Raw genomic sequence first — 72,089 nt, forward strand, 5'->3', positions numbered from 1 at the left:
CGAAAAACTTTAACCTTGGCCATAACTTTTGAATAGTTGGTGCTAGGGTTTTCATACTTCACATATGTAATCCTTGTGATAAGACCTTCCTTTGGATACCAACCACTTTGACCCTTTGACCTTGACATAGAAGTTTGACCTACTTTTAAAAAACTTTAACCTTCGCCATAACTTTTGAACGGTTGCAGCTAGGGCTTTCAAAATTCACAGTTATATTACTCGAGACAAGCCCTTTCTTTGGGTACCAACATTTTTACCAAATTTGGATATCATCTGATGTTAAGTAAAGAAGTTATGAAAGAAGTCTGCAAACTCTCTGAACAATCCTCGCAGATTCAAGTATGTTCAAATTCTGCTGAAGAAGAACAGCAGTGGCCCAAGGGCCTCTTGTTTGCATAAGAGCCATACCAAGAAAAAAAATGTGGGGGGGGGGGGGGCATATAAAATTATTTGAATTGAATTACACATACATGTACATGTAATGTTAATACAAAACTGGTTAAAACATGAGACCAAAACAATTAAATATATTTGTACACTATCAATAACTGTATTAAGTTTGAAGACAAATTTTATAGAGTACTTTTAGTCTATGCAGGTAAAGATTTTTGGAGAAAAGAGTCATTGGATTTAGGATAAATGGGTTAAGATCAAAGGCAATAAATACAGTAAGTGTAACTAACACTGTTTTGGACACATATTAAAAGTAACATTTGACATTTTGCACCCATTTTTGATGCATATTTACAAAAGAGATGCAAGATCCTGGGGAAAAAGTCATGACTGTAATAGGAGGGGTGATAAGTTATCCACAATTTGCACATGAAATTATTTCAGTATTTGAGACATTAGAGAGGTTGAGATTTTAAACATGTACGTGTACGTGTGCACAAACTTTGATTTACACCTTCACGTTTTTTGTAATTTGTCTGTTGAGATTTTAATGACGTGTAACAAGTACGTGTGCACTGTGATCGGTGTCTCCGTTTCAACTATTTAGAAGTTTGTTATGTCAGTTTGATTTTAGTTAGAAAACAAAACATGGTTAAAATAAGTGCTCATGAAACTAGATATCCTAAATAATGTACAACAATCACATTTTCAAACATAAATTGACTAATTTTTATTGTAAAGGGCTACACATTTCACTTACATGTAGATGTCATTCTAAAAGTTCTAGGAACATGTAGAAAACATGTCATCGCTGAAATCGATGATGTAATATGCAAGGAATTTAGGGAATTCCCCTATTAGACGTACCCGTACACGTATGAAATCGGAACCTCTCTTATGTACATGTATTCATCAGGGTTGTCCCTAAGAATTGAAATAGGAGGGGACATTAAAAAACTAGAAGGGAGGTCTCCCTGGTCTGGGGTTCCTCCCCTAACAAGGGGTTGAGTGGGAATACCAGAGTAGCCGGGGGAAAACGAAATTACAGGGGGGGGGGGGGGATTCCCTGGCCCTCGGGTCTTAGGGACAACCCTGATTCATGGAATGAATTTACATGGTTAGTGATTGCTTCACTCTGTAATGCTTTTGTGAACTTTTTAAAAGTTGCAAAATTTTCATTTTTTTTTTCAATTCAGATCCAACAAAGAATAACATGGGTGAAGGTGAAGAAGTGAAGTTATCGGAGTCACCTTCTTCAGAAGACAACACAGGGAATAATGAAAGCGATGATAAAAGTAAAGGTAAACATAATCCTCAGGTAGATGAATCTGCTGGGAATATGAACAAAAGAAATGAAGTCACAGATACCATTGAAATAAAAGAAGATATTGTGCAAAAAGATTCTGAAAATAATGAAAACCCAATGAAAATGCATGACAGCAAGGAGTTAAATAAAGAGTCTGCATGTTATACAACAGAAGATGAAAATCTTAAAGGAAAAGAAAATCTGATTTCTTCAATGCATGGAAAAGATTCTTCTGCTCAAAGTTTAGAAGAAGAAAAGAAACTAAAAATTGATAGTCCATCACAGCATGCTGATGGAATGGTTAACTTTGAAAAGGATAAGATAAATAATTCTTCTGTACCTTTTATTGCTGAAGTAAATGATGCGGAAGTCATTGCAAATGGCAAAGGTAAACATGATTAAAACTTTTGTTTATTGTTTTTTTTTCACAATGCTTTTGATTTATTTCACATGTAGGTAGAATGTCACATTCTAAATGAATTACAGCATCAGTGGCACAATGACCTAGTTTCAGTGATTTTGATAGCTAATTAAAAGAGTATCTTTAACTGAGAATTTTTTTCATGAATTATGATATTAATCTTGAATTATAATACAAATATATGCCAGAAAGACACTTTTTTTCAAACAGACTAGCTTGTGTAATTACATGAAAATAAAGTAAGTGATTTATGCACACATGCATGATTGATCACTACACATACCAGTAATGTTTATTGGTAACAAATTGTTTAACTGTCAGACCAATTAATTTCCTAGGTCTGAGTATCCTTAGGGATAATTGTCACATCATTATCTAAGAAACTTAAGTCTAACCTTAAAGGCTTTGTAGGTAGGGATCTTATTTAAGCTATTTAAAAAAAATTGAGAAGCCTTTGCTCCTGGATTTTAAGGCCATTGGAGGAAACTAAAGTAATCATGATTGTATACATATGCATAAAATGCACTGACTTGGAGAAAATGAAAAATTAAGCTGCAATTTTATAAGACTGCTTTTCCATTTGTTTTTTTTTAGTATACTTACTTTGAAAGTTAATATAGTATGAGTAAAAAATTACAGCTACTGTCACTCGTCTAGCTGGAAACAATAAAAATGAAAAAAAATTGAAAATGTAGATCATTTTTAGATTTATGGTTTTTACATCTAAAGGAATTCCATTTGATGTAGTGGCAACTGAAGAAGCAAGCTCAGAAAATAAGGTGAGAGCTGAAAGTGATAGAAAGGGATTCATGAGTGATAAACAGGAATTGTCTGATAAAGAAGAGGAATCAGTTAGTGAAAAAGAGGGATCAACAGGTGAAAAAGAGGGATCAACAGGTGAGAAAGATGTAAGTGAGGAATCAGCAGATGAAATAAAGGGATCAACAGGTGATGAGGAGGGACCTACATTTACAAGTGATAAATATAAAACTGAATCAGCAGGTGAGAAAGGTCCAGTGCAATCCTCTGCTGGAGATGAATCAACAGATGTGTTTGATGAAACAGCGAAGAGTGTACGAAAGGAATTAGTTGGTGAATAAAGTATATTTTAATTAAAATTTAATGTAAATATATTACAGGGTTGAGTTTATTACACACTAATGTGTAGTGCATATACACCTATTTTTAAGCCCCACAATAAATATTGCCCTGGCATATAGTGTTTGTCATGTCCATCTTTCATCTATTGTCTTTCTTTCTTTTGTCCTTCTGGCACATTTTGCGTTTAACTCAGTTTCAAAGAAATCTTTATGAGACCTATACAACTGCATTAACATTTATTGACCTTGACCTTTTCTTGACCCTGACCTCACTTTTCAAAAATTTGATACATAATTTGGAAGAATTTATCAACTATCTCCAAATGTTTTTACCTTAACCTTCCCAATGGCCTTTAACTTTTTACTATTTATTATGTTTAAAAGTCAGCTTTAACGAAACTATTCAAGATGTTTTCATTGAACTTCATACACTAATTCAAATTTTCATGTTGCATTACTAATAATAACCCTTGGTGGGATATTCATGTCCTATGGACATATTTCTAATTTTTAGCTCTACTGGTCAGAAAACAGAAGAGCTTATGTGATAGTAAGGTGTCCATTGTCTGTCTGTCTGTTTTGTGTCATGACACTTAGGATTCACTTAACATGGCATTTGTCTGTCAGTCCTTCTGTCTGTCACACCTTATATCTCAAGAACTATAAAAGGTATGAATTTGATATTTAGCATATATATTGCTTGGCACAATGGCTTTTGTAAATAATCATGGCTATCAACTCCCAACCAATCCATTTGACCTTGACCTTTGACCTACTTTTCAGAAAATTCTAGGGCTGTGATGATATATTGATGTATTGATAATATCGATTCTCTGTAAGAACATCAATACTTAAATAGAAATATTAAAATATCGTTAATCAGTATTTTTCTGTACCGAAAACTGAAGTTTGATATATATATATATATATATATATATATATATATATATATATATATATATATATATATATATATATATATATATATATATATATAAGAAATAAGGTATCATTTTAAAAGTTTTATCGGGATGTAAATATGGGTTGGTCATGTGATCAAATCCCATAAGGCCCGAAGGTCACATGACGAACTTGTTTTACACAGGTGTTAAAATGTCATCTTCAAATGGTGTTATATAAGGGAAACATTTTCAAATGTGTGTATATATATATATATATATATATATATATATATATATATATATATATATATATATATATATATATATATATATATATCTATATATATATATATATATATATATTAGGGATGGCAATTTGTAACCGGTTAACCGGTTACTCGGTCGGAACGATGGTAATCGGTTAGAAAATCTGTAATCGGTTAGTCGGAAAAAAGAAATAAAATACGTGTAAATTTCCATAAAACTCGATTTACAATGTTTCAAAACCCTCTAAATATTGATAGGTTTTGACGTTTTCACATTTAATTCGCCTTAATTACCTTTTGAAGGTAAATAATTAAGACTCTCAAGATTGAAATCGTTTGGGAAATTGGTCACTCAGCGAAGTGTTAATTACTGTTTAAACACCATGTCGTTACACAGACTGTCCTAAATTTTTTTAATGATATTAATTAAATCTTCGTTGAGTTCAGTTAAATGATTTAAACGATTGCAATGTGTATCTTATCCTGTCTTCGCAGTTATCTGTCAAATTATATTTTTAAACAAACATTTTAAATTATGTGACAGTTCAGACTCAGTTTCTGTTTATGGTGACAATGCACAACGACCTTGTGTTGTAACATTATCAATTTCTTTAATATCTAAGAAAGAGATGTTTCATGGTTACCTTTTTTTGCCTTTCGAAATTGAAATAAAATATCATATAAAGCGTACTAATACAGTAGTAAATGAATATTACTAATATATTTTTCAGTTTTCTTGTGTATATACCTAGAGTTTACATGAAAAAATATAATATCAGGAAAATGTGTATTTTGATACGATTAACCGATTATTCGGTCGGAACGTCTTGCGGTTAACCGATTAGCAATTCTGTATTCGATTGCCATCCCTAATATATATATATATATATATATATATATATATATATATATATATATATATATATATATATATATATATATATATATATATATATATATATATATATATCTCACCAAACCCCCTAACTCTATTACTTTCGGTAAACTCTGCGCTGTTTGTAAACAAATGCAGTCGTGACATAATTTTTTGTATGCTGAAGATTTACAATCAAATGCCGAGATATTACAACAGTCAAGTTCAAAAATGAGTCAAGAACAAATTACAGTTACACTTAATCTTTTATATCAATATTTTTAATGTGAAATCAGTAAGCACCTTTTCCTTCACGTGCTATTCCATCGATATCTCTGACATGTGCATCAATATTCTTATTTTCACACGTCAGCCATTTTCATGAAGGTCTGTATCAAAGGTACAACATGTCATACCATGTTGAATATGGCTAAAAAATATTTTATTTTTGTCTACATTTGCCCTAATGCACTTCACATTGGAGATGGTGTTAGCGTGGCATTTTTATATATAAAATATGTTAAACAACATTATTTTTGCTGTTGTTGATGGTTTTCTTAAAACGCTATATATTTAATACTATTTTAAATCTTAAAAATTACTTTTTATGTTTACAAGAAGATAAAGGGACAAAAAACTTAACTGAGAAAAAATGGTATTTAATATGTTGACAGGACCCTGATGATGGACTTAAGGTTCATTGGATGTAATGTACACGGATGTGATACACTTCTAATTAGTGGTACTATATAAACCCAATAACTGCACTTTTTTGTTACTAGTACTAAAAACAATGTTTAAGAACAATATTACTCAGACTAGCAAACAAGAAACAAATCAAAAAATAATTCGTAGAGTAACGTGGGGTGTTTTCCGCTTATGGTGACAGAGTTTGGGTACTCAGGGATATATATGATAAAGAACATTTAATCCTGTTGTTATAGAGAGAGGTTGGAAGTTTATTGTTAGCAAAAGGAAAATTATGAAAATTTGGTTAAAGCTAGAAATTTTCCTAGAACTCCACAAGGAGTTTATAAACAATATCAAGGTGATCAAGAGAATGTGGAAATACTCTTGGTACTGAGGTAACTGTGCCTTATCTTATGTATTTTTTTAAAACCTCTAGAAAAATTGTGTTTAAACTTGTGTTTTGTTTTTCTTTTTCAGATAAAAAAGATACAGAATTTTGTCAAGAACTTTATGAATTTCTTAATGAGGTATGTACTAAACCAGCAAGAAAACTGTTTAAATCGGTTATATCTAAAAATGTGGAGAAATCCCCAGCTGAAGTTTTGAAGGACGCATCAATCCAAACTGAGTTAAAAGAAGAATTGCCACAAGAATGTCATGCTAGTATTTCATCAGAGGCAGAAGACAAGGAATCAGTTGTTATATTATATTACTTACTGAGAAAATTTCTGAAGGAGAAGGATGTTCCCAAGTCAGGATGGGGTAAACCAGTCAAGGCCACAGACACAGGGAAAGGAGATGATGTGGAGAGATTATACAGAGTTTATTCCATTATTCGGGAAACGTCTGACCCAGGAAAAATTCCATTAGAAAGATATCAGAGGCTTCTAAATGTAGTACATGATGCATTTAGCAGGCTTGATATAGATGACAAATTTAAAGACGACCGTAATAAACTTTTTAAGAAATTACAAGATATCAAAAATCATCTTTGGTTGCAGAAATCTCTGTCAAGTGCTATTGTAATATAATCCTTTGAAAATAAGCAAGTATTTATATTTAAAAGATTGTGGAAGTTATGTCAAAATTGATAATTTGTCTGGTTGACTTTTCACTTTAGGTTTTGTGTTTCAACCCAAACCCATAATCAGTACTATCACAAAGGATGCTACTATATGTATTTCTAAAATTAATATGATGATCAGCAAATATAAACACATTTTTTATGTATTAAAAGGAAAAAGGATTAGAAAAACAAAACCCAATTTAAACATTTTTTCTTTATTAATATCTTAAAGGTGCATAGACACAGATTTGAAGTTTATATTTTCTCAAATTTTCTGTATAATATCACAACTTATATGTTGCTATAGCATTTCACACGAAAATAAAATTTAAAAATTATTTAATCTGGAAATTATTGAAACTGCGAATTTTGGGAGGCATTTGATTAACACATCCTTGCACTTTCACAATTTTTAACTTAATACTTAAGAAGAGTAGCAATTTTGTTGTGTATTAATGAATAATATTACATCTATAATCCAGAAAATTCAGAGTAAAAATGTGCGAAAGCAAAACCCACTCACTTAAGTATTGTCAGCCCGTGCTCAGTGTTGTGTAATTGTGTACAGAGTTTAACAAATTGAATACACCCGTGAAACGTAAACTGTTTTCGTAAACAGGGCACGAGCTCTGTTGTTGTTAATGTTTACGTTTCACCGGTGTGTTCAGTTGTTAAACTCTGCACACACCACTGAGCACGGGCTGACAATACTGGTGAGAAGATTTTGCTTTCTACATTTCTACTCTGAAATTTCTGCATTATAGTTTTAATATTTTTCATTAATAAACAACAAAATTGCTACTTTTCTAAAGTAATAAGGATAAAGTTAAAATTTGTGAAAGTGCAAGGTTGTGTCTATCAAACGCGTCCAGAAATTCGAAGTTTCAATAACTTCCAGATAAAATAAAATTTTTATCAAATTTTCGTAAGAGATGCTATAGCAATATATGAGTCATGAAATTATACAGAAAATTTGAGTAAATATTAACTGCAAATCTGTGTCTAAGCACCTTTAATAAATATTTTGTCCCTCTAATGGGGCCCATAAGGGTTGGGTCATAACCACTGCAATGAATGTTCCCCCATATTAAGCAGGCAGTTTTTTTCTGCATGCATGCAGTAGGCAATGAGGTCTCTTTCAAAATCATGAATTTTGTGAATCCTGTTCATTTGTTTAGGCTTCATGGTGGAGATATGTAGATCAGATGATAGATGATAAGAAATACCAAGTGGTTGAAAATAATAAAGAATTCTTCGTGCATGATTAACTCTGCATATAAATAATTCATGAATATTGGGTATCTACTATCCAGTGTATCTATTGGAATGTCATGATTTTTTCATAAAATTTGAGTTAGTTTTTAGGACCATCAACTCCAAGATTTTCTTTGTTTGAGATTTGTCAGGTAGTATTTTTTTCTTGTGTCATTTTGCCACAAAGATGAAATTCGGGCATAGTTTTAATATTATAAGGTAATACTCTAATAAACTCTTATAATGTTAGAAAGAGACCAATTCCAGCATTACAGTGTATGTGTATAGATGTTATATTTAGCAAGTAATCAATCCTTTCCATCTCCAGGCATTGTGTTTACCTCTGCATGCAAATGTAAATAATTGTAGGTAATAATTAAAATTATGACTATATATTCTGTAAGAATTTTTTCAACAGAGAACTATCCAAAAATATATACAATTTAGAAATATACCAATTTGTAACAAAATGTCTAAGATAACATATTGTTATTAATAGCTATCAAAATTTAAAATTGGCAAAATAAAATATTAGTCAATGTTTGCTTCTTCCAAGTATCAAACTCACTTTAGGATAGTCTCGACTTCTTTAGGATTATTTTCTTGCAAGGTTTGCTCGCGTATTAGGATCAAAATGCTCCACCTTAAAATAGTACCACCCCAAATATATACATTTCTGTTTACATGTGTAGAAGGACATATAATTTATTTATTGAAATTGATTTACTTAATGATAACATTATTTGCAGCTATATCTTGCATTTTACTTTCAATCAGTGAAAGAGAAAAATTATCAGAATTCACAAAGCATGAACTTTTGTAAATCTTATAATCCTAGCAGTTTTCGTGTTGAAATGGTGGAGTGAGACAGCTTGGTGTTTGATAGGATAAAATTACATAGTGAGGACATATTTATACATTGTTCTAGAAGAGCATAATCTTTTTAAGGGACCCATTAAACAATTACAAGTTCAAAATTGATTAATTTATTACTATTAGTTTCATGGGATTTGGAATTGATTATTAAGATTTTATTCTACATATTCCCACTTTCAGAAAATCAGGCAAAGGTAAAATTTTATGTAGGAATACAACATACAAGTATATCAGGGTGGGATGTAATTAACCTAAAATGCTGTAAAAAACATATTCACTATCAAAACATATACAGTGTAGTGTTATTTACGAGTGGTAATAAGTGGAATTCACAGGCATTTGGGGGCTGGACCCCCCCCCCTTTTCCATTTTTTTTTCTTTTTAACTGTGAGGTGGGCACATCTTTTTCCTATTTTTGTATCCTTATATGCATGTTCTAGATAATGTAATCCTTTGTAATAAATAAGCTGTTTTTAAATTTCGATTGATACATAAAATTTTTCCAGCCCCCAAGTGTCTGTGATGGAATTGAGGTTTTTTTTTTTTTAAAAAAAGTGGGAATACATGTAGGTGGAAGACACCTTATTAAGGATGTGTGAATGTATGCTTGGTGGTTTTTTTGCTTTAAAGAACTGCATGAATAGCAAAGTAAAAGTTAGATTAACCTCTACCTCTGCTGTTTTCTTCAATATGTTTAACAGAAAAAGCATGTTTAACACTGAAATTTTCTAGTCTCTGTCCACAGATATTTAGATTGATGATTATAGAGTTTTAGAGCACATAATGATATCAGTAAAATTACAGCTAAGTTGGAAGAGCCGACTTTTTATCGAGATCTACACGATATTGGCTCCTGAGCTGGGAATATCCTTGAATCTTCATTTCATATAAAAGTAGTTTGGATAAGAAATAATAAATGTTCATGAAAAATCATAAAAACGAGACACAATACTCTTATATATAGAATCATCGTCTCAAACCACGGTCCGGAGTCCGGTCATAACTCTCTCCAGAATGGGAGAGGATCGTACATTTAGGCTGTGGTTTCCGATGCTAGGACGTGGCTAGCACGTGGAGACATGGTAAACAGATAAGTTATCTTGCGTTTCATTTTTCACCACTTAATAATATCTGCAGAAATGTACTTCAATCTCTCTTAAATTCATTCAAACGTCATAAATATTCTTCATCACATTACTTTTGCACTTATGTATATAGCTTAATCGGAATGAGTTGAATTTCATCGTGGGTTACTAGTACTACGGATACATGTACTACAGGAATTTTACGCTTAAAAAAAAAACAAGGCAATCAGAAAGGTACATAGAACATTTTTTTCCAAGCATTTCCATGCTGTCCATTTTCATTCTATTATTTCCATGCTCACAATTACAAACAATTCATTTGTAAACGTGGAATTCTAGGTATCTCAAAGTCATAGTGTAAGGCGATTTTCGTCTGCATTCTATCGCTGAATACAATTGTCAGGTGAGTTCCCTAACCAAGAAGCACAGATGATCACGGATACTAGTAAAACAAACTTTGTTGTCCATTTATCTGTTTAAATGCCGAAGGGATGCTGCTCGTTTTTCTCAACCATGAAGCGCTAGTGTTCTGAACGTGGGACAGACTACATTTTTGATATGCATTTTCTAGTTAACAACAAATTACAAACGCCTGTGGCATCTTTCATAGTCTCTACTCTTTGTATTTTTTCATATAAAGTTTTTTTTTTTTAAATTTTTTCACACTGGCAAGGTCCCTGGCTTTAATCGTATAGAATTTTTCAAGAACTCTTGAGTAGGTGTAATGCTACTAAAGAGATAATTATATTTTGGTACATTTAACCCACCAACACACCCTTCTTAGAAGAAGAAAACGTTGCAATATTTAAGTAATACATGTACTTAGGGAACTTAAGTAAAAAATATAACTAAAGTGATTTTTAATCTTACATGTGTAAGTATTAACTAAGACGTTTTATGATTCCCGGTCCCGGGGATCATGAATATCACAGTTCTGGTAATAGGCTCATAGCTTATAATCATGTCAACAGTTTTATACCTACGAGTAAAATGCACGAATTTTGATGGTTTTGGTTACACACCTCAAGCTCCAGAGAGGCAGAAACCATGTTGTTCCCCATTACCCATTAGCTGTTATACACTAATACTAGTTGAAGCTGGTTCATGATCAGCTGTTCTTGTGAAAAAACTGAAAATGATCTATTATACTGAAAGGGAAAAATACATGCCTAAATATATAATGTTAGCATTTATTACATAGCCAAATACATTTTTACGTAAAATTTTATTAATTGTCATTATTTATGCATAATATTGAATCAAAGATATTTAAGCACTGCAACATTTGACTATAGGGGTAAGAATTTTAAAATTCAAAAGTCAATATCGCGTGTACTCTCATCCGGCATTTACAGCAGCTGGTATCATCTGATCAGATAGTTGATTCTTCAAATAGGGATGAGATTTCACTCCTCCATTCACTGTAAGTGCTTGCCTTGGTTCATTGGTTGCGTTTGAAATCGGATATGGGAGTCAATTTGTCTATTGCCCAACTGGAGACAATTCAGAACTTCATGGTGACCACTCTGTGCCCGTACGTTGTTGGTCAGATGGGTACCTCAGCATACCCTAGCAGCATGCGTTCTATTCATGTTGAACGTGGATGTTAAAGGAAGTTCAGCGTGTTTCGAGGCCCGCCTCTACAAGACTATTGTGTATCATTTTCTCTCATATTCTGGCACTGCGGCGTCCAGGAATGTTACAAGCCGTTTCATTTGCAATTTGAAACCTGTTCCGTCGGTGGATTAAACGGATCTTAGTCCGGAAGTCCCGTTGCCTCCTGAAGACTTCCGTTTCTGGACGGTCTTTAACGCTTCCTGCTAACAAGAATCTTCATTCTAGCCGCGATATGGTAGATTGGGACACAATAAATAGCTCAGCAATTTCACTCGGATGATGGAGTCGGCGTGAACAATAAATAGCTCAGCAATTTCACTCGGATGATGGAGTCGGCGTGGACAGTGCAAGATCCAGTTTCCAACTGACGATCTTGTATGAAACAACCAATTTATAACAATGATGAAAGAAACAATTACAATGAAGAGTACCTCTGAGCAGAAGGACATAACTGATATAATTGAATAATGATGCCCTTGCATTAGGCAATAACCAGATCTCTTAGAATTTCAGTATAAGGCGTGGGATCTTTTAGGATCAAAATTTGTTCAAATTCTCACCGGACATTTTCAAAAACAGTAGGATCCTTTAGGGTCAACATTTGTTCAAATTCTCACCGGATATTTTCAAAACAGTAACTGGATATTGTAAAAATGGTTCAACTTATCACTACTTGGCTTCCAACCAGAAGCTCATAGGCAAATTACTCGTGCTCACGTCGAGCACGCCAGAGTCGTGGCTAGTGACTTTCTATAGCATATCCATTTCTAAATATTATTTAAAGCAGCGATTTTTTTCCTACCCATTGGGAAAGGCTCCGCTACCGGTTCAAGTGGGAAAAATAGCCTCGAAGTAGAACAAAGGAGAATTTTCCCGCATGTCAACAAATAAAACGTATTTTGCATTTATTCCAACCTCATTACCTATTACTCCATGTTTTAAAGAATAAACAACTACTATTTATTGTTTTTTTATATCAATGTCACTTGTTTTCACATTTTCATGCTTTCAATTTGTCAAAAGGTACGACACTAAGCTGTCTACACCACAGGTCCCGCCATTTTACGCCTCATCTCTACTTTCAATTTAAGCGTAAGTGAAACAATGAGTCAAACTCATACTATGTTTCATATAAAAGAATACGATGTCATTGGACTGTTACAACGCACTTTGAAAAATTACGCACTTTGAAAAAAATTTTCAAAGTGCGTTAATTTTGGGACCACGTTAACGAACTTTGAAAAAAAAATATTTCTTTTCAAAGTGCGTTAATATGGACCATATTAACGCACTTTGAAAAAAAAAATGTGCAAGGCTTGGTCATATTCTTGCAAATTTTAGGTATGATAAATAATTATCTGAACCTGGTTGGATAACTTTTCGATGATGACGTCAGGATATAGACGTTTTAAGGATTTTTTAGGAGTTGTCTTGTTTCCAATGGTTCTCTTAACTGTTTTAAAAGGGAAATGGGTCTTTTAGAAATAATGGAGGAATGATTGTTTAATATCGCAGTTTCGTTTCTTCTTTTTTCTTTTCTTTTTTTAAATTTTATCCAGTTCTCTAATAAGTTTGGTAGATGTAGGGTCGATAAGTGACTTAAAGCATCTCATTTTTCTTAGGGAAAAGGGAGCAATTATGATTTTTCCATACCATGAAAATTCTCACTCTCTCTCTCATCTATCTTTCTATCATACTCATCTATCTATCTATTGTGAGTATATATGAAACAATGGTTGACTCATTTATTTGATAGTAAGAAAATAAAACTTAGCCACATTACTCACTCGACTGAATTTTTTACCTCGTTCACATAACTTTTTCTCAAAAAAGTTATGCAGTCAGATTACTTCTAAATCTGTAATTTGATATCATAAAACGCTAGACATGTCAAATGGCATGTTTTAATTACCATGCAAATGCTTTTTTCTGAGGAATCATTGTGAATACAATTTGAATAAAGGTTATCTCAATTTTTTCATCTATTTTACGTTAGCTCAAATTTATTGAGAGAAATAATATCAATGTCATACCAGTTAAGTAAATACATATATTTGTGTAGGAAAGATAGAGAGTTGGACTGAGGGACTTTCTACCTGTCTTCTCCTCGTTCTCGATGAGGGTAGATCAATTCATCAGTTTTTCGGAAGAAATATAACAAATTAATGCTGTCTATTACTAAAATCTAAGTCCAGAATTTTTGTTTTATACGTATTTTTTCAAAGTGCGTTAAGTGTCTCCATGTTAAACAATGTTGATGTACACTCTTAACGCACTTTGAAAATTTTTTTCAAAGTGCGTTGATTTTGTCCCAAATTTAACGCACTTTGAAAAAAATTTTCAAAGTTCGTTGATTTTGTCCCAATTTTAACGCACTTTGAAAATTTTTTTCAAAGTGCGTAGCCACATTGGACTCTGTTGCTTGGCAGTTGAGTTGGGAATTTTTAAGTCTCGAAATTGGGAAAAATAACGTTTTTTGGCATTGGGAATGGTACCGTTTATCGGTATCGCTTATATAAGGAAAAGAAACGCTGTTTTAAAGGCAAAATAAATTTAAAATTATTTTAACCATGATTAGACGCACTTGTGGTAAATCAATCAAAAATATTCGTTTCTTTTTCCTTTCAGTATATAATTTTAACCGACACACATCACAGAACAGAAATAGGATCTCCAGAATGACTCGGGTGGCATAAAAATCTCTGTCTTAATGCAATAAACAATAAATAAATAAAAATCACTTGATCGTTTATTTCAAATGATTCAATGTAAAGTTTGGTCAACATACAAGTACAGTAAGTCCCTGTAAAGAACACAAGATGCCATTAAATCGCACCTCTCCATATATAAATCAGTGTATACATCCAGTACACAAGGGATCCAAAAATATCTCTTAATAGTCACTACTCAAGTTTCAAAATTATAAGGTTTTTTTTTAATTCATGCATCAACAAAATAAAAACATTGTGAAAAGTATTAATGATATATATCAATGGTATTTACATCTGTTTATGAATGTAATTAATTTTCATAACCATTGCAAATATTTAATAAAAATACTCTTTACATAATATATACAAACACTAATTCTTTGAAACCTAATACTTCAGTAGCAATATTGGCAGGAAAAATGCAAAATTTTGATATCCTGCAAAATTACTGCACCAGTAAACCATCTATATCTGTACAGGGAATATAACTTAACATCCAATATATACCCTCTACATGTCTAGCTAGGTTTGCTGGTGCAGTGACTTTTGACTAGCTGACTTGGTTGTATTGACCCTTCTCTGGCCATATATGCAAAGAAATGACAAGATGACAGATTTTTTTCATGAAAAAATTAAGGATGAGTTGAGCAGGCCCTGAACCAAGCATATCTGTGTCAAACTACTGAAATATGGATGAAAATGATGTACAAAACTCCCTCTCACACTACAATCATGCACATCAAAGAATAATTTTCCTTTATCATAACTCAATATGCATAAGTATATTATATATATATATATATATATATATATATATATATATATATATATATATATATATATTAATAATGGTATTTACAGAGAGACATAAGAATTAATTAATTAGGAGTCAACCCTACCCAACAACCTTATTTCACAACAGGTACGGGCTGCTAGTAGACTTATGTGACGTCCATCAAAGTTGATGGTAATCTTAATGCCATAAGAAATTAATATATTACGGAACAGCATTTCTTTTTGCGTCATATTAATCAAATAACAAAACATTATAATGCCTCTTTTTTCAGATAGCACTACTTGAAAGATAATTTGATGTGGAGTTCAGTTGCTCCATATTTCTTTAAAACAACAGCACAAATAATTTACATTTAAAGAAATGTACCAGCCATGAGAAACAGTTGGTGTGTAGAAATGAGGTAAAATTAACAGTCTCTGTTTGTGTAAAATGCAGACAAAAACAAAATCAGTTTAAATCACATTCATAATTTGTATCCATAACATGAGTGGAAACTAAAACTATCAGGAAAAACAATCACTTGACATATCACGTAACTTATTTGCATTCTTAACAGAGGATATGTTTAGTAACTGAAACATTGCAAAGCAAACAGTGCAGTCCTCAGCGTTTGCCAAAGCGGTTGGACCCCCAGGCAGTGTTGACCTTGGGTGCTACAGTGCTGGCCCCCATGGAGGGGAAGTCCTCAGTGCTGGATGTGTCTGGGGGTTTGTCCCATGGGGCACCTGCTACTACGAATCCAGCTGATTTGTTGGAGGCTCGTTTTTCTTCCTCATGATATTTAGGTGGTCTTGTCATTTCCTCCAACATCTGTTTGTCAATCACATCTTGCAACTGAAATTATAGCATTATTTTATGTTATCAAACAATTGTATCTTGTGCAGCAAAATTTCGAGAAAACTTTTTTCTGGACAAAATTAAAGCTATAAAGTCAAGTAACAAAATTGATGAAAATACAAAAATAATTCTATTATCCAAGTATCTGGTGCATCAAAATTTATATAAAAGCTTTCCAGGAAAAGTTTCAACTTAACAAGTCAAGTTAAAAAACTGACAAAATACAAACATTTCTTAAGTACTTTAAAAAAACCTACATATTCTTCCTCCAGATTAAGCAGTTCATCACGGCATTCCAGACAGTTATCTTCATCTCCAGAAATAAGAATTAGGTCAGGGTTGTCATCAGAAGGTCGTGGGAAGCGCACGTCCACTTTGAAGTTGTCCATTATTTTTCTGATATTACGTCCACGGAGACCGATAATTCTGGGATGAACACGGTGGTCAACATTGCACTCCACAGTCACCATCTCTTCCTGAAAACACAAATAAATTTACCAGGCTTTAAAAATATTAGTATCTGACCTCATCTCCAAGCTGGGTATTATACAAATTTTGTGTCACAGTCTTCTGTAGATTTCATTAAAATGCCAAAAAAAATGTTACTTTCAATGCAATCATTTGCAAAGCAGAAACACCGAAGTAGGCATATTTTTTAGTCTAATAATTCATGAATGTGATGTACTTATGTTTGCAAATTTCATAAACACTGGTATAAGTGGTAAATATATCAAACAACTTTGTTAGCATTGTATAAAAATACAGTAATATTTACACCAAACATAGGGACTAAAAGCAGTGCAAATTTTATAGACAACATTCTGATTAAGTTTTACACAAGTCTCTTACATATTCTCTGACAATGTTGAGAATGGTTTCCTTGGCTGCCTCAACATCCTTCTCATATCCAGTAATTGTGATGCTGTTCTGATCCTCGTCTTGTTCTCGTGGGAACTGGATAATAACATCATGATCTTCCCTGATCTTCTTTACTCTGTCTCCTCGACGTCCAATGATCTTGGAGTGATATTGGGAGTCCACAGGGACAGTAATAGTGAATCCCTTCAGAATCTACAAAATGTCAACATATATTTGTACTATTTTGCAAGCCCCTTCATCGAAGTGCACTTTGTGCTTTTTCCCATTGGCTAATAAAATCTTAAATTATTTTGAAATACCATATAACAGGTATTTTTTAGGTGCTGCTATTTCAGAATAACTTAACAATTCTTTCAAATCATCAAAATATGTGTACAGATTTTTATCATTCCATTCCTACACAACCTTTTCCTCTTTTTCCTGCTCAAGCTGTTCACATTTCTTTTGCAAAGCTTTGATGGCATTTCTGACATTGGTTGGGGGTCCTGTCACCTTAACTTTGTCACTGTGTTCTTCTGGTGGAGGAATAGAGATGTTAACATCAAACTGCTTCATCATAGACCTGACTTCCTTCCCTTGTTGTCCAATGATGCGGCGATGGAAGTCATATGGTACTGATGTTTCCTCAGTGATGGGAACTAATGCCTAAAAGATAAACCAGAAAATCAGTATAACTGCAAATTTTAATACTTTATTAGATAACTGAGAGTATTGGCTTTATGTAGGTTTGCGGCTTTTAAAAATATGATTTAAGCAAGATTTATAGATGCAAATTCCGAACAATTCTGGCCATGAACCAATAACCTCAAGTTCATGAATTAACTTGAATACAATCAGTATATAATCTGAGTTTTAATGAACATGTCTGGATTTCAGACTGTTCTTGGTGATGTGAATTTGAATGAGGGCAGTTTGTATCTTTTAATCTAAATTCACAATTCTTTCGAATACAAATTAAAGTTCGTTTTGTACAGAACATTGGCCGCTAAAATTCTTTTCTAAAATACAGAAGACTTACCAGCAGAGCCTCCTTGGCTTTGTCACAGTTCTCTTGTTTGCCAGTAAGGATGATGGTGTCACATTTCTTTGCATCTTTTGGAGATGTTTCATCTACTTCACCATTTATCATACCATTACTATGGTTATCTACAAATAGATGGATTCAAAGGTTAAACAAGTTCTACTCTCCTATTGGTGATTTCAAAGAAAATGTACATGTATACATATAACCTTTATAACAAAATTAGTACATATAATTATCAAAATTCCACAATTTGAGAACTTGATGAACATATACTTTACTAAAGAAACTGACAATAACTAAGACTATACCTCCATTAGGCATGGGTCTGTCTGGGAACTTAATGCCAACATCATATGTTTTACAGATATCCTGGACATTGGCACCTCTGGTTCCCATGACAGTCCTGTGGTAGGTCTGTGGAATCACACACTCCACAGTCACCTGGGAATCCTGAGGAAAGAACAAAGAAACTGTAGTCAAATGAAAACCCATCTTAAACTTACAGAAATGTCCATCAATTCTGCCCTAGTTTGTGCTCATAACTCTATTGTAACATTGACTTTTTTTCTAGCTTAGGAAGGTTTTAAGTATAATGCTGTACACTTACCAAATCATTCACTATTTCCTGGATTCTCTTTTTAGCCCCTTCGACACAATCCTTAGAGCCTTTGATGACAACTCTGTCACTTTTGACCCCACTTCGGGGAAAGCTAACTGTTACCCCACCAAACTCATCAGCAATGTGCTTCAGGACCTCTCCCCTGCGAGCAACAAAGTATCTGTGGTGTTTTGGGTCTACCTGCATTTCTCCTTCCACAACATTGTCCTATTAAAAGCAAATTTGCAACAATAAGAGTGAAATATACTCATTTGAACCAAGAATTAAATCTTGTTACCCTTCAACAAATGGTAATAAAGCTTTTTTTTCTTTCTTTAAATCAATTACAATTACAAAATTATGTGAAAATGAATGCCAAAAATCTATTTATTTACATGTTAACTACATGCATATTTCCTTATAGTGTATCCTTAATTAGAGAAGCAAGTTTAACTTACCAGATTCTTAATGAGACTCTCCAGTTCTTTTTTTGCCTCTTCTACAGACTCCTTTTTACCAATGATGGTGATGGTTTCTTGGTCTGGGTCATCAGATGATGGGAAAATCACCCTGGCACCTGTCTTTTCACGGACCTATATTGTAATTAAGATATAAAAATTAAAAATAACAAGAAGTTTAACTCTTGGTCATCTGATTGTCTAAATTTGCTCTTGTTTGCAACAAAATTCAAAAGTTTCAGTCAGAAAATCTTTTTAATGCCACAAAGCCTCAGTGCAAATTTGAAAATAACTAGATGAGAAGAAGCCTGCACATTTTTTGTTGTTGCCATAATAGGGTGGAATTGTGGACAAAATAGATGTACTTCAATGACCCACTGCTTCCATAACTGGGTATGACATTTATTACCAAATTTCCTTCAATAAAAATTTTGTCTCTCCAGGAAATTACTGTCATTTTAAGTTCATGGTTCTGTACAGTGAGCATCAAAGACTAAGTAAGAACAGATGATGGTGCAATTATTTGCCAATACATGTAATATGACTTGTGTACATTTTACACAGATTCAAACTAAAATTTTCTTTAAAAAAGTTTTTTATACTCTGAAATTAAGTTTTATATATACTGACATGTGCTTTTTCAAAATAATGACAATTATTTGTGTTAAGCTGCAGGGAGATCCATACTCTTGTAGCACAGTAAATCCCCATGGAACGAGGAGTAAAACATGCAATGTTGTCCCTGAATTTGTTAAACATCATCTTTTGATGACATCTAAGGTGTACAGAGACAGTGATGTTCCTCCACACAAAGCCAGAACAGAAGAATAAACTTGCTCTGTGGTAAGATGGAGGGCAAGTGTGGTCAAATGAAGAACACAACATACTTCTTAAATTTATCTGAGGATTTAAACTTAAAATGTGAGAAGTCTGTTTTTAAAAAAAGTATAAAATTTTATGAATCCACATCCATTGAAAAAAAATTAAGATATTGCATTTTATTACATACTATCACTAACAGATGTAAATTAGAAATTTTAGATTCAGCTCTGATAACATGTAAAAGTAATCAACATCGCATTTTCCTGACCAAGATTCATGTACACATATAGAGTCAATTCAATACTACCTAAACATTATTAACATATTAAAATACTGATCAACATTCCATGCCTTGTAATTCGAGGATAGATATTTGATGATCAAATCAATGATTCTGGATTGATATTGCTTTTAAATGAATTTAAAGCATTGTCTAATCATTGTCATTCTTTTCTACTGTATGTTCAAATTAAAAAGGAAGTCTTAAAAACATGACAAAGTAATAACAACCTTAAACTCTTCTCAGTTGAAAATGAGATGAAAAATGCCACTTTTATACATGGACTTTGGTAATTTTTTTTAAAATCCCTTTTAACATAACTCTTTTGTGATTTTAGATATTGTAGATGTACTTTTTTCTGCACGGGATTAATTTATACTATGTACGCGGCCACAATTTTTCCGCAGAAAGTTGTCACAGTATAACCAAGATTCATTAAAGATATATAGTGCCAATTCAAAAAAAATTTCTACTCGCGTATTGAACAGAAATGGGATTCTGCAAAATTATGACCCCATGAAAAAAAGTAGGTTAACAGTGTATATATCATGAACAATGTTTTTGATACACCTACAGCTCCAGTCCAGTGGTGACACATTTAGTTCTGTAGTAAGATAAAAAGGCCATTGAAAGTTTAGCCTTACACAATACCTGTAGTTATAGACCCACCTTTCTGATGCTGCTGCCATTCTTCCCAATCAAAAACCTGTGGTACTCTGGTTTAGCTTTCACTTCGGCAGTGAATCCTGAAGTTTGCTGCAAAACAAACGATTCATTATCCCATAATTTTTAAATTTGATGTTTATGATTTTTTTTTTAAGAATATGAAACAAACTGATCCATTTCTCCTATTCAGAAAGAAATAAACACCTCGAGGCCCATATTTATTTGTTTAAATCAAGACTAAATAAATCAGAACATGACAGCAATGTTTTTTAAGAGTCACAAAGTCATTTATAGGAATTCAGAACTTCTCTCTACAACTACCATACTGCAATGTAATATGACTACACTTACACATATCTTAAGCTGAATTAATTTGAAATCACTCACCTTTTCATTGGCTATTTCCAGCAGTTGAGCCTTGGCATTCTCCACATCACTCTTGGGTCCCCTGATTGTCACCTTGTCTTGTGTGGAACCTTCCTGTGGAAAGCGGATGATAACTCCACCATTTTCTTCCATGATGGAGCGAATCAGCTTACCCTTCGATCCAATGATGGAATTGTGAAATTTGTGAGGGATGTCAACTGTTATTTCCTTGATATTAGCCTGAAGTAAAAAAAAATAACTTGATTACATTCTTTTCTTCTTTTAACTTATGTATAATACACTAATGCTTAATCATCAAATGTAAAACTTTACAAAGATTAGAAATTATCATCTGTATTTTAAAATATGTACATGTATGTGTATAGACACCAGTAGATGTATGTCCTTACCAATTCTTTCTGAATAGCCTCTATCTTGGCTTTAGCCTGTTCCACATTGGCTTTCTTACCAGTAATGACAATGACATCAGAGTCACTGTTCTCACTAGGTAAATCAATCTTGGTGTCAGTTTCCTCTCGGATCTAAAACAGAAATCACAGACTGAACACTGCATCGGATACCATATCATAACAGAGTATCATTCTGATTGTAATAACAAATATCTTACCTTCCTGATTGTGGCCCCTCCTTTACCAATAATATTTTTGTGGAAATCTTTGAAGATGTGAACCTGTGCTTGGTAGCTGCTCTGGACCTAAATGAAGATGAATAAATCTAATGACAAAACACTTAAAATAATGAAACAACAACATAATTTGAAATGTATAATTTAATATCTTTAAGAAATTCATAAAGAATCAAAGCCGTTTAGCTGACCAGTTCCTGCTGGAGATTCTGTAGGTGTTTATAACACTTGTCCACATCATTCTTCGGGCCTCTAAGTGTAACTATGTCACTCTTCTTTCCAGGGTCTGGGAAAGTGACTTGAACCTGGTTAAATTTGTCCTTAATTTCCCGGATCTTTTCACCCTTAGCTCCAATAATTGTCCTGTGGAATCGTTGTTCAATTATGATATCTCTGGTTTTTTCATTTTCCTGCAAAAGAAATATTCCAAGTTTTACCCCAAGTTTAAATATAATCCACATGTAAACTTACAAAGGAATCATCTTATGATTCCCTACCATTCTCTTGGCCATTTCCAGCAGTTCCTGTTTAGCTTGGGCTACCCCCTTAGGATCTCCCTCTATTCTGATAATGTTACTATTTTCAGCATCAGATGGAATCTTGATGGCACATCCAGTGTCATTCTTAATTCTGGTTACTGTTTAAAACAAATTTCATGATATAGAAAACAGAATTAATTACTATTGTAGTTTGAGCAAAAATACTGTGAATGGAAAACTAGGATCTGTGGCAAGAAATATTTGGATCAAAATACATACATCTACTGTACATGTATTCATCGTTCTATAAATATTAATCTATCATCAGATTTAGAGCACAAGTATTTGCACAACATAAAATCAACAGATCTCCGAGAAAATCAATGACAGTCCTATCAAAGTCCACATATGTAAAGAATAAAAATATTCTACTAACTATTCTGTCCATTTTTGCCGATGATGTGTTTATGGAATTTCTGATCAATGTTCACTTCTGTAAAGTCCATTCTCTTTTTCTATAATACAAGAGTCATGTTTTGTAATTTTGTTACAACATATATATACATCTATGATTAGTTCTGTATGTCAGACCAAATTAGAAATACTTTTTAATATTAAGAATTTTAAGGCATTAAGAAAGAATTTTCTTACCAAGTCCCTGACAATAGCCTCCAGGGCTTTCACAGCATCATCCACCTCTTCTGGGGGACCCTCAATCTGAATTTTATTCTGACCCTCCGTAAATTCTATGTGCACCTTGGGGAAGTCCTGAGTAATTTTCTTGACATTAGCACCTTGTTTTCCGATCACGTAACGGTGCAGCCAGGCTGGTGCATCCACCTCTGCAAAAACTACACTGTTTGCCTGTTGGAGAAAAAAAATACATTTTTTCTTTTCACAATATTATTCATAACCAATGATTGACCAGTCTCACTAGCTTCTGAGTGCATGTAGCTATGTAGCTTACCAATACATTTTTTTTTTTTTACAAATTGTGATAAATGTCATTTTATTTTTTTTAAACAAACATGTCTAGAGCTTTACTATAAGGTTTTAACAAAAGGCAACTTACTTTAGAGTAAACCATGGTTAGAGCCGGTCCGAGTTTGTCCTGTTCACCTCTGAGAGTGATGGTTTCTACACTGTCTTGGGTGGGTACTTCTACAGAGACAGCAGTAGCGTGTAAAATTTCCTGAATTCCACTTCCCTTGGGTCCAATAATGTACTTATGCTGGGACTTTCTCACTTCTACTGATACTGTCTGACATTTCCTTTTCTGTGGAAATTAAATTTACACACACCATTAAGTTACATCACAGGAAACAATCTACATTATTTAGTGCCATCAACTAATAGTTATAAAAGAAATGAGAAACTCTGTCCCTTCTGCATTATATTAGATTCTATTGTATGTGAGAACAAACCTTTTCCTGGTAGATTTTCATGATGGTTTCCTTCGCACGCATTACACCGTCTTTATCACCAGAAACAACAATCTCATCTTTGTTAAGGACTGAGGGAGGAATGTGTATTTTAGCACCTGTCTCTTCCTTAAGCTTGTCTACCAGAGTGTTGTTTGGTCCACAGATAAATGGGTGATAAATATGGGGGATCTGAAGTCTCTCAAATGCTAGCTTGGCCTATTGAGAGAACAAAAATATAAATCTCCATTCAAGCAAAGCATTGAAGTTCATTCAAAAATTGTACGACTTTGTGTACAGGTCTATACTGAGCACAGCTCACAAAATGATACCCACTGCTCCCATGTACATATAATGGCAAAGTCCATTTTTTGCTAGGAAAACACAAAATAACTGTCCAATCAGAGCATAAAATAGGAGGTGCACAATGGCACTCTGTAATAAAGATTCTGAGAAGGTCTCATTACATTTTAATCAGTGGTGTAAGAGGAGTTGTAGATAAGAAATGGTACCCCTATATTATAAAAAGAATGCAATGTCCATTTTTTGCTATTGTATACCCCAATTATCTGTCTGATCAGAACATGACATAAGAGATGGACAGTGGAACTATGTAATAATGATTCTGTGAAAATATTATTCAGTTTTATTCATTGGTGGTATAGGAGGAATTGCAGATAAGAGATGGGTACCTGTAAGTGTTACAGATGTAGGAACATATGGATGGACATCCCCATCATTATATACCCTCCGCTTTTCAAGCAGGTGGTATAATAAAAATCATAGTGATTTTGTTATAATCATACAAGGCACAAAGCTTAAAGAAAACAAAGATATTATCAGACTTGTAATATTTTGCAGTAAATTAATAAATTAATCACACCTGTTCGTCTGCAATGATTTGAATTTCATGTCTAGCTCTCTCTATGCCTTCTTTAGGTCCAACTATTTTGATTCCATCCAATTTTTCATCAGCCCTTGGAATGGTAATCTTAGTTGCCGTCTCATTTTCTAGTTGTTGAAGTTTTTTGCCATTTTTTCCGAGAATGAAACGATGGTATTCCCTAGGGATTTTCACAGTGTCACTTGCCTACAATGGTCAAAGAAATTAACAATTCATTTCTTCCCTTCTGAACCTAGACTCAAACCTGAGCCAATTATGTTTAATATGTTGAGTTTTAGGCCAAAAAAAAAGTGTTTCTGGTTACCCCACCCACATTTTTTTTCTTGGTCCATTTCCTCAAAGAATATCATTCTGTTTTGTTATTACATCAATAACACAGACCAAATCAAGGAATATTTTCATTCATTTTTTTTTCACTTAATGTTACTAAAATGAAAAATTAAGAAAACTAAAACTAAAACAAAGTTCAACCATATGACTTGCTGCATCAGAATTCCTTGATTAAACCTAGACTTATCTCTTGTTCATTATAGTCAATAAATTGAATCTTCTGACTTCAACCCTCACCTCACTAACACACATAGTTTTTTTGGCCTTGAATATTTTGGAAAGGGATTAACTTTAATAATAAAAACATTTTAACCTTATAATCTTAACCAAAATAATGATACACACTGTAGATTAAAAAAGAAATGATTTTGTGAAAAAACTGTAATTAAAAAAATTGGCAAATTTACCTGGGTTTGAAGTTTGCCAAGGACCTCTCTCCTAGCTTTCAATACAGACTGTTCCCTTCCAGTTATGACCACTGTCAAACTCTGGTCTTTGGATAAACTGATCTCAATGGACACATCTAGTTATATAAACAATGCATATTATAGGACATTTAATGGAATACCAATGTTTATTTGAATGTACAAAAAAATATAAGAAATTATATTACCATGCCTAGCCATTATATCCTTGCAGATTTTTGCCTGTTCTGTTTGTCCTTCATCACCAAAGCTATGTTCATTCATTTCCTTGAATCTACGTTCTTCTAAGGGAACAGTAAACACCTTCAAATAAAAAGAAATTGCACAATTCTCAACATAATTTCTAAAATTGCATATTCTAGAGCTTCTAGACTTCAAACTACTCAAGCTATTTTGTTCAACATGCATGATGCACATCAAATTTAGTGACAAAGCATCACTGTAAAGAGTTTAATATTATGAAAAACAGTCAACATTTTTTTTCCCATAAAAAATCAGTTTTCAAAAAAGTACCAAAATTCAGAGGAATAACAAAAGACACCCTCTCACCTGAGTGCACTTGGATGGTCTGACGTTGGTTTTCCATGCTGCTGGGGTCTTGGCTGGCCATTGGGTTCCCTCCACAGGATGGGCATGAGGAAGTTCTGGAAATACTTCAGTGTAGCTTAGCACATCTTTATTCTCTTGTGGCTCATAGGCCAAATCTTCGACAGGGCGGACCTTCTCTGAGGTTGAAGCCATGTCCAAATTCGTTTGTCAATTGGGCGATTCCAAGTCGTACAGTACTATCTACAATGTATTTATCAGCAATATGATATATATATAATAAATTTATTTTAAAAATTGAACCAAGACATCAAAAAGTTACTAAAATCTTAGTCATTACTATAAGTGACAAACAAATATTTTACATCTAGTACACCAATACACCCATCAAAATATTGTATTTCAACAATATCCCATTCTTTATAATTGAAATTTCCTTTAAAAAAAATGAAAGAAATTCTCAATTACATCATCTTAAAAGCATATTTAATGCAAATACCAGGGATTTCCTTTCCTTTGTATCTATGTGGGAAAATAAATTACCATTTTTTTGGTCTGTAGTATTTTGATAATGGGTCTAAGCTACCAAAAATCAAGTGACAAGATATCTTTCTAATTAAATACAGACTTTTTAATAAACATGCAGTTTCTATTGTTTTAGAGAAGTTATCGACACTGAATTACAAAAAAATGCATCTGAAGTATATGAACAATACTAAATTTCAACTCAGATTGAAAATTATTTTCTTGTATTTTCTTTATGGAGCCAGATTTTAATTTTAAAAAATATCTTCATTATCTGCGAGTGAGAGTAAACAAACAAAAAATTATATATATCCCAAATTTTAAAATGAAACTGAAATGTGTTGATACTTCATTATCAAATTCAAGTAAAAGCCAGGTGATATACCCTAAATAGTTAAGTGCTTATTTATTAAATCCATATGTTAAACTATTCTTTTCCACTAATTGGTAAATTAAACAATTCTATGTAACACTAAAGGCTTTCCTAATAAAACTTTCATTTTTTTTAAATTAAAGCGGACAAATTAGGAATACTTTTTTCATTATGTTTAACTCACTTAATAAAAACTTAAATAACACTTTATGGTCACTTCTGTTCATCTCTCATACCATAAAAGAGAAAACATCTGTGTGACGTGTCAAGGCTGTCAAACTCAGCCAGCATTTTCTCTGCACATATTAGGAAACTTCCTAATTTATTTGCACCGACACATACACATTAAATAACATAGTGTTAAGAGAAAGTAACTTAACTTAAAACAAGATTATTCACAGTTTGTCTGAAAGTATTTCTGAAAGACTGGATATTTGATAAGCTATAGTAATGGACAGTGTCGACGTGTCCAGATTTAGAACAAGCGTTCAAGATTCTCACCGTACTGCGTCCGCAAAAATCCGTCCTAAGGAGATCTAAATGACTTTATATGATCCAATGTGGCTTCTGATTAAGCTGAAATAAAATAAAAGGCAAATTTAAGCAAATTATTTATCAAAAAATTAAAAGTTTCCAAAGACATATTCAGTCACACGTCTAACACTCTTACCACCACAAGAGGAACTGTCTACGCTATGTGCAACGTGAACAATATTCATGCGCTTTTATCAACAGCAATTTGATTGGTTGAGCTAAAGGACACTTGGTCAAAGGTGAAAATATTGACTAATTGAAATAGTCGTTTTATTTTCTATGCTTTCGCACTACTTTGTTTGAACAAAGACTAAGGGCAATATATTGTTGAAAAACTAGCCTGCTGAAACGACGCATTACTGCTAAATGATTTTATAACTGAAAATAGATTTTTTTGAAATGTGACAAAGCCTTGCATGCTCTGTCATGCGTTTTCAAAAAATATGACAACCTGTTTGTGACGTAAGTCATACGTCACAAGTGTAAAACGTAGGTGGATCAGAAGTATTTGCTGTTTCTGTGAACAACTCATTGTGTTTTAGGCCTAGGTGTAAATTAAAATAATTTAAACAAGTAAAAGCTCTAAAGTCACGCATCTACATACTACAACTTCAATGCATTAATAAATTGTGACATAGAATTTTGCTATGATTAAAAAATCATAGGTACTTTAAATAAAGATCCCAAACAGATGACGAAACCTCGTTTCTTTAAAAAAAAAAAAAAGAGTGTTCATTAACATAAGAGAATTAATTGGCTAAAGGCTATAGTGTAATAACGGGTGTTTTCCCCGATTAGTAGTATTTTTCCCCGTCTTTTTCGCAAATGCTACATCTGCAATTACCCCCCCCCCTCAAAAAAGGGGAATGGATTCATATCATACTATTTCCTTAATCACATTTTGATAAATTACTAATTTTGTATGACCTTCATAATAAAAGTTCAATATTATCAGGTGTCTAATCCATCCTTACAATATCGGGGGACACATGTGTCAACTTAATGATCCCATGGCAACGAGTTGACACAGGGCCCCTGACGTTGTGAGGATGATGTCTAACTTTTTTTTATGAGATACGTATTCAGAAAAGCAGTAGACGTAGTAGTAGTCAGCGTCTACATGTACAGTATATGAGGTTTTTATTCTTTATGACTAAGGATCCTTTATTCTGTCCATAATGGGAACTTTAAGTCTCTCTCTTTTAGTCTCACTCTCTTATATATATATATATATATATATATATATATATATATATATATATATATATATATATATATATATATATATATATATATATATATATATATATATATATATATATATATATTCACTTTATTACGTAAGACATACATCTTACTGTATACATTTATAAATATAAACAGTAAGGCATAGCGCAGGGTTTTTTTTAACAGCATAATAAGTATACAATCAGTTTAATGGTGGAGAATGTACAAACCATTTTATTTAATTTGTTTATAAGACAGTAAGACATTCATTACGTAAGTTAAAAGCATGGTACAGAAACTTTCCCAAATTACAAAGGTCCTTAACATTGTGTGTACATAACAACTGTATGAATTTAAACATAGATGGTTTTTCCCAGTAATTTTTTATGCCCCCGGATCGAAAGATCCCGGGGGTATATTGTTTTTGTCCCGTCTGTTTGTCTGTCTGTCTGTTGTCAACTTTAACCTTGCCCATAACTTTTGATTGATTGGAGCTATAACTTTCATATTTCACATGTGTATTTCTTGTGACAAGACCTTTCTTTGGGTAACATCATATTTGACCTTTTGACCTTGACCTTGGAGTTTGACCCACTTTTGCAAAATTTTATGAGACTTTAACCTTGGCCATAACTTCTGAACAGTTGGTGCTTGGGATATCAAACTTCACTTGTGTATTCTCTGTGACAAGACCTTCCTCTGGATATCAACCACTTTGACCTTTTGACCTTGGAGTTTGACCTACTTTTGAAAAACTTTAACCTTGGCCATAACTTTTGAACGGTTAGAGCTAGGGCTTTCATACTTCACATATGTTATCCTTGTGACAAGACCTTCTTTTGGATACCAACCACTTTGACCTTTTGACCTTGACCTAGGAGTTTGACCTACTTTTGAGAAACTTTAACCTTGGCCATAAATTTTGAATGGTTGGTGCTAGGGCTGTCATACTTCACATATGTAATTCTTGTGACAAGACCTTCCTTTGAATACCAACCACTTTGACCCTTTGACCTTGACATAGGATTTTGACCTACTTTTGAGAAACTTTAACCTTGGCCATAACTTTTGAATGGTTGGTGCTAGGGCTTTCATACTTTACATATGTAATCCTTGTGACAAGACCTTCCTTTGGATACCAACAACTTTGACCTTGACCTTGATGTTTTACTTACTTTTAAAAAACTTTAACCTTGGCCATAACTTCTGAACAGTTGCAGCTAGGGCTTTAAAATTTAACATTCTGTTGCAGCTAGGGCTTTAAAATTTAACATTTTTTATCTTTTGGCCTGGATTTTGACTTGCATTTGAGAAACTTTAACCTACACAATTCGCATATTCGATTTTCGTGTAATACGTATATTTTTATGGCGTCCACTTTCTATAGCTAAATTATGTGATGACAGTCTTATCTTGCTAAATTGCTTTTTATAAATGGAAGGAATAGGTTTTACCAAATAATATTGCAGTGTGAAGTGGTAAATAATATTCTTAAATAGCATACATCTAGATGAACATTGATATCTGCAAGGAGATTCTGTACGTAGGTGTCAATAATTCTTTGCTTTATAATCAAGAAATGGCTGTTATAACAAATTCTTTCTTAGTCAGCCCACATATATCCTAACCTAATTTCGAATAATTTATCTTTAATATTGGAAGCCCAGTTCGTGATCTTGCTCATTGGTTGTTCAATTTCCTTTATCATTTTCTCATAACATGATCTCAAAATACAATTCTTACTTTGTAATATTTTAAACCAAAATATATCATGGCCGTGTTTGTGTTTTTTCTAACACATAAAACATATATATATATATATATATATATATATATATATATATATATATATATATATATATATATATATATATATATATATATATATATATATATATATATATATATATATATATACATACATACATATATATATATATACATACATACATATATATATATACATACATACATATATATATATATATATATATATATATATATATATATATATATATATATATATATATATATATATATATATATATATATATATATATACATATACATACATATATATATATATATATATATATATATATATATATATATATATATATATATATATATACACACACACATGTAGATAGATAGATAGATAGATAGGTATGTGTGTGGGTGTGGTTGTTTTAATATACGAAATTAAATTTGCGAGATATTTTCTCATGCATATGGATGAAATAAATAACTTGTATTTCAAGACTATTTTAACATTATAAAAAAGCAAAAGTTATGTTAAAAAATCTGCCATTTCATATTTTGAATTACATTGAAATTAAAGTCTTTCGTGTTGTTAACTGTATACTAATTAAAAACGTGAAGCTATATATTCTTATTATTTAACAGGACATCACTGAATAGGACATCACCATAAAAGAAATGCTTATTATTTACATTTTCCGAGCACTTGAAATACAAAGATGACATCATGAGAAAGAGAAAGATGAGCGCTTTGCAACTGAAATGGGAAATAAAATTATTGACAGCTCTGATATCAATCAGGCAAAAATATTCACTTTGTACTTGTGTTTGTTATTTGACAACATGTAACTCACCGTGCTCTTACCAGCTTAAAATTTGTAATGTGTTTTTGATCTTGTTGAACTAACAGATACATATAATTCTTTCGGTACATTTGAAACGTTAAATAATATGAAAAAAATACATGCAGCACACTAGTGATGAAGCTACACAACTAACAAAGAAATTCTGTCATATTGCAAATTTTGTATTTACTGCAACTCTGTAAATTCGATCTAAATACGATTGGTATGACAGTTTGTCGATCAAGTGCACATTTTAAAAAAGATGTATGTTTTATTTTATTCGTCACCCAAGTATTAAATAAAACTTTGGTTTCAAGACTAAATTAAAAATGTATCTAATACAGACAGACAAACGAACAGATTGACGAGTTGAAACACTTGGATCAGAAATACTTGTTTGAACATGGACTCAAGTAACTTAAGTTACTTAACCATTTACTAGTATCACAAAATAAAAGTTTATGAATTTTTTTTTTTAATTTTTATATTTTAGATGAGGTACATGTACAATGAGAACGATACATATGTAATATCCACGAATGTTCTTTCATCAAGAGCAACAAGCAGGATTTTTGTTACAGCAATAATAAGTGCTGGCCTTAATGAGTGACGTTATTTGGACAATAAAGCACGAAATATGAAGCTAACATACGACTCAAATTTTCGCACTTTCGTTTGCTGAATGCCATTTCTTCCGTCATTTCAATTAAATGAAATTGTTATGTTACGTAAACTGTTTGTTTTACATATACTTGACATAATAGTAGAGAATTACCTTATATTGATATTAGTCATCTGATATGTATGTGCTGATACTTTGCTTTATGCTTATACCTACTCATTATATATTATGATACTTTGACTTTATATGCTTATAACGCTTCATAATGTGATAAATTTGTCAGCATATAATGTCAAAGTATCAGCGTATAATGAAGAAGTATCATCATATCATGTCAAAATATCATCATGTGATGAAGAAATGTCAGCATAGAAAGAAAGAAAGTATCGAAGTATAATGAAGTATCAGCAAATACAATTTTATAGTTAATGTGAAGCAGAGTAGACCGAAAACCCTTGGATAGCGACGATGATTATATATAGAAACTCTGATCAATTTTCTCATTAAAGTTCTCCTCTTTGATAGGCACCTTAGATATGGATGGCTTAACACACCCCCCCCCCCTTTTTCTGAGATTTTAATGATCATTATATCGCGCAAGCTGCTATATGACTTTCCATGTAACATGGCAGAGTTAGCGTGTTTAGGATTGCATGTACATGAAATAGAATTCAGACGATTTGAGCTTTTGTTGGATTTTAAATATCCTTGAATCATCTAAACTTTATTTATAAGATATATTGATTGATTTTTATGATCATAAAATAATAACACCCACTGTCGATTTTATTCCTTTATCAGTAGAGTGACGGAGTGTAAATATTATAGGGAGGTCTATGCCCACTTTAGGTATAAAAATAGACATAGGCGATACACAACATTTAGACTGCATGCAGTTTGCTTTAGTTCGAGATAAAACTATAAATAAGGAAATACCTCTACATCTTCATAAAGCCATATGCTTACAATCTGATTAAAATCAGATCCTCGTTGCTCCTTTTTAACGATGCGACATATCGTTAAAAAGGAGCAACGAGGATCTCAGTCTCACTTTTCCACTATTAATTCTTTTGGTAAAAGTGAGAATGGGATCAAAAGTAAGCTCGTCTAAGTTTTATGGCCCTGGCACCTAATCTTAAGCGACATATCGTTAAAAAGGAGCAACGAGGATCTGATTTTAATCAGATTGCATTTGCTTATCACTTGACAGAGCTGTCTTTGGCTGTCTGTGTCGCTTTCTAATACACTGGTCGAGGCTTGTAGACATAATTTTTATGATTTCTAATTAGTGAAAAAATAACGTAATTTATATATCTTTATTTTAATCAAGGATCAGGTAAAATATGATTATTAGAAATATCTGTCTGGTTTCTGGTTTTATGATGATAATTAAACATCAATTTGCTCAAGTGATAATTTTATGCATAAAAGCCTTATTCGGCGTTTCTGCAAATTATCACTTGAGCAAATCGATTGATCACATCATACCCCCCCCCCCCCCAAAAAAAATCGGAAGACAAGAAATCTGAGTATTAAACATCGAAATCATACAATCATTTCAACTGCACAAGTTTGATCTTCGTTCTTTTGATATGATAATCTTTTGATGGCATTTTTGGGATCTTTGCAATAACGTAACTTAGTAAAATTCTGCTTAAGATCCACCTTTCTCATTTGTACGGGTGATATTTTTATTCGCATGTAAAGAAATGGGAGGATCAGCTCGTCCATTTTGATATCGAACAATATTAAAAACAAAACCTTATACACTCTACATTTATGAACTTTCGTTCTTTCTTTCTAACACATGAATAAATCGAGTACCGATGACAAGCAGGTTGTCTCGTCCGCTAACAATGACATGATACACGGTTATCTATATCGAATATTTATCATAACACATGATAACCCGGAATTCGGACCGCATAACTTATATACAGATAATTTCCATCTTTGTTTTACAGCAATACAGAATATTCCCTTTGGATTGCTATTTTTTCTTCGAGTAAGTAAATTTGAAATGTATTATCAGTTTCATACATTGTCTGGTGTGGATATCTATTATATAAAGCTAATATTTACTAGTCTATTTAGAACAGTATGCCGTGTCCTTATGAGATCCTTTATTACCTTCGCTCATCGAGAATTTTTCATGTAAAATAAAAATGTAAAAGATCATTAATGATAGGTAACAGGGGATCCACGGTTTTGACTTAAAATTACTAGAATATCAACATTTCTAAGCTAAACTAATTTAGTTATGTTGCTCTTTTACAAACTCATATGAACATAGCAAAAAATTCACATTTCTATAGCAGTGACCTTGTTAAAATGTACCCACCTTTGAATGATCTTTCTGGCAAGAATGATAAATTATTTCTCTGCTTCTTCACAAGAAATATTCCTTACTTTTCTTTTCCGTGAAAATGATCCTGTCCAAATGAAATAGGCATGCATCATTGCTATGATAGAGTTTTACATCTATATAGGTCCTAATCAATCTAACATTTCTCGATTTATTTATTTATTTTTTACTATATTTTAGGTTAAAGTCTGGGATAAACTGCACACTTATGCATTTATGCACAAGAACTACATGTACATCGAATTTTTTGGAAGGCGTTTAAATGTAGATAAAATTACATGCATGCAAGGAGATGGGTGAACAAGGAGTGCAGAATGCCTATAGCTTCAGATCTTCTCTGAGAAAAATTTTCTCGGCAAAACTTCTGTTATTAAAAAAAGTAATGTGGTATTCGTGGGATTCGAACCCTAGCAATAAAAATCCTGAGTATCACTTTCCCTTGAGACTTACATGCTAACCAATACGCTACAAAGATCAGTTATAACTGACATTTATTTTTTTCACCTTCATGTTTGTCGCACTACAGGCATTTCGCTCGACTTGTTCGCCCATCTTTTTTAAAACAGTTTTTCCGTATATTTAAAATACTGAGATTTTGATAGTTTTTTTTTTAAATTTGGGTTTGTGTGACAAAGGTCGGTAACCATAGTAATTCGGACAGACAGACACCGGGTAACGTGATCCCTAAGTGTCGCTCTGCTCTGCAGGCGACACAAAAATCAGTATATTTCAAGTTTAGTAGCATAGTTTAAGTATCCAGTTTAGTTTTACATGATAGAATTAAAAAGATGGCATAAAAAAATCAAACTAAATCAATGCAGATATTTGACTTCATAAGTATGCATTGGAAAGCAATACTATTAGTTATAGTTCAAATTGTTTGTTTAGGAGCAACACCATGCTTTTCAATAAAACGAATGTGGAGCGAATTTTGGCTCTGATCATTGGATGTCTAGGAATGATTGCTGCAGGCTCCATTTATGCTTTTGGAGCCTATATAACCTCGGTTAAAGCGCACTTTAATTATACACAATCACAAGGTATGTAACAGGAATTACTCTGCATCTAAAATTCAATTTACAAACATTTTTAAAAGTTCAAGATAATTGTACAGCCAAAAGTATTAAAGAACTATAATCTTGAAATTATATTGGAAATATTACGAATAAGTCGTTTCTGCGATCCAGGAGAAAACTCCATCATACCCAGAACTTAAGTGCGTTTCTCTCAGTTTAATTTTGATTTTGTTTGAACAATGATTTCAGTGGAAATTCTTGGATCCATGTCAAACTTCGGAATATCACTTGGTTTCCCCGCTGGAATGATGTGTGAGAAATTAGGACCAAGATGGACGTCATTAGCCGCCTTACTTATAGCAACACTCGGTTACTCTCTTCTGTACAGCACCACATTCACAGAACCATTCTATCATAAAAACGTTTGGCTTCAGTACATCTATTATTTCCTATCAGGCTTGTACATAATTCTTGTTTAGTTTTAATTCTATAAAAAATAAAGGAAACCTTCATACTGAGACATAAAATAGAGGCACGCCATTATCAATATGTAAGATACTTAAGAATTATATCTCTGTTTTAAATGGGATTTCGAGCTATTTTCTTTTCATTTATAGCTTAAGCATTATATATTTTTTTTCTATGTAGGATTTGGAGCCATCTTCATGTATATGGCTTCTTTAACCACAAGCATGACTAACTTCCATCCAAAACACAGAGGGAAAGTTGTTGGCATATTAGACGCCTCCTTTAGCGGCGGACCAGCATTATTTTCTGCTCTCTATGGAACTATTTTTGCCAGAGGTCACACAAAGGACGAGCAAAACCAGAACCTTGGTGGGTTTTACCTCATGGAAGCCATTTCGTTTGCTGTGGTTGGAGCTCTTGGTATTCTCTTTTTGAAACAAGTAACGTTCGATTTCGACTTGGAAGTAACTAGAACCGTTAATTCAGATACTTTAGAGGACCAAACTTCTATAAAACATGAACATAAAGAACAGAGGGAGATTACAGGGCTGAAGTTAATACGGAGGTTTGATTATCACTACCTTCTGTGGGCTTACATATTTTGTGCCGGTCTACAACTTACTTTCCAAAACAACCAAGGAACATACTTGAAGTCATACAATTTAGAAAAGTATACAACACTATTTACCACATTGAATCCCATAGCAGGTGTAGTCTCCAAATTTTTTGCGGGGTTTCTCTCAGACGCTATTGTCCATAAAATTCCGCGATCAGGTATACTCTTGATATTTAATGTAGTACAAACCATATGTTTGGGTTTATGTATTTTCTTTTCCGACAATCTCATCCTTTTCACTATCATCGATCTTGTCATCGGCTTTGCAAATGGAGCCCTCTGGTGCCTAACTCCAACAATGATGAGCGAATTCTATGGCATGAAAAACTTCGCTCGAAACTGGGGCAGCATGATGCTTGGGAATGCTTTTGGCGGGCTTGCAATGCAGGAGATATTTGGTGCTTTGTATGACCTTAAAACGGACTCAAACAATCAGTGTTTTGGCCTTCATTGCTTCACTTGGAGTTTTATTATGTTAACCGTTCTTAGTTTTTGTGCAACAATTTTTCACTTGGGATTACTTCAGAAAAAGTTAGATGAAAAGAAATACGAGGGTGAAAATAACTACGTTGAGTTGTGCTGCTCAAAAGGTATTTAATGTATTCATTTTAACGTGTTTTATTTATTTTATATATGTGGCTGATCAGAGAAAGGCAAAACTAAACATATGTAAGGAGTAATAGAAAAAAGAAAGAGATTCAGTGTAAATGTTCCACAAAATAGCCACAATATCCACTATTTAATGATAGGGTAGTAGTGGTCATTGTGATGACAAATTGACACGACAAGCCGAATAATCTAATAATAGAACGATTTTCATAGAAAAAAAATAATGAAAAGGATTGTCTTTTTCATATTTTATGTCATATTGAAATGTATAAAGACAGTTTAATAACGTCTATTCGGGGCCGACGTTTCGAATCCTCTATCGCTCTTCAAGTATTTCATTTAAATACTAGTTCGTAATAACGTAAGCATACTTTTGCAAAATTGTATCATTTTGCAAGCATTTTTCAATATTCATCGGAAAAACATAATTAATTCAATTCGCGTATTCAAATGCTCATACGGTCTTCTTTAATTGACCCAAAATGTTTTTATTGTCTACCTGATCAATACATAGGGCTCACGGAGGGTGTGACCGGTCAACAGGGGATGCTTACTCCTCCTAGGCACTCGATCTCGGCTCTAGTGTTTCCAGGGGTCCGTGTTTTGCCTTGTTCACGATTCGTTTTGTTAACTGGATTTACGAGATTGATCGCTGTTCGTTTTACATTTGAATCAGGACTGTTCTGAATTGTTTTCTGGGAATATTAGACAAGTACACATGGTACTTCCATCGTTCAGTACTCGTCCTTCGCCCTGATAAGCACGAGTAAGTTTCTCAAACGCATTTGCATTTTCTACACAACCGGAAAGAAATTCCGATTAAAACTCAATGAAATATGTGGAGATAACGAACAGTATTCGAGCCCAAAAGTCCATTAAACATTACAAAATAGGAGCAGAACAAACACGGACCTCTAAGACATCAGAGGTGGGATCAGTTGTCATGGAGGAGTGAGCATCCCCTGCCGACCGGTGTCGCATAATATTTGGTCCGCCTCGTTTAAAGGTCCGGGGGGACCTAATACGATATCATATAAGGTCCGCCTTTTATAAGAAAAGGTCCGGCCCGTATAAGAAAAGGTCCGCCGAAGTTTAAAGGTCCGGGTGGTGCAAAATGTTTTAATCTTGACTTAAACACATAAAATTAAAGAGAGTTTGTTTACATGATATGAAGAAAGATTAAGGATTTACCCTAGCTGTTGTGTTTATTTATTTATTTTTTTTTTTTTTTACAATATATCTCTTAGGGCAGGAATTGCTACTCCATGTTTAGTGTGCTTTTAGCAATACCGTTTAGGGTAATGATTTTTAAAAAAATTAATGTCGCATTTATTGGGCTTGTGTTTGTTTTTCCACAGCATTTGCTTTGTGTAAATTAGGACGATTAAAGGTGTGAAATCTGCCGGTGTGTATAGGCAATAAAACAATGGGTGTGTGAAGTATTCGTATGCCTGACAGGTACCCGCAGGTATAGCCCGCGGCAGATAGCAATGACAATGTAATGGTCACGTGTTTGCTTTAAATCAATAGATATGAATTCCCTATTTTAATAAATTATGCTGAAGAACAAATTATAATACTATTATGATATTCATGCGTACACATCAAAATTGTGATATAATTATATAATTATATATAGTCTATTTTTATTACAATATTTAAAGAAATTTCTTATTCCAAGTGCATGTAGAGTTTAATACTAAGACCGATAAAAAAATAAAACATGTATATGCTTCCCTTTAGTTTTAACAATTAACTTGTTTTCAGTTTATAATAATATTTTGCCCTTTATTTGTGGATAGGGTAATATATAGCCTAATGTTGTATTCGATCTGTATTTACTGCAGAAACAAAATACATGTAATGTTAAAGCTTAAAACAGGTAATTCAATATCGAAAACATATACATCAGATTTAAAGTATAATCATGGTTTGGATTTAATTCTTTCTTATAAAAATATCACTCTTCCTCGTCATAATGAACTACATATGAAATAATATTTCATTTTTGTATTTTTTTTTCTTTGCCAAAAGAAAAAGAAAGAAAAAGAAATTACACATTTTACTCTGACTATAATAGACAGACTGTGGGATAATCTAGCAGGCTGTATTGCTTGACGGATTAAAATTTGAAATCATTATTGTAAAATATTTTCTTTTATTACCGACATGAAGCATTTTGGGCAAAGTTGAATGTCCAGTTCTATATACAAGTCATTTATGTATCTCACGTCTGTATGAGCGGGTGAAGGGGGAGGGAACATCAGTTGATCCTCTTCCTTTTTTTTTTGCGTATCAAGGAATTTCTATTTTCTACATTAATTTGTGCTATAACCCCCCCCCCCCCCCCCACACACACACAAATGCACCCAGAAATATACGGAGTAATACTGAGCTGTCTGGAGCTTGATTGAGAGTGATCTCCCGTGTAGAATTTTCTACGCGGTGAAAACCAATAAAGTGTATTGTTTAGTACCACTACACCTGCTCAAGAGTTTTTGAAAAATTCTTTACGAAAGCTAGGAACATTGCCAATCTCCTTAAATTATCCTTTTCGAAGTCCTCAGTCATTCTCCGTGGTAACCATGGAGGAAATAATATAGTCGGTCTCATGTAGTCATGACAGAATTTTTGAAGTTCGATTTTCATAAATGCTATACATTGCACATATGTTGTTTCGGATATAATGATTATACAGGCGCGGATCAAGAATTTTTCCAGGGGGGGGGGGGGGGCATCCCAGTCAAAAAAATTTCTAACCCAAAAATTTCTTGACAAGGAAGAAAAAAAACGTAAAATCCAATTCCATTTCCAAAACGTGAAAAACACCTATTTCGTGGTGGTGATGGTAGGGTCCACGTTTTCTAAGGGGCCCAAAGTCATTTATTTACTTCAGTATATACTTTTAATAACTCTGCAAATTCCAGATGGGGGGGTCCCCCCGACTGCCCCCCCCCCCCTAGATTTGCGCATGTTATATGAATAATTTCGGTAGTGGCTGGAGAAATTTCCGGTAATACATTGCATCTCAGGTGAGGAAGAGGGGGAGGGGTGGCAATAACACCTTCTTTAAATTTCCATCTGCTCCTTGCGTATCAAGTACGTAGAAAATAAACACCATCTGGTGTATTACAGATTTCTGTTTACTTGTCACACAAGGCATTTACCACATACATTATGTACGTAGCGTTGATGAACCCCTTTCTTTTTTTTAAGGTGATTAATTTCCCAATTCATTGTATAAATACAGAAACAAATACTCCCTCTTTTCATGCTGTATGAATCAAAGTCTATAGATACGGATACAGTACAACTAATATGATCATTCTAACAAAACATTTTTGTGATATACATGGATAATAAATCTGAACATATCTTTTGATTGTATGTGGTGAATATATTCTAGATAAATATACATTGTACTACCATTATACATTCAGATTCGTCACTGCCTTTTATAAAAGAATCGTCCTACGATTTTCCAAGACCTTGACATAAAATAAGAGGCCCATGGGCCACAACGCTCACCTGAGTCAATAAGGCCCTGCTGTTTTTCATCAGCAAATTTATTCTAACATATCTTCGAATGTAAAATATTAATCACTATTGTGACCCCACCCTACCCCAGGTGTCATGATTTTTATAGATATAGCGCTAGCCCCACCCTACCCCACGGGGTGACGGGTCATGATTTAAACAAACTTGAATTTACACTACCTCAAGATACTTCTATATCAATGTGACTAAACATGGCTTTGTTGTTCCTGAAAAAAAGGTTTTAGAATTTTTTTCCTATACATTCACATCCTAAACCCTGACAGTGCATTGTGGCCCACCCTACCCCTAGGGAGTCATGGTTTGATTGATTGATTGATTAGGGTTTAAAGGGGGAGGAAATAAGCACCGCCCTCAATTTTACCTGGTCTGTGAACCCCTGTCAATCAGATGAAATTAAGCCTGAGATTGGATACTGAAAACTGATTGACATTTTGTTACCTGCCGTTGTGTATATCTTGTATACCTCGGCTGGGGATCGTACCGATCATTGAATAAACATTCAGTCTTTGATGCCTACCGCATATAATTTATAACATCGTGATAAAGAAGCAGCCAGAGCTAATATTATTTTTTTTTTTAACTTTATGATAAAGTAATTAGCCATATATAATTTATATTTAATCAGTCTGTCAAATAATTAAATAAATGAAAAAGAAAATCAGTCATATATCTATTTAAATTGTAATTAAGAAAGGGGGGTTCATTTCACTATACAATCTATAATGCAGTATAGATTATCCAAATTTACACGTACATCGATTTTACTTAAAACAGAAAATACCGAACTGCATTGGAAGCATCGTGTAATTTAATAAAATAATAATTCCTTTTTTATAATTATGAGATAGTCATATTGTCCAAGTTAAAAATTTTAAGACGTGTAATATTTCTTCGAGACATTGTGATGAAAGTTACGGTAAAATAACCAGTTTTAAAGAGAACTAAGCATTATTATAAAAGCTGTCATTGCATATACAAGTTATGTTTAGAATTATGTATCCCGAGGAAAAAAAGGAGGATAAAGTGATTATATTCCCGTTTCGTCTACCTGTCGGAGAAACAATACGCGGATGCCTTGACCATTTTTTACGGAACATGCATGCGTCATGGGTTAATCAAATAGGAAATATACAAAAAATATTTATCTAATTTATTATATATTTTCTACAAAACTTAGCCTTCAAACAGGATTTCTAAGTTTTAGAGAGTTAATTATTCAGGACTGCGCTTTTTTTTCTACTTTCGTTTTGTGAATGACTATTTCCCTCGGTGTCGCCAGCTTACAACCAAAGATTTGAAATTTATTAAAGCACAAAATTAAACTAAAATTGTCTCCTATATTCAAACATATTTTTTTTAAAAAGAATTGAACTAAAGGAATCAGTCTACATAAAAAAATTAGCATGTTTTATTTCATAAATTTGACGATCAACATTTCGATTGACCAACACGCGAAGTTAAACTATGTCTTAGGAAAACATTTACAGGTAATATACACGTAACATCCTGTGTATATAGGTAGGTATACACAAGCCAGCTTGGTTCCCTCGGGGCTTCACAGCCGTTTCAATTAAGCTCCACCCCACACCAAACTTACCTGAGGAAAACCGACCGGTTGAAAACCTCGGCCTTTAACGCCGAGTCGGCTATATTTCAGCCATATTCCGGCGGAAAATTAATTTTATATGACCTGTTATCATGGTTTAAACAAATTTGAATCTACAATACCTAAGGATGTTTCCATATCAATCTGACTAAAGATGGCTTTGCTGTTCTTGTGGAGAAGATTTTTCGATATATATATATATATATATATATATATATATATATATATATATATATATATATATATATATATATATATATATATATATATATATCCTATGTAAAACTTTGATCCCCCATTGTGACCCCACCCTACCCCGGGGGTCATGATTTGAACAAACGTACATCTACACTAACTGATGATGCTTCCATATTAATATGACTAATCATGACATTGTTGTTCTTAAGAAGAAGATTTTTGAAGACTTTTTCCTAGATATTCCTATGTAAAACCCTAATCCCCCGTTTTGATCTATTACAAAGAGAAAATTATAGACAGGGTTTTTTTTCTGTAGCATGAAAAATAGAGAACGGGGCAGGGCGGACCTTAAAACGCAGTATAATAAAAGCCCCGCCTTCTGTATTTCAGATATCGTATTATTACAAGGCGAAAACTTTGAACAGGTTTATTTTCGTAGCATAAAAACTAGAGAAAGAGGCAGGGCGGACCTTAAAACGCAGTAAAATAAAAGCACGCCCTCTGTTTTTCAGATATTTTACCATTAGAAAGCAAATATTTTGGACAGGGTTTATTTCCGTAACATAAAAACTAGAGAAAGAGACAGGGCGGACCTTAAAACTCAGTATATTTAAAGGTCCGCCATCTATAATTCAGATGTCTTACTGTTAGAAAGAAAACATTTTGGACAAGGTTTATTTCCGTAACATAAAAACTAGAGAAAGAGACAGGGCGGACCTTAAAACGCAGTATAATAAAAGGTCTGCCCTCTGTTTTTCAGATATCGTACTATTACAAGGCGAAAAGTTTGAACAAGGTTTATTTTCGTAGCATACAAACTAGAGGTAGGGCGGACCTTAAAACGCAGTATAATAAAAGGTCCGCCCTCTATATTTCAGACACCTTACTATTACAAGGCGAAAATTTTGAATAGGGTTTATTTTCGTAGCATACAAAATAGAGAAAGAGACAGGGCGGACCTTAAAACGCAGTATAATAAAAAGTCGGCCCTCTATATTTCAGATATCTTACTATTACAAGGCATAAATTTTAAATAGGGTTTATATTTGTAGCATACAAACTAGAGAAAGAGACAGGGCGGACCTTAAAACGCAGTATAATAAAAGGTCCGCCCTCTATATTTCAGATATCTTACTATTACAAGGCGAAAATTTTGGACAGGGTTTATTTCCGTAACATAAAAACTAGAGAAAGAGACAGGGCGGACCTTTAAACGCCATATAATAAAAGGTCCGCCCTCTATATTTCAGATATCTTACTATTACAAGGCGAAAATTGTGAACGGGGTTTATTTTCGTAGCATACAAACTAGAGAAAGAGACAGGGCGGACCTTAAAACGCAGTATGTTTAAAGGTCCGCCATCTATAATTCAGATGTCTTACTGTTAGAAAGAAAACATTTTGGACAAGGTTTATTTCTGTAACATAAAAACTAGTCAAAATGGCAGGGCGGACCTTAAAACGCAGTATAATAAAAGGTCCGCCCTCTATATTTCAGATATCTTACTATTACAAGGCGAAAATTTTGAACACGGTTTATTTTCGTAGCATACAAATTAGAGAAAGAGACAGGGCGGATCTTAAAACGCAATATAATAAAAGGTCCGCCCTCTATATTTCAGATATCTTACTATTACAATGCGAAAATTGTGAACAAGGTTTATTTTCGTAGCATACAAACTAGAGAAAGAGACAGGACGGACCTTAAAGCGCAGTATAATAAAAGGTCCGCCCTCTATATTTCAGATATCGTACTATTACAAGGCGAACATTTTGAACAGGGTTTATTTTCGTAGCATACAAACTAGAGAAAGAGACAGGGCGGACCTTAAAACGCAGTATATTTAAAGGTCCGCCCTCTATATTTCAGATATCATACTATTACAAGGCGAACATTTTGAACAGGGTTTATTTTCGTAGCATAAAATCTAGAGAAAGAGGCAGGGTGGACCTTAAAACGCAGTATATTTAAAGGTCCGCCATCTATAATTCAGATGTCTTACTGTTAGAAAGAAAACATTTTGGACAAGGTTTATTTCCGTAACATAAAAACTAGTCAAAATGGCAGGGCGGACCTTAAAACACAGTATAATTAAAGGTCTGCCCTCTGTTTTTCAGATATCGTACTATTACAAGGCGAAAATTTTGAACAAGGTTTATTTTCGTAGCATACAAACTAGAGATAAGGCGGACCTTAAAACGCAATATAATAAAAGGTCCGCCCTCTATATTTCAGACACCTTACTGTTACAAGGCGAAAATTTTGAACAGGGTTTATTTTCGTAGCATACAAACTAGAGAAAGAGGCAGGGAGGACCTTAAAACGCAATATAATAAAAGGTCCGCCCTCTGTACTATTACAAGGCGAATATTTTGAACAGAGTTTATTAAAAGTTATCGTAGCGTAAAAAAAAAACACGTTAAAATGGCAGGGCGGACCTTAAAACGCAGTATAATAAAAGGTCCGCCCTCTGTTTTTCTTTTTTCCCACATACATGTATCTCACTTACAAAGCAAAAATTATGGAAATGCTGTAAGTTCCTATTTTTTTTTCTTTGTTGGTTCGTGTGTTTTTCCAGGGTGAAAAGATAATTAGGTTTTTAATTTTCGGATGGACGCTAAATTAACTTAGAAAACTCTTGGAATGGCCTAATTGTGCATAAGAATTGCATATATACTACATGTACATGTAGTAGTGTACATTTTTCATTTAATATGCTGACAAAAAGACAAAACTTTAATGTCAATTAATTATCCTCTCTATGTACGTTTGCAGGAGATGTGTCTACTGTATTGTATATCTATATGCAACCATAAACATCTGTCTGAAGGGACCAAGGATATATATTATCATTTAATTAGTAATGTTGATGACGTGCAACAAGAGAACTATAACCCCCCCCCCCCCCATTACACACACATAAATAAAAAAGAAATAGCCGCTTAAAGTCGTAGAAAATCTAATTTAAACCAAAATCAAAATAAATATAAAAAATATTAACAAAAGAACACGACTTGGTGGTGTTTTATGAATTTTTATATCAGTCACGATCTCAACAGACACTTTCCTTTTTATTTTAGGTGGAAATACATGTCAAGTTGCTCTGTAAAACCCCTCTGTAAACAGTATGGGTGGATAAGATTCTCCCTAGTAAGAAGGTGGAAAAGGAGAAAATTCTGTACTGAAGCGTACTGAGTATTTCCTATGGTGGATAATAAAGCCGGGGTTGTTTCTTCCAAGCTCGCTGCATGTCATTTCCGAAATTTTGCATTGCATTTCCGACATTTTTTGTTTTCATTTTACAATACAATCAACACTAAATCTAGTAAAAATACGAAGTTTAGTAATAAAATGCAATAATTTCAATAATAAAACATGTAATTTTTGATCACCAAATTTTAATGCCCACTGAATTATATGTGTTTGAAAGCACCGAAAAACAGAATCTCCTCAACATTGATTACTTTATTCCGTCAAACATAGTTTCTGTATGTCATAAATTCTATCTAAACCTTTCTGATCTCAAATTCAGTCTGATTATCTTGATTTGAAAAGATGAACAAAAATTCAGAACTTACACTTACATGTGTCCGAGGACAAAATGGTCATAAGATTCTTTTAAATATAAGCAGAACTTATTATTTGGAAATCAATGAATTATTCTTGATTTATTCTTTAATTTTTTTACATGTATAAGGGAAATTTCAATTTTGTTTTCATTGCCGGAAAAGTACTTTATGGTGATAAATGTCAGAGATGAAAATTTTAAAACGTCAGAAATGAAAACTACAAAATGTAGGGAATGAAATAAACAATATTTAAAAAAAATTCCGGAAATAAAATCCTATGCTAGGCTCATTTTCCAAAAGGGGAGGGGTCTTTAAACCCAAGCTCGTTTTTCCGGGAAAAAATATTAATGCGGGAGGAAAGTCTACAACATCAGTACTTTTTAAACTATTTGACATGTATCAGCATAATTTTGCTATACCCCACCCACCAAAAATACAACAACACCATTTATAATCTTTTCCTTTTTTGGGGGAGGGGGTGTTTTATTACTTAAAATGTTCAACTCGATTGACTTTGGTTTGATTTTGCCAATTAATGCACATCTTCCTTAACCAGTGTTAACCCCGGGGTAATATCAAGTAGAATGAAATAATCGTTAGTCTTTAACTGGATAAGAAACGATGGTTATAAAAAAACGGGGGATATGCGACTTCAAGTTCCGTCAGGTGAGACAATAGGCCTACCCCCCAAAGCACAGACATGTTGTTTTAACAACAACGGGATAGGCTAGTACACCGTAACACAAGTCCCTGTCAAAGTGACCCTCCAATTATTTTATAGTTAGGTACAATATGAATCGTAAGAATTATGCATGATTATTATTAATGATATAATGAAATATCTTTCGAAAGATATGAAAATTCTTTTTGGGAAGTGGAAGTCGAACGTTGTTAGGAAAGAGACTGTAATGAAATGATCATTGTTGGACTTACGAACACTATATACTGAACAATGTGCCAGTGAAGGTATGCGTATTATATATATGTATTTTTTTTATTTTGCAATGATAATATTGATATCACTTAAACTATAAAAGACACATGTCGTACATGATTTTCCCATAAGGTAACTCGATCAACAGATCTTTGCATCTTTATATTTTTTGTTTTGTGCACTACCTGGGAGGTATGTACTACGATAAGGAGCTAACAGTTAATCAGTGCTAACATCAAATTTTGAATAATTTTTTGATAGATAATTTGAGGTTTTGTACTGAAATATATCATAGTATTAGAAATATAATTAATTAAAATTGGCTAACGAAATCCAGCAACTAGCGATATATCGCAAGACTTGATCCTTTTAGTATATATACAATGTACATACATGTACGTCCCTGGAACTCCATTTTGCTGGGAGGGACACTTTTATAACAACTATACCTTAAATAATTTAAAAAGATTAATAAAGCAAATTAATTTCGAATCAATAAAGGAGAAAAATCTGCATATTAAACCGAAGGCGGACCTTTTATTATAGAGGCAGGCCGGACCTTATATGTTATCGTATTAGGTCCCCCCGGACCTTTAAACGAGGCGGACCAAATATTATGCGACACCGGTCACACCAGCCGTGTGCTCCTTGTCATGATCGGGAAAAATCCGTCGACAAGTTAGTGTGTAAATAATGGCCTAACAATAAGTATGAAAAAAAGTCAGTCAGCATTTGACTTAATGATAGATTATATTTGCCGACAAGGTCATTGTATCGACCACAGAACTTACGAAATGATGACCTTAAACGAGACTGCTGATGTTCTTAAATTATGGTGAAATTTACATTGGAAAAAAACATGTCAAAAAAAAAAAAAAAAAAAAAAACAGCTGAAAGGCACACTAGTTCTTATTCCCAAATCATAATTCATAGCAAACTTGAAGAAATTAAAGCTGCGTTTGTGCAAAAGGTGGAGCAACTAAATACATGTATTAGAAAAGAAAATTTCATTCATAAATGTGGAACCATAAAAATTGCTAATTTAACATATATTTGTTTGCGTCCTTGTTTGGTAGCAATGTAATTGCTTTTAAAGTGTGCATTTTTTTAAAATAAAAAACATGCTAGGTTAAAAGTTTTATAATCTGTATATGATACGGATATACAGTTTAAAATAATACAGAATACAAATTCATAATTTATTTCCTTCTCTGCAAAGTTATGGTTATTTTGAAAACTGAAACTTTCTGACGTACGTTGACCAACTTTCTAACGTACGTTGACCATTTCCTAATTTTACAGTCAACAAAGAATCAAAATGTGGTTTTAAAGCTTACATGTATACTGTATATTTCAAAGAAATATAAGGTATACAATGTGGTTAACTATTGCATTCGATTAAGGAGGATTTAATCAATTGGTTAGACCACTGATTGCCATTTGTCGTTCAGGACCACGAGGGTCATGTTTAGCATGCCTTAATTAAGTCTCAACTCAATTTTCAATTCAACGAATTTGAATTTGAGATATTAAAGACATTGCACCGGTATGATTTTATAATTTGAAATGTAATACTTGAAACAAATGCATTGTTACACGTTTGATACAATTTATTTTTTTTTCTACTTACACAGATGAAGAAAATGGAAATCCAGTGAGATACTAGAAAGAACAGATTTTTTTCAGAAGAAATGAATATTATATTTAAACAAATATTTTTACTACAAATTACTTTCACTATTAGGAAACTTTTATGAATTGTAAGAGATTATACGTATTAGAGCATCACTTTTTTTTTTTTTATTTTTATTAAGATCATAATTCCCTTTTAACATGTTCCAATCGCATAAACTGTATTGTCATTAAAAAAAAAAAAAACTTTTGGACTGTTTTGTATACCTGTATACAAACGTTCCCAGTATTTCATAATGCATAAATCAGTGCGTTTAGTTTCAATTTTAGTGGACGATGTTGCCACTTATACAAGTAATAGAACTTGTTTGATTTTTAAAATTATATAATTTTATAACATTATTCTGTATGTTTCTTTGTCTGAATGCAATATTTATCAGAATACGAAATCTTGTTTTATGATTTTGATGAAATAAGAAGCACTTGTTTATAAAAGTAGGGGAACTTTGAGGTCTACTCGTGACTTTACGGACCTGATCAGGTAATTATTGGCCGAAGCCTAAGGATTGTTCCGAATTTTTAGAAACTGTGTATTTTTCTTTTCATATAAACTCTGCGTGCACAACAAGTCTTGTGAATTTTTCACGATAATTGTTAATACCCTGGTAAATCGGTTCCATGTAGGAACTGTTAATGTATGGATTATTGATATAAAAATAGTGTGGTTACAGAAACAAGTACATACATAAACGCAAAATAATAGTAATTATAAGCTGCAATCTAATTAAAATAAGATCTCTTGTCGGTTCCAACTAGATCGCTACAAAGGATATCTAAGTTTAATTAGATTGTATAAGCTGAATTTAGATTTCTAAATTGCTCCTAATACCATGTATTCATAATAAAAATATAGACGAAATTACACCAAAGAACATTAACATTTTACTTTCCAAACTTGTTATGAGTATTTGATATATAATTATGCTACTTAAGTAAGAAATGAGGCATTTAAATGCCTTAATTAAGAGATAAATAACTACAATGTTAACTTACGCCTAGCCATATACATGTAATAGAAAATTGAAAATCGTGCCAATACTTTTTGCAAGAATAAATTTATATTTTTTTTTCTTTGTTTTTGTGTTCTTTATGTTTGAACTAATTAAAAGTTTAGGGGGAAAAATGCACCGTATGCGGCGTATGACCCTAGAAAAGCGTGCCAGAGAAGTCAAGTATGGTGTCTGCAGGAGGTTTCTTTGGAGAAATTTATAAAAATTCATTCCTCAAGTGAAAAAATGTTGCAGATAGGTAAATAAACATAAAAATGTTTACTTTAGATAGCCATGACATTTAAGCACCACACGACAATTTCAAGATTGTTCCACAAAATTGGGGCAACCAGTGGACCGGGTATGGACACCATGCTCTAGATGACTACATGTACAAGGCGATATGATAGTCAATCTCTATGTATTATTTGATTTTGGGAGACTGCTTCTGTTGCAACCACATGGACAATCATCGGCAATCACTAACTTCATATCTGGGCAGGAAAGGTGGGCAGTGGACGTAGGGAAATTGGTTTTCGGCAAGAAGGTGTAGATAACGAACAGTAATCGATCTAAAAAACATAAAAACCTACAAATGATACAATTCTGTAAACAGGGCATAAAATCTAGGACCCCCGGAAATTGCAGCGGTGAAGATTTTGGACACCATTGTTGGCCAGAAAAATAAATAATATTCTGGTCATGGTAAATGTCGGATTGTCCATATGATAACCGAAATCTTTTTATTTTAATGAATGATAATTTCTTTTACTGACGATTAAAAAATATTGATAAGATTACTTTGTAACTTTTACTCGTGATTTTATTTTTGTTTTACATGTTTTAAAAACATTTATATTTTTTTTCCTTCAAAAGATATCGATGAAAATGTAAGTTAAGCAATTTTATATTAAAGTAACATATAAAATTATTTACAATAGTTTCACTCAAAAATTAGACCAAAAAAAAAAAAAAAAACAAAAAAAAAAACGCGTAATGATGACCCAGCTGATTACCAAAGACAGACTTCCTGTGTAATGCAACGTGTATATGGATTTTTGACATCTTGAGTATTAGTACTCTCAAGGTAAATAACACCAGTACTACAAAAACCACTCCTCCTCCTCAGGTAACCGTACGGTCTTTAATGGGTCTTTAAGGGTCTTGTCATGACACCAAGACATTTGTCCAAGACTGTATTGAAAAAAATGGCATTATGTATTAGATTAGACAAATGATCAATTCACAAACAAGAATAGCAAGTGGTGCGTTAGCACTTTTGTCTAGTGTATAAGTTTACTGTGGCCCTATACTGACTAAGAGCGCCATCAGTATAACAATTTAGGCCTTGTGAATCTCAAGATGAGTCGAAAGTAGGAAAAAGTTCAGGAAACGGATAGACAGACAGAAGAATTTTGGGCACTTTTTAAATCAGAATACCTCGCTTAAGTTTATGTTCAGGTAAGCTTAAGCACCATGAGATCATTAACTCAATGTAATTATTGACCCATAACTCAATAGATAATATCTTATGATGGAGAAAACTAGTAAATCAGTAAATAATACTGAAATACAGAAGTGTATTTCATATGATTACTCTTTTTTTTAGATCACGTAGTCACTCGGGTGACCTATTTTTATCAGTTTTTGTCTGTCATCGTGCGTTGTGCGTCGTTCGTCGGTCGTAAACTTTTGAACATTTTCAACTTCTTTTCAGGAGCCACTGAACCAGTTTCAACCATTTTGGCAAAGAGCTTGTATGGGTGAAGGATAAAAAACTGTGAATTTCATCGTCCCCGCCCCTCTACGGTCAGAGGGGTGGAGCTTAAACTAAAACTTAATGCAGTCTTTAAAAATCTTTCACTTTCCTCTTGGACATCAAGCAGTCAAATGTTTGACTGCTTGATTATAACAAGCAATGAGTCCTTTACCAGAATTTTGAAATTCAAGCCCAGGGGACAGGGGTTATTTATCTTATAGTGAAATGAATAAATTCTTTAAAAATCTTTTTCCCTGTTTATTAGGCAGATAAAATAGGTGCAAAGTTATAATGAGCAAGGGTGTCTCCTTAAAAAATGTGAATTTTGTGGCCTCAGGGTCAGGGGTTTTGGTGTTGAGGGTGGGAATTCTATTGATTATATAATTAAAATAATGCATTATATCTTTGAAAAGCAAACATTGATTGATTGTATATTGTTTTACGTCCCATTCGAGAATTTTTCACTCATATAGAGACGTCACCAAATACCGGTGAAGGGCTTCAAATTTTGACCTTTACTCGGCACTCAGGGCCATTGAGCAGTGAGGGATCTTTATCGTGCCAACGCCTGCCGTGACACGGGGCCTCGGTTTTTAAGGTCTCATCCGAAAGACCCGCAACTTTCACTTCAATGTGCCGAGCGCATGGCGAAGGAACAGTTGCTACCTATTTTTTATCGACTTAGGTCTGTCGCGGCCGAGATTCGAACTCACGACCTCCCGATCACGGAGCGAGCGCTCTACCGACTGAGCAACCGTGAACGGTTGAAAAGCAAACAAGCTAAGTGCAAAGTTATGAAGAACAGGGGTGCCTCGTCCAAATATGTTAATTTCATGTCCCCTGGGTCAGGGGTTCTAGTGTAAAGGCGAGACTCTCTCGATTATATAGTGAAAATACATAAATTCTTTAAAAACCGTACCGTCACGGTACTTCATTCGCCAGGGTGTTCACTCTGAGCCCAGGCCGCAACTGAAAAAATAGGTAGCAACTGTTCCTTTGCCAAGCGCTCGGCACTATGAAGTGAAAGTTGTGGGTCCTTCGGATGTGACCTTAAAAACTGAGGCCCCGTGTCACGGCAGGCGTTGGCACGATAAAGATCCCTCACTGCTCAGTGACCCTCAATGACCCTGAGTGCCGAGTAAAGGTCTGAATTTGAAGCCCTTCACCGGTATTTGGTGACGTCTCTGTAAAAAAAAATTGTCGAACGGGACATAAATCAATATACAATCAATCAATCTTTAAAAATCTTCTGTGCTCATGAATACTTAATATCAAACAAACTTATTACATGGCTATGATAAGCAAAGATGCATCTTTCATAATTGTGAATTTCATTTCACTTGGGTCAGGGGTTCTAGTGTAAGTAAAACCCTGTATTGATTATATAGTGAAAATGCATTTATTCATTAAAAATCTTCTCTGTTCATGAATACTTACCAAACAAACTAATTACATGGTTATCATAAGCAAGAATTACTCTTCAAAAATTAAGAAATTCATGTCACCTGGGTCAGGGTTCGGGTCTTAGGGTAGGGCTCTATTGATTAGGGCAAGGGTGCCTTATACGAAGTTGTGAAATTCATGGCACTCAGTCAGGGGTTCTGTTGTTAGGGTGGACTCTCTTGATTATATAGTGAAAATGCTTTTATGCTTTGAAAATTTCTGTGCATGGACATCTACAGTCTCGGGTCAAACGTGTTCGTAAAAAATGGCGGCCTAATTTTTCACTGTCGGTTCGATTCATTTTTCCGCGACAGGTCACATGGCTTTGTTTTGCGTATTTTTGTCGTCTGTAAATGTTTTGTTCCCGCTAAAGCAAATGGACAGGAAAATATCTGAGCTTTGTGAGTACGAAAAAAGAAAGCATTCTATCGTTGTCTAAAGCTAATATATAGTTAAATGAAATATCAGAGATGACCGTAGGGCCCAAATCTACTATATGCAGTTTTTTAAAGCAACAATAAAGACGTGGAAGTGTAGAAAACAAGGATCGAAGTGGCTGACCGCGAAAGATTAGTGTCCAAGGAGAGAGGCAACTTATCCTACTTGTGAAAAATAAAAGGACTTTGCCGGAAATAGCGAATGTTAAAAATGAAAATGGACCTAGAAGACTGTCGGAAAGTATAGTGAAAAAGAATTCTTAAAAAGGGGGGTTATTGTAGGAGGCTTGTAAAGAAAAATCGTGAAGCCAACAAAAAAAGCGAGTTAATTGGTGCATGCAATACACACACGAAACTGTCGATGGATTCTGGAAAATATAATATTTAGTGATGAATATAAGGTGATGATTGACGGAGAACAACGCGTGTTTATGTGGCGGAAGGACGGCGAAGAATGGGACCCCCCCCCCCCCCCGCCATGTAAGTTTTATACAACCCCATACCATCAAGTCAAGGCTGCGTCCAGGAGGGGATGCAGATCAGGAGCAGAGCAAACAAGGAGGGGATGCAACACAAGGTTGGTGCAAGTTTGATTAAGATTTAAAGTTGATGAAACTAAGGTGACCTAGTTTTTTTTTTTTTTTTTTTTTTTTTTACATCGCCGCCATTTTGTTTTTTACGAATACTTATGACCCGAGACTAGCAGACAAAGAGTTCAAAGTTGTATTAAGAAACGGTATTTTTACCAAATTGAACCACTCAGTCAAATGTTCTGGTGCTTAGTAGTTTTCTAATGATCTTGTCAGGAGCTTGTACTCTACTGAAAGAAATCATTCTTCTTTGCTATTCACCTATGATAATTAACTGAAATGTCAATAAAAAAGCATGATTGTATAAGAATTTTTATTGTATAATACAAAAAGTACTTTCTCAGTTTTTAATGAACACGTAGACTTGTAAGTAATAGATAAATTTAAAAGAAATGAAACAAAATATCCTATCTTTGTACATTAAATGTTCCTCAAAGACAAAGAGAGGCCAGTGTGAGAGGGAATGAGATGGGTTTACTCAATTGTTTTGTTTCGTCTACATTGTGATAGTGACAAATAGGGCAATATTACAGGCAAGTAAATAGATCCTCTTAATGATTTATCACTGAATTCTAGATTACCTATTTTATGATCCCTCATCATCCAATTTCTCTTGTTTTTGGCAAAGTATCTTCACTTATCAGTTTATTTTGTTTTATTTTATACTACAATGTTGTACTCATATTATACTCAGGTGACCGTTAAGGCCCTTTTTGTTTACTATATATATATATATATATATATATATATATATATATATATATATATATATATATATATATATATATATATATATATATATATATATATATATATATATATATCTCCAAAACAGTGTAACCAAATAACATTTCTTTATTGTTACAGTGAATTAGTTGATCTTGAGATTTATTTCTTATCTCTTGCAAATACACAATACACATCCACGTGATGAAGATGATTAGAACATATGGAGGTTATGTACATGTGCATTGTCTATCTAAAATTTCATATTCACTTGATATTAATTTTTTGAATGAGATACTTTTACAGGAAATTATTTCAGCAAATATTAAGGTAAAGGGTCTTCTACTAACAACTATGATGAGATTTTAACATTGATTAATTGAGGTACAATAGTATTTACTTCTGGTCTTATGTGATACACATGCATATGCCAGTGAACAGGGTGATGTAAATTTGCCTCATAGAAATACATTATTTTACTTCTAACCAACTTATTACTGAGATTTGAAGGTATTTAATTAAGTAAATTTAGTTGATAAATGATAAAACTTAGACATGAGACATTTATCTCATTTATCTACAGATATGAATAGAATGTTTACGACATTGTGTCATCAAAAATCACAAGATACACAGGGGTCATGATGTTTGTGGAGTAAACATAAGGTAAATATTGTATAATAAAATACGAATCGCTTAAATTGATTTTAAATCAAGTTGTTTTCATTTTTTATCCTTTGCTTACATTGAATGAAATATTTCCCGATAACATAAATATACACAGAATAGCCAATAGTTGCTTTTGAAGAACCCATTAGATACTCATATACATGTATCCTTCTTTTTTCTTTATACTAAACATTATAAACATGAACATTTTTTTTAGCTCCAACATGAATCTTACAAGACGAGATATAGAGAGAATACTGGCTGTATTCATTGGCTTTTTAAGCATGATTACTTCGGGATCAACATACGCATTTGGAGCATTTACTAATGCTGTAAAGGCACATTTTAACTACACTCAGTCTGAAGGTAAAACCCCGATCGCGACATTTAAGAAGTGTAGAAATTATGCTGGTTGTACTAGTACGTTCTTTTATTTCAGAAGTGCATATTTTATTTTTTTATTCATAGTTGAATTCCTTAGTTCGATGCCAAATATTGGAATATCATTTGCATTTCCTGCTGGGATAATTATTGAAAGATATGGTCCTCGTTTGTCAACACTACTTGGAGCAGTATTCAGCTCTCTCGGATATGCCTTGTTATACAGTACAACTTTACAACAAACATTCTACCGTTCAAAAGCCTGGCTCCAGTGTGTGTATTTCTTCATAGCAGGTTTGTACAAAACTGCAATAAACTCAAAACAGTCCCTCACAAAAAGGGTATGGAGCTCCAGTTGCTTTCTCAAATGAGCTGCCACTGCTACTCAAAATTCTCACATATTGCAGTTGAAAAATAATCAAGCTTCCCATAAATTTAAAAGACATACTCAACCCTAACCCCCAATTTTTAATTTTGAATTGAATATCTGGTGTCCAGAAATTAGCATTTGAAAATCTTTGCTCTCCATTTTTTTGTTTTTTGCTCACCTGAGCCGAAAGCTTGGGTGAGCTTATCTGATCAAAGTTTGTCCGCTGTCTGCCGTCGTTGTCAAAATTTTTTTCATAATTTCATCTTTTTCTCCAGAACCACTGGGCCAATTTCAACTAGACTTGGCACAGAGAGTATTTAAAAGGGATTCGAATTTCTTTAAATGAAGGACCACGCCCTCCTTCAAGGAGAGATTTTATCACATCTTTCAAAACTCTTGTCAAGAACCAATTGTCCAGAAAAGATGAAACTTATACGAGAGCTTCATAACATAGTTAGATTTAAATGTGTTTAATTTATGAAACGGAAGATACAGTGGGACCACGGTGGACGATCAACGTTTTACAAAGGAATATATAGGAAAAAATATTTAAGAATTTTCTCAACAACAGCAAAGCCATGATTAGATAAATATACATATATATGTAAAGATCTTTTTCTCAAAAACAATAATGATATGGTTTGTCAAATTTATATGGAAGTATCCTCAGGCATTGTAGATGCAAGTTTTGTTCAATTCATGAACGCTCAGGGATAAGGTCAAAACAGGCGATCAGAATTTTTTTTCCAGAGTATATATAGGAAAATATTTAAAGATTATTTTCCTCAAGATCAGCAATACCATGATTAGTCATATAGAAGCATCCTCAGGTAGTATTAATTTTATTTTTTCAAATCATGAGCCCAGATGGTAAGGACGAGCCACAAATAAATAAATAATTTTACGTAGAAATTACGAATATATAGGTAAAAATCTTTAAAACTCTGCTTAAGAACGCCAGTGTCATGATTAGTAATATTAATACGAAAGCATCCTCTGGTAGTATAGACTCAAGTTTAATAAATTCAAATCCTGATATGACCCCCAGGGATAGGAAAGGGCCACACCAAGAGATCACAAATTTACAAAAATATATCGGGGAAATCTGCTGATGAAGAACATCAGGACCATTGTGACTCAGGTGAGCTTTTTGGCCCATGAGCCTCTTTGAATATTGTTATATATAAAAAAAAATTACACGATTCACAAATTTGAAATATGTCTATGATTTTTAGGCTTCGGTGCAACATTTTTCTACATGACTCCACTTTCAATAAATATGGGAAATTTTCATCCAAAACACAGAGGGAAAATAGTAGGAATAATGGATGCCTCATTCAGTGCTGGACCTGCTATTTTTGCTGCAATCTATGGAACATTGTTTGTTCAGGGACATGTAACGGACGAAGAAAACCAAGATCTGAAGGGATTCTATCTCCTTAATATTATATGTGCTTTGGTTGTAGGTGCCCTCTCTTTGATCTTCGTAAAACGAATAAGTTACGATTTGGATATTGAAGTAACCCGTATCATTAATAATGATTCAAATGATGATCATGATCCAATAACAGTGGAATTCAAAGAAATGTTTCCAAGAGAAATTACCGGAATAAAGCTACTAAAACGCTTTGACTTTCACTATCTGTCTTGGGCATGTTTCATTTGCGCTGGTTTGCAGCTTATGTTTCAAAATAATTTAGGGACGTACCTCAAATCCTACGGATTGGAGAGTTATACAACCCTCTTCACAACACTTAACCCTATTGCAGCCATTGCCTCTAAATTTTTTGCAGGTTTCATGTCAGATGCCATCATGCGTTGGGTGCCTAGGTCTGCTGTTTTGCTATCTTTTAATATTTTACAAACAGTGGATCTTGGATTGTGTATATTTTTTGCAAACAACTTTGCATTATTTTTTATCACAGACCTCGTAATTGGCTTTGCAAATGGCGCTGTTTGGTGTTTAACGCCTACTATGATAAGTGAGTTTTATGGAATGAAAAACTTTAGTAGGAACTGGGGCTTCATCATGTTAGGGAATGCAGTTGGTGGACTAGTTCTTCAGGAAGCATTTGGTGTCCTATACGATATAAACACACGTTCTACCAATCAGTGCTACGGACTGCATTGCTTTACATGGAGCTTCATCATAATTGCAGTTTCCAGTTTATGTGCTACAATTCTTAATGTTGGACTTCTGCAGAAGAAGTTGGATGAGAAAAAGTATGGAAAGGAATGTCCAAGAGCCGAATATTGTTGTACGTAAAATATAAAGAGAAAATAAAATAAACAGACATGTTGAAAGTCACTTCTTTCTTCTAAAGTAAGGGGTCTGAGTCAGAATATTTTTTGATCGTAGATATATAGGTACAACTGCATGCGTTAATGTAGGCGATACAAAAGCGATTCATGTTTTGTATTCCCTTCGAAAGAAAAAAACTTGCCGTGAAGTACTATTCGAGCTATTTTTTTCTTTGGCGTACTTTAATTACCAATAATATCTATTATCTGTGTGAAATCATTAATTAATCGGAAAGATATTAACGGAAAACATGAACGATGAGAAAATTCAGGAACAGGAATTATTTTCAATGATTTTATTTATGCGGAGGACGAGATTGTCTATGGAATATTTCAAATATATTTTATCTTTCAGTTTATATATTTATTCAATATATAATTCAAGAAAATTTTTAAAATTTCTGAACTTAAAAAATGAAGTCCCCCCCCCCCCCCCCCCCCGAAATTCATTGTAATAGTTCATTGTTTGATAGCTGGATTTCATCATCCGTTGTTCATTATATAAAAAAATATTTGTTAGCATAATACATTTTTCTTTTATTGCTAAAGTTAAGTTTTTATAATGGTATCATTATGACAATTCAGCCCCTGCTTGATACACGTAAGCCCTAGCCATGACTGACTTTAAAAGTAGGTAAAACCTGGAGAAACATGTTGAAAAGTATATCTACAGACAGACTTCCTGACGAAATAGATAGAAAAACTTACAAAGTAAGTAGGACCTATGTAGAGCTAATGGGAATTTTGGTACTATGATACTGGTGGATAATTTTTGTCATGCAAGGAGAAATAACAAAAATATGACCTAAAACAGACTGAAAAAGCATTTGTTTTGAATATACAAATACTACTTAAAACGCATATAATTTAGCAGACTAAAAATTTAGTGCAATTTTCCTCATCGATTGATTACCGTTATGGTAAATTTTCGCATTTGAAAGAAGGCTCCTATATGCATTTGATTTAATAATTTCTTAGCGTGTACTTTGATAAGCGGACAAGAAGCAACACGAAAGACGCTTAACAAAGTGCTTGACTTTCTTGAACGAAAGATACATCAACTATATATAGCAAATATAACCTATCATTTGGTCGTATTTTGGCTAACTTGTTTCATACCAATTGTTAAGCCTTTGTTTTTATACTGAATTTGACTACGGGAAGTTCCGTCTACCTGACCAATACATAGGGCTCACAGCGGGTGTGATCGGTCAGGGGATGCTTACTTCTACTAGGGACCTGATCCCACCTCTGGAATTTTTCCAGGGTCCGTGTTTTATGCCCTTTTTACAGAATTGTATTGTTCATAGATTTTTGGAGATCGATTACTGTTCGTTATCTAGACCCTTTTCATTTTCATACATATCTTAATGTCGAGTTGAAGGCCACAGCAAGAATTTTGTTTCCAATATAAAAACAGGGCGCTAATAAAGGATCACAATTAGTGCCCATCGAATTCCAACAGACTGTTGCAAGACCTGGTCTCCAATGATGACATGAGAAACTCTTTTTAATATCAACCTCAGACCGGTCACAGTACTCCAGTGGTAGGTCGTTCGTTTCGTGATCGTCGTGATCAGGAGGCTTTGGTCTGATTCTCGTTCGTCGCGCCGCGTCAAACCTAAGACGTAAACATAGGTAGTGACTGTTCCTTCGCCAGGCCCCCAGCATTTAAAGTGAAATCACAGATCATTCAGATGAGACCTTAAAAACCGAGGTTCTGTGTCAAGGTAGGCGTTGGCACGATAAAGTTCACTGTTTAATAACCCTGAATACCGAGTTAAGTCGAAATTTGAAACTCTTCACCGGTATATAGTGACGTCTCTATATGAGTTAAAGTTCTCAAATAGGACATAAAACAACGTACAATCAATCCATTAACTTCAGAGTACTTGTATCTAAAATAAAAAAAAACGGTGTTTAACAAAGTAATTTTGTAGATGACAATTCACAAGGTATAAAAATTCACGAGTTCCATTTCATTGAGGAAGCAGTTGAAAGCCTGCTCTTTCATTATCATTAGGGATTTTTGTATAAGTGTAAAAAGTCATAAGTTTAAGTGAAATTTGATAAGTTTTAAGATTTTAAATTTTTGAAAATGTCTTCGGAGGTATTTTGCAACCACATTTGAAAAAAAAATGTTTTAACTAGATATCTTCAATTTTTCTGTTAAAAAAATCAAGACAGTATTTGCACAGATTACAGACTAATTAAAATTATCAATTTATTCCAACCAATAACTTTGTTTACAGTGAGCATAATTACTTATTTTGTTTTAAGAATGATATGCTACATAAGAGAATTCCAATTATTTCATTAACATATTATTTCCGAGATACCTGTTCATAAAACTAATGTCAAAGATTAAGAGTTTGAAATGACAATTATGCTTAAAGAATACCAAAAATGCTAAAACTTCATACTTAGAAGAAAAACTACATGTATTCACTAATCCTATATTAAATCTATCAGCTACATATAACATAGATCGCCTTTATATTTTGGCTATATGTCTTCCTAATCTTAATTTATGTCCACCACTACAAGTAGCACAATAACAGCCCGGACTTCGAAGCCGAGTTTTCGGATCCAAGAGGAGAAACCTCAACTAGATAAACTGGATGGTCTTGTTTAAATTTATCAATTCATATGTTTTATTTTTACCTTTTCTGGATTAAGTTGTAGTTAAGGAAAAATAAAATGACATCTTGCATTGTCTCTGATTCCTTTCTTATTGTAACGAAAAGAGAGGGGAACTTTCATCTAGAATGTAAATCTGCAAATCCCCACAATAATATACTGTCATATCGAATAAAGCATGTAATTAACAAAATAATAGCATGTTTCTGTCATCAATATTTTGGTCAAATATAAATAAATGTTCTATTCAAAAGGAATTTTCTGAAACCTTTAACCAATTTTTATAAAACAAAATCAGATGAAGGTTAGTGGTTTAAAGGGTTGTTATAGTAAATTGCAGATAACAATTTCTTTTTTAAGCAGGTTTTTAAAAACGTTTACTGATTTAACATTGATGTGTAATACATCTTTAAAAAAGAATCTCTAAAATTAGCTTGTGAATGTTGTGCAACATCCTGATGAAAACGATCCAGTATTGCCATGTTTTTACAAAATATGACTATCATGAGGTACAGGAGCATAAAAACTCACCTGTAGTGCTTCAGAAGATGATTAATAAAAACATTTATTTCCCTCTTTATTCCAATGAAAATTTTTTCCCTTTATCGTGGCCATACCCTAAACATCAAGGGGCCATCATTTAATAGAACTTGAATCCGCATGTTCATCACATTGGGATGCTTCAATATCAATATGACTAACATGACCTTGTTCAGTAGAAGATTTGTCAAGATTTAGTTCCTATTGATCTTCTATTTTAGCACCACCTTACCTAAAAGGGTCATAGTTTGAACAAACTTGAATGTTTATTACCTGAAATTGCTTCCATTTCAATATGACCAGTCATGGATCTGCTGTTCTTCAGAAAAAGTTCCCCAATTTGTTCTCATATAAGTTCTTTTTATATATTATTGTCACACCCTACCCTGGGGACCATAATTTGAACAAATACAAATGTACATTACCTGAACCAAAATAAGTGTGATTGAGAGGAATAGTTCAATTGAAGTTGATTTTTCTTGCTTTTCATTGTTCTTATTCTGTTGCTTTAGGTGGCACTACAGTCGTTTTCTACTTGTTTCTCATAACTTTACTTAGTGCACATTTTAAAATCCAAATGGTTGAAAAGTTAAACATAATGTTATGCGTAGTTTAGACAGCTGTGCAACAGGATGATATTCTAATCATGGGAATTGTTTATTCCAAGACAAAAAAAAGAAGAAATTTTGCATAGATGTCACATTTCCATTCTTTTCCCTGAATATGATACGGATAAAGTCTTGATAAAAATAAGTATTTTACTTGCATTAGCATTAAATCATATACATTAAAATACTTGCAGTAAAATACATACATTATTCTTCTCTGCTGAACAAGATATTCGTCAAAAGTCTAGCTTCTAATTAACTACATAAACTATAACCATAGTCAACATTTGAAACTCTTTTTACAACATAACTTAGATAATATATGACTAAGAATTTATTTACTTCTAAGATACTTAGTACTTTGAGTGATTGATCATAGTTTGTACTTACACTGAGTCGTCCCCAGTTATAAGCATAGTGCCAGATTTAGTTTATGTCTTCAAGCCAATACAGTAAAGACTTTTTATCATGATAAAATACTTACATGTAGCTTTAAACACAGTTAATTTTAGAAATTATGTCAAATTCCTCTACAATTCGTTTTAACTTGAAACAGTTAATACGTAATACGTAATGAACAATATTCTAATTGCAGCTTAGATATTTAATTATTGAGTATAAAGAAATCCAAAGATGGTTAATAGTTAATGATTATTTAAATTTAAATGTATCTAACAAATCACTGACCGTACTTTGTCAGATAAGAAATCTTAATTACATTATAAATAGGGATGTCAATTTTGTCAATAATTCATATTCGAATATTCAATGAAAGTATTCGAATATATTCGAATATTCGATAACATAAATAAATTCTGTTTAATTTATATATGCATCATCCTACTCTCACGAAAGGTTTAGTGTAGGTATACTTATATTGGAAGTAAAATTGTATGAAGACTTTTGTATAGGTGTACAATAAGAAATTCCATTTGATATTTGTCAATGTTTGAAATAAATAACTGATTTCAATGTAGAAAAGTATAATTTTAACAAATGAAACATGTGTATTTATAGTAGCTCCAACTGAGGAACCTGTCGTCTTACCAAAGGAAAGATATAGTCGAAACGGTGTACTGTTCAGATTTCAATACGTACAGTATACAATTATCTGCCTAATAAGAGATATGATTATAATTTTTGATTTTTTTTTTAAATATATAAACAAATATTTCCATAGACAATTTTCCAGGGTAATTAACTAATTTCCCGATAACGAATATAAAATTTAGGATTATGTACAACCCGAGATAATCAATTAATTTTCACAGTTATTCTGAAATTGAGCAATATTAATTACAGACTAATTCTATCGGACATTCCTTCAATGATCAATTAAATTTATTTTGAGAAGTATACTCTTCGCGTCTTTTAGACATTCTAAGAAGGTTTTCATTTTATTGTTCTCGATTCTAGATCCGATAGTATCTAACTAAGAAAAACTATGAAAGTACGTTTTGTATTATACATAAAGCATTATTGTACAATTCTGTAACACCTTACTCAAAACAAAATAAATGTAATTTAGTATACCTATAAGATAAGAAAGTAGTGAAAGAAATCAGGCGATCGAAATTGATCGCTAGTAAATTAAACAGGGATAATTCCAGCACTGTTCTAATCAAAATTTATTATTCACAGTACTTCTTTTTATGAAATCTGAAAAATACCGAATATTCGAATCTTAAATTCATATTCGAATATCAACTCATCGAATGAATATTCGAATGTTCGAATATTCGTTGCCATCCCTAATTATAAATTAAACTTAATAGCTGAGATATCTCATCTATAAACTAAGTGTGATTGAGAGAAATGGATTATATCGAAAACATAATTATATCTATTACAAGATCTATCCAGTCTAGTTCAATAGCTACATGTATATTGAGTTTGTTATATGTGATTTTCCTGCAAATCTTCATTTGAAAATTTGTGTTTATTTTAAAAGGTTTTCATGGCTTGTTTCGGTATAATAAACAATTAATGGCATGAATGTTTGGAAAATGTGACGATTTAATCAGTCAAGAAAAATGATATTACCCTAGGCAAAGCCCGAGAAGAATATTAATTTTCTTGGCTGAAAAATCGTCATATTTTCCTCAGATTCATGCAATAAATGTATAATATTCAACGTTTTATCAATGTTGTGTGCCAGCTGGGCTTCTTTGGTATTGTTTTGTATTTGATGAAATGTGTATTGTCATACACAAAAGAATTAATTATACCTTTCTTTTTCCAGTGAAATTTCTTGAAGCCTTTTTAATTTTTGGAATAAATCTCGACCTTCCGGTAGGAATTTTATATGAAGCGTTTGGCGTCAAGTGAATATCCTTTGGGGGTTTTCTTCTAGGGACCGGCGGATTTACTTTATTATACACAACCACTCAGATGAGATCTTTCTACTATACACATTTCTGGTTGCAATGTATTTATTATTTTATGACAGGTTTGTTGACATTCATAAACTGTAAAACAAAAAGTAGAAAGCGATACATATCGTTTGAATGTAATATTATGTGTTACAAAACTTTATTAAGAATTGCTAGATCAAGAACTAACTTCTGTATGTTATGACATGAAAATAGTCATTCTGAAACTATTTCGTTTTCCCTGAATATTCATGGGAGAATATCTTCTACAAAGAAACAGATGCTCGTATGTTATGTTATCTTGTGTGTATAAATGCATGTAAGTATGTATAGGCAAATATACAATTAACTGGATACCTACATTCAAAACAAAAAAAAACACCTTTCTTTTTACGTAAAAAATAACTTAGATAAATTTATAATTGGTTTAATTTACTAGTATTTTCCACTTTTTTTAAATTGCAACAGAGAAAATTATACATATTATCCATCAAATTTAATTTTCTTGATTTAGGTATCGGTGCCTCCTTCATGTGGTTTTCATGTATGATCCCAAATATGATCAACTTTCATCCAAAGCACAGAGGCAAAATAGTTGGTATTATAAGTGCATGTATAAGTTTGGGATCTGTTATATTTATTGCAGTTTATGGAACAATATTTGCTAGGGATAATGTAAAAGATGAGGAAAATCAGAACCTTTGTGGTTTCTATCAGATATCAGCAGTTACATTTGGAGTTGCTGGGTGCCTAGGAATTTTATGTTTGAAGCGGTCAACGACAGAAATGGATAGTGATTCGACCAATCTTCTTGATTCAGAAGTACTACCAACACAAAATGTTTTCAAACAAAAGGATGTCACAGGACTGGAATTAATTCGTAGACTTGATTTCCATTACGTTTTTTGGGCATTTATATTTTCCGTAGGTCTTTCACTTACTTTTCAAAATAACACAGGAACATTCCTGAAATCTTTCGGATTAGAAAAGTATATAGCCCTTTCTGCAACTTTAATTCCAATTGCTGGTGTTATTTCCAATTTTTTTGTGGGGGTTTTGTCAGACTTGTTTTTTCACAAAGTTCCCAGATCAGGTTTTCTCTTCATCGTAAATGTTATCCAAACATTATGCCTAATTTTGTCAATTTTTCTGGTAGACAATCATATCTTCTTTATAATAGCTGTAATAATTTTTGGATCGGCATTTGGAATCATTTTCTGTATCACACCAACAATGGTCAGCGAGTTCTATGGAATGAAATACTTCGGAAGGAATTATGGTTTCATGATACTTTTTGACATTTTGTCATGCAACAAACGTATGGTGCTTTATACGATCTATACACTGACTCTAGAAACAATTGCTTTGGATTACATTGTTTTATGTGGAGCTTTATAATCTTCATAGTATTTAGCTTCTGTGCGACTGTCTGCCACTTTTGTCTACTCAAAAAAGAATTGAACGACAGGAAGAATATAGGAGATAAAAATCTAGTGGAATTAAATGTCTTAACAGGTATGTGAAAACAAGAGATTTTTTGAAAAGTTCAACAGTTTATTAAGTAATTGAAATAAAACCTCGGAATGCTGAATTCAAAATCTGAGAAAACGTAAGTTTAGATAATCTGTGTTTCATGTATAATTTAATAAAGTAAAAAAATTCTAAACCGTTTCATATTTTGAAATTTATTTTTCCTCACAGATATACGCCGCTATGGAACCATGAGAAAGTAAAACAATTAAACTGTGAGAAAGTAAATCAATTAAACTGTACTGAAAATGTCAATGAAAATCTGTATGTTTGACACATATAAAGATTTTTATAAAAGGGGAGTTTTTCTGATCCAAAAATAACAGCATGCCTTGTATTCAATTCGCAGAACAAAAAGATGGAAATAAAATTCAATAAACATTGAGAACGCGTGGTGTACGTCGTATGTCATGACTTCGTTAAGAAACATTGTATGAAATTATAGATTTTTTTCTTTTTTTTTTAAAGGAAAGATGAATAAATAAACATTTAATGTGCAAGAGAAACAATACATGTTCAAAATAAAAGCTTCAAGGATGGGACATATACGATGTCTTTAGATTTATTTTAGTTATGGTTACAGAAAAAAGTAGTGTTATAATTTAGATAATCTTAACTGTAATTATAAAAAGCGGACTAAATTCATCTAAAAGTGTTCAATCTTCCAGTATTTTGCGAAAGATAACAGTATAAATTTTTATTCTCTGAAACTAGGGATGGCAATTGTAACCGTTTACTTGGCTGGAACGACGGTTTGTTGGAAAATCTTTAATGGCTAAATTGAAAAAAAATAAAATGTATGTAAATTTGGACGCAATATCCTTAAAATTCAATTTAAAGAACTTTTTAATGCTGATACAGATATGTATTCAAATTGATTTTAAGTTAATTAAGGCTCTCCGTAGTATTGGGGGGGGGGGGGGTTAGTTTGTTGTTGTTTAAGCACGTTTCAATCCTTTGCAGTTTTATATCAAAATATATTATTAAACATAAATTATTAATTAACTCATAGTTCAGGCTTATTACTGTCAATGTAAATGATTTTTTATGACATCTAATCTAAGAAAATATCAATGTCTGATATTTCAGGCATGTTTCATGGTTCTCTTGATTTTTCTTCCTATTGAAATAGAAAAAGCCCATACATGTAAAGTGTTCTGATCAAACACGAACAAAATATTACTAACATCTTTTATAGTCTTCTTGTGTGTATGAAAGGATCCTACTTTAAAAATATGTCCAAAAATAAATACGATTTACCGGTTATTATCCGTTAACTGAGTCCTGTGCTTAATCAGCTGACAACAACAACAACAACTAAAGGTGTTGGCGGTGAAAAATAGAAGTTATTGAGATGTATCATACACAGGTATTTCGTTTTAATCTCTTTTTCTTACATCGACATGATTGATGTTTTACAGTATACAGATGGGAATGACGTAACATGCACATTTTTGTCACCCGCATTCGCAAAGTGCAGGAACATTCAGGATCATTCGTCTTATTGTCCGTCTGTCTGTCTTTCACAAAAACTTTAACTATGGTCATAACTTTTGAAGGAGAGAAGATAGGGCTTTCATAGTTAGCATGTGCATTGCTAAACTTTTAAGTTTAACCTTCTCAAAAATTTTAACCTTCGAAATAATGTTTGCATCTGAAATGACAGAGCGTTTATATCTTACATGAACATTATTACATGTGCAATATCTGTGACAAGACCTTTCCGAATGTGCTATGAGTTAATGACCCCATGACCTGACCTTGACTTTTATATTCTTCTTTCTTTTAATGTTACAATTAAAATAATTTGTCTTTATGGAATATTTTTCATTGCTGCTAGATATCCTTAATCCCTTGCTGATAATAAGATAAATTAAAAAAAAACAACAAAAAACAAAAAACTGCAGATACATTTGAAAAAAAAAACACATTTATAGACACACTTTCAGTGTAACAGACAGACAACCTGACATATTGAAAAGGGTTGCGCTTAATTTCTCTGTGTTACTTCCCTGACATACATATACTTATAGCTAATGAGAAATGTATGTTCTGTGATGATATAAAACACGTTTGTCTTGTTACGCAAGGAGAACTTACATAAAATATGTTCTAACACAAAGCATTTGCTTTTGATTGTAATTTTCATTCGAAGCTGATCAATCCGATTGAAAAGCTTCAGGTGAAATTGCACAATCCAACGAAAACAATACAAAGATGACTTGTTCATCAGATTCTTAAATTAAAAGAGATGATATTTTCATATTTTTTTTTCAAATGACCAAATCAGCCCCAATATCATGATGTATTTAACAAGTTAGATTTGAATATGCTTATTTATGTATAATGTGAGCTTTTTATGTATTTTTTGTCACACGTACAGTTTGTAAATTATTTTTATAATAGGCATTAGCTGTCAGTGCTTTCCAAGAAAGTTATGTCCAGGATACTTATTTCACATATTTTCTGATTTTCTTAGATCAATTTGCAAGAATTTCCAATTTTTCTTTTGAAAAAAATGTATCCCAGACACTGTTTGCAAAAATTTTCAGACTGATAAAATAGTTCCAGAGAAATACAACCAACTTTGTTTGCGGTGATCAAAAATACATTTTCTAGTTTTTAAGAATAATAAACTATATCATAAAACGTACTTAAAATGAAAATTATTTTATTTCAATATTATTTACGAGAATATCCAACTCATGCAAAAGATTAGGAGGTAGGAATAGCAATTGCGTATATTTCCAGAATACTTTTTGTTTGTTTATTTAAGTCCCTTGGAGAATTTTCCACTCATATTGAGAAGCTACTACGTGCCGGTAGAGGGCTTTTAATTCAGACCTGTACTCGGCACGTAGGGCCTTTTCAAGGTCATTCAATTAGTAATGCAACATACAGTTTATCATAATAAATGTAGAAGTGTTTAATTTTATTTTTTAACAGTTGAAACGTTCTATTTAAGAACTCCTAATCACAGAAAACCCCATGGTTTTTTCCTATTGTTGTCGCAAAGGAATTCACTTTTAAAGTAAGAAAGGTCACTACACTGAGCTTAAAACTATTTAAAAATGATCTCTGCCAAGAAGATGAAAATGAGTGCGTATATGAAAAATGTGCTTCATTACATAAATAGCTGAATAACCCATATTAAAGATATGATTTTGATATGTGGAAAGACTAGTCTTTCATGCTTTCAGATGGATTTGGAAATTTAAAAGAAAAAAAAAGTACAATTAAAAAATTGCAGTCAAAATGGTCGATCGAAATCTGTAGGCACATCAAAAAATATCGATGCTGTGAGCAATATGATATCTGAAAATGCCAAATTTCCGTTGACAGACTTTGCTAAAACACGAAACATTTCATCATCATAACAGTTTATAGAGTTTTGACAAATGAAAGAAATTTAACAATAATTTAGGTCTTTCAACTAATTTTTCAAGTTATACATACGGTAAAAAACAATTGATAGATATATCTGTAGGTACATGAAATTCGTAAAAAGGATTATAACCTATACATACCTTTGATTAAATCATAAAAAAAAAATAATTATTAATATTTGATTTGTACGATATGGTGTTTTAAGGACAGGTAACTCAAATGTAAGACATGACCAACCAAGTGCCAATTTTTGAGTTATCGTTTATAGGAATGACATAGAGGCTGATTCATTTGGTATTGTTATGTACACAAAAGGGTTCCTTATAATCTTTGGTACACAAAAGGGTTGACCAAAACAAAGAGAATGCTTTCACTCTTTACCTGGAATAACGGGATCAATGAATTGGGAACGGACTATATTCAAGATTTTTAAATCTCCCTAACAGTTGTTATGAAGAAGAAAATATAATGCTATGTTTTTTTTTTGTGCATTGTTGTGCTTCATCTATAAAGATAAATATTTCTTCAATTAAATGCAACATTAATTTATCTTATTCTTTTCACTAAGCACGAAGAAGAACGATCAAGTATAAAAATTTAATCAGATCAAACTTAAGAAGGGGATGGATTTCACTTTATATTTTTATTAAAAATTTCACTTATATATTATTGTACAGTGTCCATAACTACATGATAATTGAGTTAAACATTTGAACTAAATTTTAAAACCACTGGATTTCCCTGTCAGTGAAGGAACACTTGGGAAATGCTAAAACTTGACCTCTTTAAAAACAATTAGCTTCCTCGGACCCGCTCTGAACAAGTTCCGGTAACGGGTTACCGTTCTTTTCATCGAACCCTAGCGGCAGTTGAAAGGCCTAAATAATTCTATCAGATGAGTGCTTGATTTCTTTACAAATGCCTAAGAGAAAACATACGTTAAATGTGCCAATGGTCTATTTAGAATAAAAGAGAAAGCTGTCGTCCTATTATTGCAAAGAGAAGCAAGGGTTCCAAATATGTTTAATTAATTTCTTTTTATTCAAGAGGTCAAGTAAAACATGTAATACAGCCAAAGGAAGGACTATCAATGGTAACATTTATATAACAATTTCACTCAGGAAAGTTAAACACAGATTTCCTGCAAAGCAAGCCCAAAAACTGGTCCCCGGTGTATTTTTTCTGCAACTGAAAAAGCAATTACTGCGACACGGGACGTTGGTTTATATGGTCTCATCCGTAGGACCGGTCTCGATGTTCCGTAGTTGGATTCGAACCTGCAACATAAGGATCAAGTTCTTACTCCGCAACTATTAGAGCAAACGCTCTAATAGTTGCTCCGCCACGCGGGGAACATCCGAGAATACAAAGTAGGTGTTAATACTCCATTCTTAAGAAAATTAATCGCTAAACATAGATAAAATCTATCAGCTACATAAAACGTAGATTACCTTAATATTTTTGGTGACTCATATCCCATTATCTTAAACTTTTTCCTCTATCATCACCAGTACAAATATCATGGAAATCCATGCCAAGTTTTGAGATCTTAAAGGAAAAATCCTCACCTAAATTAACTTGAAGTTCTTTACATTTTATCAGAAGGGGATGCCTACTTCTCCTTGGCACCTGATCTGGGGTCCATTTTTTTTGCCCTGTTCAAAGATTTGTATTGTTTGTATTTTTTTTTTCAGATCGATCACTGTTCGTTATCTTCAACCTTTTCATTTTTGTGATTTTTACCTAATGTATACTAATATGCGTTTTAGAAGACAAGAATTTTAAGAGAAGAAGTAATGGCACCTGCAGGTGTTATCTCTGCATGATTGCGTGTTCATATATTGTGATGAAAGGGAAGAGGTATTTTCATGTATTCAGAACTCCCAATCTTCAAAGTCAAATATTTTGTCAAATATTATAAAGTTAATGATTAACATACTTAATATAGCATGTTTCTAAAATGTATCTTCTATTCGCAATGAATTCGCTGAAGTCTTGAACTAATCTATATAAAACCAAACAAGCAGATGAAGGTCAGTGATTTAAATTGTTGTTATAATAAACTGCAGATAATGAGTTGTTTTCTAGCATGGGTTTCAAATTTTACTGATTTTACATTATAAAAAATTCTGGTATGTAATTGAATTACGTAGAATCTTCAGAAATAGCTTTTGTGTTCACATTGTGCAACATCATGACAAAATCCATCCAGAATCGGTATGTGTTTGCAAAATATGACTATCAAGAGGCTCGTTGGTCACAACACTCACCTGATTCACTTGGCCCTGCTGTTTTTCAGTGGAAGATGTAAAAAAGATTATCTCCCTCTTTATTCTAATGAAAGTTTTGACTCAATAATGTGTCCATTAAGGGGTCATAATTTAATATGCTCCAATATCAGTATTACGAACACGGCCTTGTTCTTCTGTAGAAGAAATTTTGTCAAGATTTTTTTTCCTATTTGTTATATTGTTAAACTTTGGTCTTTATTTTATCGCCACCCTACCTTGAATGGAGATAATTTGAACCATATATATTTTTCCTGAGGATGCATCCATATTTATAAAGTAATCAAGGCCTAATTTGTTTTCCTCTTATTCCGGACCTACTCCGCCCAAAGGGGCCAAGATAAAAAAATAACTTAAATTTACATTATGTCAGGAGGCTTCATATGGGTTTCATTTTTCTGATCCGGGGGTTCTTGAGAAGAAAAAAAAATAAAAGGCGCAACCAAATTTTCACTGATTCTTAATTATCTTCCCTTGAAAATGTACATGACCCTTCGCTTGA

At 32.9% G+C, this 72,089-nt stretch overlaps 3 protein-coding genes across 3 annotated transcripts; 2 read left to right on the forward strand and 1 right to left on the reverse strand.

Moving 5' to 3' along the window:
• Positions 1-14,586: 14,586 nt before the first annotated feature.
• LOC133197531 (vigilin-like) lies at positions 14,587-27,593 on the reverse strand. The gene is made up of 23 exons (XM_061333613.1): positions 27,438-27,593; positions 26,042-26,281; positions 25,681-25,795; positions 25,475-25,590; positions 24,717-24,923; positions 23,837-24,052; positions 23,485-23,688; positions 23,064-23,276; positions 22,849-22,927; positions 22,431-22,570; positions 22,125-22,343; positions 21,916-22,002; positions 21,698-21,829; positions 21,309-21,527; positions 20,925-21,011; positions 19,154-19,288; positions 18,705-18,923; positions 18,406-18,547; positions 18,092-18,219; positions 17,479-17,718; positions 17,044-17,265; positions 16,452-16,670; positions 14,587-16,191 (listed from the first exon to the last, which is right to left on the reverse strand). The coding sequence occupies exons 2-23, from the start codon at positions 26,231-26,233 to the stop codon at positions 15,961-15,963; spliced, it is 3,762 nt and encodes a 1,253-aa protein (XP_061189597.1). The 5' UTR covers positions 26,234-26,281; positions 27,438-27,593; the 3' UTR covers positions 14,587-15,960.
• A 7,595-nt stretch (positions 27,594-35,188) lies between these two features.
• Positions 35,189-48,556, forward strand: LOC133196536 (uncharacterized). The gene is made up of 4 exons (XM_061332409.1): positions 35,189-35,330; positions 35,556-35,762; positions 35,955-36,980; positions 48,500-48,556. The coding sequence occupies exons 1-4, from the start codon at positions 35,189-35,191 to the stop codon at positions 48,529-48,531; spliced, it is 1,407 nt and encodes a 468-aa protein (XP_061188393.1). The 3' UTR covers positions 48,532-48,556.
• A 6,829-nt stretch (positions 48,557-55,385) lies between these two features.
• On the forward strand, positions 55,386-58,195 carry LOC133196538 (uncharacterized). Its single transcript, XM_061332410.1, has 3 exons — positions 55,386-55,536; positions 55,639-55,845; positions 57,157-58,195. The coding sequence occupies exons 1-3, from the start codon at positions 55,395-55,397 to the stop codon at positions 58,185-58,187; spliced, it is 1,380 nt and encodes a 459-aa protein (XP_061188394.1). The 5' UTR covers positions 55,386-55,394; the 3' UTR covers positions 58,188-58,195.
• Positions 58,196-72,089: the final 13,894 nt, after the last annotated feature.

The sequence above is a fragment of the Saccostrea echinata genome, unplaced genomic scaffold (genome assembly GCF_033153115.1).
Source record: "Saccostrea echinata isolate AGI-Se365-2 ecotype Australia unplaced genomic scaffold, CSIRO_AGI_Sech_v1 ptg000030l, whole genome shotgun sequence".
Taxonomy (NCBI): domain Eukaryota; kingdom Metazoa; phylum Mollusca; class Bivalvia; order Ostreida; family Ostreidae; genus Saccostrea; species Saccostrea echinata.

Excerpts from the sequence above, each read along its gene's own strand:
- LOC133197531 (XM_061333613.1), bottom strand. The coding sequence starts at position 26,233 with ATGGCTTCAACCTCAGAGAAGGTCCGCCCTGTCGAAGATTTGGCCTAT. Across the intron at positions 25,796-26,041 it reads GACCATCCAAGTGCACTCAG|GTGTTTACTGTTCCCTTAGA; the intron begins GTGAGAGGGTGT and ends TTTTATTTGAAG. Across the intron at positions 21,830-21,915 it reads GAGGGGCCACAATCAGGAAG|ATCCGAGAGGAAACTGACAC; the intron begins GTAAGATATTTG and ends TTTCTGTTTTAG.
- LOC133196536 (XM_061332409.1), top strand. The coding sequence starts at position 35,189 with ATGCTTTTCAATAAAACGAATGTGGAGCGAATTTTGGCTCTGATCATT. Across the intron at positions 35,763-35,954 it reads CATCTATTATTTCCTATCAG|GATTTGGAGCCATCTTCATG; the intron begins GCTTGTACATAA and ends TTTTCTATGTAG. Across the intron at positions 36,981-48,499 it reads TGAGTTGTGCTGCTCAAAAG|ATGAAGAAAATGGAAATCCA; the intron begins GTATTTAATGTA and ends CTACTTACACAG.
- LOC133196538 (XM_061332410.1), top strand. The coding sequence starts at position 55,395 with ATGAATCTTACAAGACGAGATATAGAGAGAATACTGGCTGTATTCATT. Across the intron at positions 55,537-55,638 it reads TAACTACACTCAGTCTGAAG|TTGAATTCCTTAGTTCGATG; the intron begins GTAAAACCCCGA and ends TTTTATTCATAG. Across the intron at positions 55,846-57,156 it reads TGTGTATTTCTTCATAGCAG|GCTTCGGTGCAACATTTTTC; the intron begins GTTTGTACAAAA and ends TATGATTTTTAG.